A 60,948-nucleotide genomic window follows, 5' to 3' on the forward strand; every position below is an offset into this window, starting at 1 on the left:
TACACACCTACACAGCATGTTAACAAACCATGAAAAAAGCCACACAAAAAATGAATGATTGCTGGTAACGGTTTCTATACATTAGTATGTACGAAGGATATGTTGTGACTTGCCTTCAAAATTACAGTGGTCCCTCGCTATAACGCGGTTCACCTTTCACCTCGCTGTTTCGCAGATTTTTTAGTGCAAGTTTGCACGTTTTTTTTTACGTCACATTGTGTCCTGCGTCCTGATCGCTGCAGACGATCTCCTCCATGACGTCTCTCCTGTACAGTACAGAATCGCTGCATCCATCGCTAGCAATGTGACTCTGAAGTGCAGTACTGTATGTCCACGATGTCCACCAAACATTTTGCACCGTCAAAAAATAAAATCGGCTACTTGATTTCACCTATCCTGGTTATTTTTAGAACATAACACCCGCGATAAACGAGGGACAGCTGAGAAATATAACATTTGAATCCCTTTTCTCTTTTGCTCTGAGGCGCAGGAAAAAATATCAACAAGTCGATGAACATCATTTACAGATATATTGGGTAAATGCCCGAGACATCTATAGAAATGTAAATCGCCGCTTGATTCATTCATTTGCTTAACTTGTTTTGGACCGTAAACCAGGCGCGAATAGGACACCGGAAACAAAGCTCCCCACAGGAGTTTCCGCACCGGAAGTAGCATATGCTAACGTGCACACAGTCAATTAACCCACTAAATGTTGTAGTTGGATTGCCAGTGAGCATAATATATGTCAAAATAAAGTAATAAAAATGTAAATCAACACAGTAACATCAATAAGGAACAAAATTAAATAAAATTATGTTTTGAAATCCACTCCTGTGGATTCAAAAAGGTGAAAGGGGAGCACCATCTCAGAATCGAAGAGGGGGCCTGAGAGTACATCTTTTCATCTTATAATGCTGTGACCACCCATGGTACTCATGGCTATTTGTCACTGGTCATGACGATTTTCATTTTAATGATAATATGAATCAAATTGACCTCATCGTCCAAAGTCATGCTTTCCCCAGGCAGTATCACTTAGAAGGCATAGCGTGTATTTTTTGACTGCTATGCAGATGATACCCAGCTTTCTCTATCCATGAGGCCAGATAACAAACACACTTAAACTACAGAAATGCCTTCAAGATACAAAGACCTGGATAACCTCTAATTTCCTACTTAATTCATATAAAACTGAGGTTATTGTACTTGGCCCTAATAATCTTAGAAATATAGTTTCTAACCACATGCTTACTCTTACTGGTATTGCATTTAAAATCCTTCTTATCACATACAAGATCTTGAATAATCAGTCCACCCACACATGCAGGGCCTTGGAGTAGGGGTATGTCACCAGGGTGCAGAGGAGGCTACCCCCCCCCCCCCCCCTCTGTCCCCTTCTGGCTGCCTCTGCCTCAATTTTATCCCACAACTTAGACATTCACATTATTCACACTCTCATTACACATACATATAGGATCTTGGGGGTGGGCACAATCACGGAGTCCAAATTACCATCAGGGTGTACACCTCACCCCTGGCGTCGTTGCCCACCTCTCAATTTTAAATACACTTAGACATTGAGGGCTAGCAGGAGGGACTATGCGCTTACCTGCTGCTCTCTGGCAGGTAGCTCCATGCCCTCCTGGGTTTTAATTGCACCGTAGAACACACATGCATCAACACTACAATGAGCAGGTGGAGGGAGGTTTGGAGTCTTCTCCCACCCCCATTCTCTGCGGCCTGCTGGAGCGGGAGGGCTAGGTGGAGTTGGCCGTCCGACTGCGGTCTGGAGTGTGGGGCCTCCCTGCTGCTACGGAGTCGGGGTGGTCTGCCTCTCCCCACCGCAGGGAAAAGGGTAACACCACCTGGGTCTGGGTGCAGTTCCCCCCTCCAGGGGCAAGGGTACCTAGACCCGGTTTGTAGAGTACGCTTGGGGAGTGTGATCGTGTGTACAGCGTCTCTTTATGTCTGTCTCCACGTTGGTTGAGTGTGGAGTGAGTGCATATGAGAGCATGAGGGGGGGAATGGATGTTTGTGTCTGTGTGTGCCTGTATGTCTGTGTCTATATGTCAGGTTGGGTATCAGACGCCACCTCTCTGGGGACATCTCAGGCCCTCCAAGGTTTGGAGGCCTATCTCCGCCCACCACCACTTCCCCTGCCGGTGGCGGACTCCCTCAGGTGTCGGTGCGTTGGTGGTTCTTTGTGTCTGGGGGTGGGCGTCCAGGTACTCACTGGCTCACTCCTTGGCGGCCGCTTATCGGGGCCTGGAGCCTGGGGCTCGCTCGGGCCCCTTCGGGGGTGGGGTGCCCCCGGCCTCTCGGCCTGGGGCTCGGTCACTCAGGCACAGCTGGCGGCCGGCGGAGCTCACGGGCGCGTCACTGCAACTCCCCCTGGCTTCTGCTCCGCGGCTGCTGAGTGAGCCCTCATCTGGGACTCTCCTCAGCTCTTACTGGGACAGTGGCGCGGCTGCCCCTCTGTTGGTCTTCCTTGGTCTCTTGTGTTCTGGGGGCCTCTGGATGTCTGGAGTTTTGATCTCCTCCATACCTGCTTCACACCCTGGAGGACGGGGCTGTGGCCCCCTCACACTCCCTAGCAGATCGTTACATGGAGAAACCTTTGGAATACAAGCGAGCTGATCCACACAGGTATGCACACGGGTGTTCACTGCTCGTAGACCCAAATTAAACCTTTCTTGGCTGCTACTTCGAAGCACATCTGTCCTGTGTGCTGCACAACAACATTGAATATTTAGTATTTACTGCTGTTTACACTTAGCTAGATTAATGCGATGGTGTTGTGTTTAGTATGTTGCTTTGTTTTTTTTTTTTTGTCTTTTTTTGCTTGTTTTCTATTCTTCTCTCAACAGGTGATCCAGGAGATTTTTATTTTTTTTCTCCCCCGCTTTCTCACTGTCCCTCTCCCCTTCTGTTTTTCCTTTCCTTCCTCTTTCTTTCTCCCTTTCCTATCTCTCACTCATGTCTGTCCCGTCTGTAACATCTGAAAATAAAATATAATAAATAATAAAAACAAAGATCGACCAAATGGACCAATACGGCAATGCCACGATGATCCATTTGGCAAAGTAAATCCATTGGGTATCCTTGTTGGTCTTCAGACAACAATTCTGATGGCTAAAGAACCAAATGGGACAGGCGAGAAAAAAAAAAAAGAAAAAAAAAAAGAATAATCAGTCCCTATCTTATCTCAAAGACCACGTACCTTACCGTGACAATAAGCACATCGCTTTCAGATCGCTGGTTTACTTGTGGTTCCTTGGGTATTTAAAAGTAGAATGGGAGGCAGAGCCTTCAGCTTTCAGGCCCCTTTTCTGTGGAGCCAGCTCCCAGTTTGGATTCAGGAGCAGGCACTATCTCTGTTATTAAGATTAGGCTTAAAACTTTCCTTTTTGATAAAGCTTGTAGTTAGGGCTGAATCACTTGATAGTGAATCCTCCATAAGTTATGGTGCAATAGGCCCATAATTAATGGGCCTAATGCAATACCTTCCCACTGTTGCCAAAGCACTTTCTCACAGGGGTTCATCTGATTGTTGGGATTTTGTTTGTATTATTGTAGGGTTTTTACCTTAGAATATAAAGCCTTTACAACAACAGTTGCCTTGAGTCAACGTTATTTTTATTTGTTGCTATATAAATAAAATTTAATTGAGTTGGTGCCATTGTTAGTCTCTTCAAAGTCATCAAATGATAAGTACTAAGGTCACACCATATAATGCCAGCAGAGGGTGCTGCAGGTTCATGAGGCCTTGAACCTGCAGCGCTGACAGTGAAGTGCGAAGAGATGGCAACTCAGTGTCCAAGTCACAGGGAATGATATTTATAATTTGCAAGCAGCCAGTGGTGGACTAGCTGCACATATGCTTTGGTTCACAGGAGGATGGCGCAAAGAGCACCTGAATCTGAACAGAGCTGTAGAAAATGATATACAGTTATTTAAGATAAGTCCTGCTTGTTTAATGAGGTGAGATGCAAATTTTGTATCTACAAAACCCCATTTTTTCCTTCATATCATTTGTGTGTGATATTGCTATGCCTATGCCTGAACCAGCACAGATTCTCCTTCCTGGACAAAACTGCCATTTTATCCTCAGATGGCTCATGTGTGAATGTTGAAAAAAAAGGTAAAACCTAGAGAAGTAGAGGTGAAATCAAATCCCTTTAGCAAACAGTAAAAAGGTCAGTGCTGACGCAGACCTGGGAGCAGGCTGTCCTCCCTCAAGACTATATTCTTAAGTGGCTATAGATTCTATTTGTAGCATTTTACCTGTTTACTGACTCCCCCACTCCAAAACCAGGTAGCTGCACAAACATACTGCAGGGTTTGGATGACCTCTTGTGACATCACACAAGGTATAAATTTCAATTGCCTGCACTGTGCTGTCAGACCACAAAATGCAACATCAAGAGCAACAGAACTCGTGTTTGTCCAAGTTTTCATTTAGTCAGAGTATTTGATGAAATCCAGAGATATTGAATATATGAACAATGCTTCTAATTATATACACAGACACCCAATGAAAAGTAATTCCTTCTATATTAAACAAAAGTGTTGCTGAGATTGTGTTAAATGCTAAATACACTCACCAGTTATTTTATTAGGTACATCTTGTAAGTACCAGAACTGTCTTAATTCTTTGCAGCATAGATTCTATAAGACATTGGAAACATTAATCAGAGATTCAGGTCTATATTGACATGACAGCATCACTCAGTTGCTGCAGAGTTGTAGGTTGCAAATCCGTGAGGTAAATCTCCTATTGCACCACATCCCAAAGGTGCTCTATTAGATTGAGATCCGCCTGTGGAGGCCGAGTACAGTGAACTCATTGTCATGTTCAAGTATGCACTCTATCATGCAAATGTCAGAGCAGAAACTGAGACTCATCAGACCAGTCAACACGCTTCCAATCTTTTATTGTCCAGTTTAAGCCTGTGCTAATTGTTGCCTCATTTTCTTGTTTTTACCAGGTTTAAGCACCCGATGTGGTCGTCTGCTGTTTCTTCTCTGATCTCTGGCATGAATAGAGATCAGAGAAGATCTTCTCTGATCAGAGATCTTCAACAAGGGAACTGCCAATGGTGCATACAGATTTTCTATTGTTTGGACCATTCTCCATACACCCTTCTCTAATGTCTTCATACTTGAGGAACAAAGAAAATTATAATTCCAACTGACAAACATAAAAAACCATTGACATTTTTTCCAAAAAAGTTTATCTTCCTCTAACATGTAAGGTTAGGATAGGGTTACCACCAACAGTGACTTAGACTGTAAACTGTTAAAGAAACAACCACACATCATGGTGATGCCTAACTTTGAATTATACTATTAAATAAACTCAACTAAAGTTTCTGAACCAAAAATCTTTTTGGAACTGCTATACTGTATAGTAGCATTGAAGATCATATAATGCCTCCCTTGTCCGCATCACTCTTCTCCTTTTAGAGACATGACCACTTGCTCAACATGCAGCAATCTCCAGAACACCCAAGAATAACCCGCTCGGTCCTTCTTCACACTTTAACTTAAACACCGAGTTCTCCTTCGTTATGGAAAAAACCAAAAATGAATATCTTAACTATTAGGATTCACTGTGTGTACTCAGCCTACCGTAACCAACAGGGGGGCTCCAGGCAAGCATGGGCAGCAGTCAGACAACTATTTTTGGTATAAGTGGAAAATTTTGTTTTTGAATGGGGACCAACAGCAAAGGATCAGGAGAAAGTCTGTGACTCCTGGGGGACTGTGGGAAACAGTGACCCTCTGCAACACTCTGCTGGCGCTGAAATTCTGCATGTGGGTTACCAACAAAACAGCAGGCGAGGGAGGGTTGCCAAGCCCATAATTTGACTTTGGGATCAGTATGTGTGTGCGAGTGTGTTTGGCTGGTGGGAGGTGCAGAGCCAGAATTCATCATCCTTAAAATGCTTTCCACCTGCAGATGAAAAAAAAAAGTCCAAAATCAAGTCAGTTTTCTTCTTTGTGTCAGCATTTTACACGAAAACAGATGAGGTGAACCACTCCTTAAGCTAGAAACACTGCAGAGGAAACCGGTGGGAGGAAAATGTAAAATGTGGAGTAACGAAAAAAAGGCAAATGATTAAATGAGTGGGTGATAACTAAAACTGACAGACTAGCAACAAAATGTGGGTCTGGAATCTGCTCAAAAATTCGCTGAATTTTTGGAGGGACTTTAGCACAGGAGGCCAAGAGCAGTTGTAGTTTCAATCAGTAAAAGCAGGACAAGGAGACTCTTGCCAAACATGAGGCAAGATTTCAGACCAATTAATTTCTTTGAAGTGTGACTGCTTACTGTACATAGTCCAGTAGACATGTTTGCTTAAGGGAGTTTAGAAACAGTCTGACTGAGTGATATATCGCTCTCGCCCATATTTCTGCCACTTGTCATCGCCCACTCCCTTTCCTCCAGAGTGGGCAGAGCATTGGCACCAACCCTCTTTCCAGCTGGTGCAACCTGTAGGGTGTGCATTCGAAACCACTCATGGTGTTTTTGGCCACTGATTTAGCTAAAATAAATAGATATGTCAGCAACTCAAATAGAAAATATAGAACATAAAAACAAACAAAAAGAAAATTCATATAATCTGTAAATCAGGATTTAAAATATAATTTGGTACCCCAAGAGTGCCTCTTTGATGTACGCAAGATGTATCCCAAATAAACTGAAAATGCTAAAGGCTTTGTGGGGAAGGCTTTGCCACATTGCAGCTGAGGAGGTAGAACAGGTCATTAACAAACTGGAAGGTTGGTGGTTCGATCCCTGGCTGCTCCAGTCCACATGCCAAAGTATCCTTGGGTAAGAGACCAACCCCAAGCTGCTGTGCAGTGTGCTTATGAGATACAGTGTGAATGTTGAACAGAAAAGCAGAAGCATAGAAAAAAGTGTTTGTGTGAGTGAGAACCCGTCCATTTACTAATCACTTACTTGTTTCTAGCAAAATACATTCAGCATCCAACATCCTCAGAATGTGTTCTCTGACACAAGAGGCTTGTAAAAACACAACTGCTCACTGTACCCTTTGGGCTGGGGACCCTGGTCAGTGCCTGAGAAGCTGTCCTTTGGTAAAATTTCTTATAGGTATGGTTCTGGGGAAAATTCATTTTCTAATTCTGTAAAGTAGATGACCTGAGAGGAGGATGCTACCAAAGTCAGGAACCAACAGTGTTGGTCAAGTTACTTGAAAAAAGTAATCAGTAACTAATTACTGATTACTTCCCGAAAAAAGTAATCCCGTTATTTTACTGATTACTTATTTTCAAAAGTAATTAGTTACTTAGTTACTTTTTAAAACATGATTTATCCCCTAAATAGGTAATAAAGCGATAGATCTTTCAGCCAAATTCTACTTTTCCTGCATAATCCATCATATAAAATGTAATCAAATGAAAAAGTCTCTTTTAAAAATTGTTTTATTAGTTTTAATCTTTTAACTTTCTGCATCAGGCAAACATTAAATTATCTGCAACATTCTCTGACTGGAAGAAATTTGTTTAACATTTAAACCTATTTTCTGCATATTCCAGCATATAAAATAAAATCGTTTATGCTTACGGGAAAATAAAGGTAATCGAATTACCTTTTTTGCAATAGTAATTCCTTACTGTACTCGTTACTCGGAAAAAGTAATCTGATTACAGTAACCCATCTCTGGGAACCAACAGCATAAACAACGAACCTAGCCATCTTGATGTCACCCACTGGTTTCAAGAGCCTGCATTTTGAGGCTTCGGTGTTAGTGTTCTTCCTGCAGCCACGTTTGTTTATGGAACCAGAAGGTACCTTGTTTGGATGAAAGCATGGAGTGCAAAGTTATATTTGGGTTGATTTGTACCATGCAACAAACCACAATATTAGCCAGATAATGATGAATGATGAATTAAAATGATGAAAATGACAATGACACCAGTCAGCTCCAGCTGCCTGTATCAGGATACTTGGCAGTCCACAAGGTGGATGGATGGGTACAGGTGGATGAGTTATGACTTGTTACCAGGGAGGATACTATCTATAGAGACCAAAACTGATGGAGATTTTAACATGGGAGTCTAAGGGGATTTACTGACTTCTGAAGCTTACCTTGAGTGGTCACTTCACTCCTGAGGTTGTCCTTTGGAGTTAACCAGTAAAAAGAAAAGTCACCAAAACATAACAGAAATACAATTTATTTTATGATGATGGCAAATTTAAAAAAAAAAAGAACCCAAGTGAGAATAACTATTAAAAGAACGCTGAGTTCAGTGTGTCACAGTTCACTGAGGACTCACATGCAGGACTCTTTGGTTTGAGGAGACCAGTGGGGTTTATTTCACATTCACCAGGTGTACAGACAGTGAAGGGAATTGTGCTACATACAAATGTGACAGGGGTCCGGGCTCCAGGGAATCCAAGGTGGGGAGGACAGGGGAAAACACTCGCTCGAGCTGAGATACACTGATGCGAGTCACGCAATGATCCAGTGATGAATGGCTGCCATCCCTCTGCTTAAATGCAGTGAGACTCAGGTGTTTCCATTTCACGGGTGCCGTGAAACTGCAACGAGTTCCACCCCGGCACAAGAGAGAGAACAATAATGCAGATCAGCTACCTGCTGATCCACCGGGCCGTGACACGATTATTTTTGGCATTAGAAACATACACATCTCTGTGACGAACATTAAAAGTTCTTTTTTCCAGGACCAACTCTTCCTGTACATTTACACTGAAATTGAAGCATAACCGACATATTAATGTAGTTTAATGATTTGCCCCTAATGATTCTTTCAGGCTTAATAGATTGACACAAAGGCTAACCGAGTAGGACTTTGAGAAGCTTCCAGATCTGTGTTGTGTCATGAGAAAGAAGACTGAAACTCCCCACCGTTATAAATACACCTCAGCCATCAGAAAGCCCTGCGGCCGTGAGATGATTACCATGTTTCGCCACCAAAACACAGCTGCTAACTATGTTAAAATAATAACAACGTCTAAATCTATGAGTGGTGGAGGGCTGAGAGGAGGAAGTCCAACCGCACACTCACACAGCAGCGTGCACACACACACACACACACACACACACACACACACACACACACACACACACACACACACACACACACACACACACACGCCTCTCATCCTGTCACGCAGTGATTGTTAGCCCACATGCTTGGTGTGTGTCCACCCAGGAGTCAACCGCCAGCAGCGACGGGCTATAAAGCATGCGAGTGATTGCACGAGTCATATTTAGAAAGTGCCTGACTTTTACACACGCACAGTTACCCATTTGTACGTAGATGTGGACACACACAAACACACACACACATTTTACCCATGCACTTCAGTGTTTTTCAGGCATGACCAGATGTGTCCAAATTTCAAACATATCTCACAAAGCCTCATAATTGCTATGTCTATTTGATGTTTCTGTATTTTTTTGACCAACACACACAATCAAAAAGGTTTTATTGCTAAAACGGGCAACACAGGAGTATGTTGTTAGACTTACACAAATACAAGCTGGGACTATTTATTCATTTGCCATGAAAAGACTCATACTTTTCTTTACAGTTCAGTTTTGTGGATTAAATGTTCCAGGTCTCTGTCTATCATTATTTAAAGATTCATGAGATGGCAGTTATGATTACAAGGGGTAACTAAGTTTAGCACGAGGGGAGAGTGAACACTGTGAAGGCTTTGAGTCTGATGCAGATTGACTGAAGCATTTGACGTATGCAGTTCCTAGCTGAGAAGTGTGGCACACAGAGTGGAGAATATGTCCTCCATGTCTGTGGGGCCCTTCTCAATGGGGGCCAGGTTAGATTGTGCTAAGCTCAGCATATCCTAGTCAAAAACCTAGATTTCTTACCAGTGCACCTGGGTCCATTTAAATGCTGCAAAGTCACCATGTTTTATGGAGATATGCTGGAGGCACGGTAAATGGTAAACGGACTGGTTCTTATATAAAAGCCCTCTTCTACTCTAACTGAGGACTCGAAGTTCTTTATGCATTTACAAAAGCACTTTTTTCTCTTTCTGTGTAAGTGCTTTCTATCTAACATTCACACACATTCATATTCGGGTGGATGTACTGGAGAGCGTTTGGGGTTCTTGGGTATGTTGCCCAAAGATATTTGGCATGCAGACTGGAGCAGACGGGGATCGAACCAACCTACCGATTGGTAGGTGAGCTGCTCTATCTGTGGAGCTACAGCCACCCCACATACAGGTTAATAAGCATATGTGTGTGTTTTATAAATACATGTCACTGTCAGTCGCTGCACACAATAAATAATAAAAAAGAAAACAACCCCCCCCCCCACACACACACACACAAAATATTCATATTAAATAAACCTGTGCATTTTTTGTTGATGAAACATGATTGAAACATGTTTAGATGAAGTAAGTTCAGCTCTTGGAATATTTTAATCCTTCACAATTTTGTAATTTTATTCCAACACTATTCAATAATTTTTACCCCAATACTACTTGGTCACTTTAATACTACATGTTGTCTTCATATTACATAATATTCAACAAAGTGTAGAGTGTGGTTAACATAAAAATTAAATGGATTTACAACTACCATCCTGTCTTTATCCGGGTTGCAGAGGGGCTGGGGCATGTCCCCAAAGAGATAGGTTAAGAGGCAGGGTACTCCCTGAACAGTTTACCAGTCTGTCACATAGAGACAAACAACCATTTGCGCTCACATTCACGGGTAATTTAGAATCACCAATTGACCTAACTCTAATTGCATGAGTTCTTACTGTAGGAGGAAACCAGAATACCCAGAGAGAAACCACTGCAAATGTCAATAGAAAATTGTGCTTAGTCTGCATATGATAGAATACTGCATGATGACCTTTTGATGACTCAGACTGTTGTTCACTACAAGACTTGTTCTGTTCCCTCTTATCATACAAAGAAGGAGCAGTTTCTTCTTCTAGCGATAATAAGAGCTGAACAAGCACACGGTTCCAAAAAATAGTAATGTCAAAGTATCTTACTGTATATTTTACAGCTTTGTACTGTCTTTCTAGAATATCATGAAATTTACATAAGTAGACGGTGATTTTACATGTCAAAGGTAAAATAACATAACATCACTGTAAATATAGTAAAACACAATTTACTTGTTTTTAAATATATTTTTTGTACATATGCGTATTTTGATTGTAAAAATACATTCAGAAATGTATCATCATTTCACAAATATTTGTCTGTTATGTGAGAGAATGATCTGTTAAATTCAAATGTAATACTATGGAAAAATATATAAAATGATCGAAAATTAATGAGAATAATCAATAATTAAAGGAGTATTTGAATTATAATTGTGCTGAACATGTCATGTCATCTAGGTCTGATTCAATAATTCAGAGGTAACAAGTGAAAATATAATTAATAGGAATAAAAACAAAAAAAACATATAAAACATTGCACGGCCACGCTGTGCTAATTATATATTTTAAAAAATAAATGTAGAGGTAGGAATTGCAATTAATATAAATCTCAAAGTATTCCCAACATTCCTGAACAGAAATAGGCCTCTGCACCTGGGGTTAGGGTGTGGCCATGAAAACAATGTGACATGCCATTGGATGTTGGGACACATGATGCTAAGCATCGGCCAATGAATGTGAACTAACAACCACAAGCTCGCAGGTATGGCTGCACTGTAGGAAAACATCCTAATATAAAAGTATTTTACTGCATTTTACAGTTTTGTTCTTCTAGAATATCATTAAAGTTACGTAAATAGACTGATTTCACATTTCAAATGTAAATTAACGTTAAATCACTGTAATGTAATAAAACATAATTTTCACGATTATTAAATGTATCTGTCTGTACATATGCATATTTAGATTGTTAAAATACATTCACAAATGTATCATGATTTCACAAATATCTGTCCGTTATTTGAAAGATTGAACTGTTGAATTCAAATGTAATGCTATGGAAAAGTATATAACATGAGTCCTATAAGCTTGTGTTACATCACATAAGTATTATTATTATTGCTGTGCGATATGGCAGCCTCGCCTCTGTCAGTCTGTCCCAGGGCATGCAATCCATTATTATTTAAACCAACTGTTAACTGTATATTTCTGTACATTTACGTACTATGATTCATATTGCCACATTCATTGACCTTGTTTATAGGTAATTTCATTGTTTGATCACGTTAAAATGTTCCTAATTTAATGTCTAAAAGCACTTGGAAAAGGCAGAATCCCATGTAAAATTAGTGCAACAAACTGTATTTTCATTACTGAAAATGACTGTATTTTCATGAGGAAGTTATTTTCTGTTATTTTATGATAGTATTTTGGCGCCCAGCTGCCGGAATATTACTGTGTTTTTAAGATTTGTTTTTTTCCCCTATTTATAGATAATTTCATTGTTTAATCACATTAACATGTTCCTAATTTAATGTTTAAAATCACTTTAAAAGGCAAGATCGCATGTAAAATTAGCACAACAAACTGTATTGTCATTACTGGAAATAAACGTATTTTTATGAGGAAGTTATTTTCTGTTATTTTACGGTAGTATTTTGGCGCCCCAGCTGCCGGAATATTACAGTTTTTTTAAGATGTTTTTTTAACAGTGCAGTTTCACTCCCTACCAGGAAGAGGAGCCGCTTCTTACAGAAACACACACATACGCACATACTTAAGCACCAATATTCCTCTGTCATGAACAAACGTACTTACTGTTGTATTACCCTTGTATATAAATAAAGACCAGAGTAGAAACAGAGTGCAAGTCCCTGAGCCCCCGCTCTCGTGCGGGTGCTCTGTGACTGCCCTTGCTGCAAGTACTTCCCCCCCCAATTTATCTAACTCGAAACTTAAAAAGCTTGGATGGATAGTGTGGAGTTTTTGTGTTTGGAATAAAAATGCCCAGAAAATTTAAGAAAAAGGACGTAAGGTAACGTAGTGAAGTGGAAGAAGATGCTTTGTCGCAAGCTAGTAGTAATATGGAAGACGACCAGCAATCCGATGCTAATGCTAGTGCAAAAGACTACCCAGCTACGATGGATATGATATTAAAAGAATTCTGTGCTTTCAGGAAAGACACAAATGAGCAGTTTAATACCATAAGGGAGAATGTGGACGGCATTGGTAAAAGACTCGATGAAGCAGAGGGACGCATAGACGTTGTGGAGACTCGAATTCAGGTTTCGGAGGAGATGCTAATGGAATTAGCAAATCAAGGAGCGTCTCCAGGTATTTAGGAACCAAGATGACCGTGGATAACCAGGCTGTTTGTGACGGAGCATCATATTAGAGGTAAACTCAAGAGTACAGAGACTTAAGATGAACTGAGACTATGAACTTTATTTTGATAAAGATGTTTTTGTTATATAATTAAGTAATTCCATAAAGAGGGCATATAAAAGTACATTAAAGTCGGGTCATTTATATGCATAGTAAGATGGACCCTACAGACCACTGGGCTTCCGGCCTGTGTGCCGAAGAGGGCGCTCTTCCACAAGTGGACAGAAGAGTTTTTCCCTCACTAATTACAGCTAATAGAGCGTTTATGTTTCTGGAAGTCAATATGATTGTATGTTTTTGTTGTATAATGTTTTTTTTTCTCTTTTTTTTCTCATCGGGGTGTACTTTTCGATTTCTGGTCATGTGCAGAGATTAAAATCATATAAGGCCGTATAATAATGCCTCGCAAGGTAACTAAAGTAGTGTCATTTAATGTAAATGGTTTGGGGAATCATATTAAAAGAAGCAAAATTATGTCAAAAATAAAAAGAGAAGGAATAGAAGTTGCCTTTCTACAGGGATCTCACTTACCACAGTTTGAGCATGAAAAACTTAAGAAATGGAAATTCAACCAGTATTCTTCTTCTTGTCCTCAGAGTTCAAAAAGGGGTGTGGTAATTTTAATTTTGAGTAGGTTAAATTTTGAATGCATTCAAGAAATAGGCGATAAGGAGGGGAGGTTTGTGTTAGTAAAGGGGTATCTGGAGGGTATACTGACTACTCTTATAAATGTATATGCTCCCCCAGGATCAGAGTTAAATTTTTTTAAACAGGTTTTTGAAATAATTGTTGTAGAGGCACAAGGTATTCTAATTTTGGGAGGAGATTTGAATGCTCGACTCAATCCGTCTTTGGACTCATCAAACCCACACGCCCCGGGATTAAATAAAATAATCAAAAATATTAAATTAATGTTAAAGGATTTAGGGCTTATAGATGTTTGGAGAGAGTTAAACCCCCAAAAAAGGACTATACCTTTTTCTCTCACCCACATTCATTTTATTCTAGATTGGACTATTTCTTTATGTTTCAAAAAGACTTTAACAGTGTGGTCAATTGCAGGATAGGAGTGATGGATTTATCGTATCATGCCCCACTGCATCTGGAAGTAGTGCTAGGATACGAAAGAAGAGATACATCTTGGAGATTAAATACAAGTATTCTATGTCTGTTGAAAGAGCAAATTAGCCAAGATATAATAGATTATGTAGCTGAAAATGATAATGAAGAAGTCTCTCCGAGTATTTTATGGGATGCCCTAAAAGCGGGAGTATGGGGTGTCTGGCCCATTGCTACGGGCCATTCGATCCCTATACAACCGTTGCAAGAGCTTGGTTCGCATTGCCGGCAATAAGTCGGACTCATTCCCGGTGGGTGATGGGCTCTGCCAGGGCTGCCCTTTGTCTCCGGTTCTGTTCATAATTTTTATGGACAGGATTTCTAGGTGCAGCCAAGTGGCGGAGGGCTTTCGCTTTGGTGGCCTCAGAATCTCATCTCTGCTTTTCGCGGATGATGTGGTTCTGTTGGCTTCATCGGGTGAGGGCCTCCAGCTTGCACTGGAACGGTTCGCAGCCGAGTGTGAAGCAGCGGGAATGAGGATCAGCACCTCCAAATCTGAGGCCATGGTTCTCAGCCGGAAAAGGGTGGAGTGCCCACTCCGGGTTGGGCATGAGTTCCTGCCCCAAGTGGAGGAGTTCAAGTATCTCGGGGTCTTGTTCGCGAGTGATGGGAGAAGGGAGCCGGAGATCGACAGACGGATTGGGGCTGCAGCTGCAGTAATGCGGACGCTGCACCGGTCCGTCGTGGTGAAGAGGGAGCTGAGTGTAAAAGCGAAGCTCTCAATTTACCGGTCGATCTACATCCCTACCCTCACCTATGGCCACGAGCTGTGGGTAGTGACCGAAAGAACGAGATCGCGGATACAAGCGGCAGAAATGAGCTTCCTCCGAAGGGTGGCTGGCCTCTCCCTTAGAGATAGGGTGAGAAGTTCGGCCATCCGGGAGGGGCTCAGAGTAGAGCAGCTGCTGCTCCACATTGAAAGGAGCCAGCTGAGGTGGTTCGGGCATCTGACAAGGATGCCCCCTGGGCGCCTCCTGGGTAGGGATGGGTATCGTTTAGGTTTTATCCGATATCGGTACTTTTGAAACGGTGCCGGTGCTTAAACGGTGCTCAAACCGGTGCTTAAAGAATGGAGAACACAAAATTGGTCCAAAAACCTCTCATGTTCAGCTGTTTTTTGTAAAGCTTTTTCTGCAGCTATGGGGCATATATGGTATCACTCTTGGCTGGAAGCAGTGCTTAATCAATGGAAAAAACACAAACTTTGTCCAAAAACCTCTCATGTTTAACTGTTTCCCTCTTTTTCTTTGGTCATTTTAGCCTTTTTGGCCAGGGTGAAGGGAGTATCTGCCATCAAACAAGAAGACAGCTGCATGTAGCTATGATGGTGTTTGCTAGTTCACCTTACATGCATTAATGTAATAATGTGGTTAGCCTACTCAACGTAAATTACACACGAACAACATTAAGATACTCACGCAGAGAAGAACGGCTGCTGCTGCATCATCATCCGTCATCATTTCTGCTACACTGGCAGGGCTAGGGGCCAGGACTCTCCTCTTTGGGTTTTTGGGTATGTTGCTAACTCCGGGTCTGATAACAGGCAACCCACCCGCAGTAGATGCGCTCGGTGTGAGGTCTCGCAGCAAGCTATCAAATACGGCGCATTTCTCGGCTTTTAATAAAAAAAACGGTATGCGTCGCCAGGTGTTTCATCGGATTTGAGGTGTTACCTCCTTTGCACAGTATCAGCTTAAAGCACTTGTTGCTGCTGAGTTTGCATCTTTTGCTGTGAAGTACAGCCAGACTTTTGACCGCTTCGCCTTGAGCATTTTTAATCTGTAGCTCTGCTCTAAAAGAACGTACGTACCTGGGCCCGCCTACTATCCTCGGAAACGTAAAATGATTGGCTAGAAGTGTATCACAGCTCAGGAAAAAAAAGCACCGAAATAAAGCACCGAAATGTGCGCTGCTTTTCGGTCTGGTTACTACCGTTTATGTCAGAACCGGTGCCATCATGGCACCGGACACCAGTACCCATCCCTACTCCTGGGTGAGGTGTTCCAGGCATGTCCCACCGGGAGGAGGTCCCGGGGCAGACCCAGGACACGCTGGAGAGATTATATCTCTCGGCTGGCCTGGGAACGCCTTGGTGTTCCCCCGGATAAGCTGGAGGAGGTGGCTGGGGAGAGGGAGGTCTGGGCCTCTTTGCTTAGGCTGCTGCCCCCACGACCCGGCCTTGGATAAAGCGGATGAGGATGGATGGATGGATGGATGGCCCTGAAAGCGGTTATACGAGGAAAACTTATAGGCTACAGCACCAACTTAAAAAAAGAAGAGAAATGAGCACTTAAGAAAACTCCAGGCGCAATTACAATATCTTGAAGATGTCCATAAAACAACACAAATCTGTTTTGGGTTATGTCAAGGGCATCGGGCGTAAAACAAACACATGGAGATACCTGCTTTTGGTGACCCCTTTTGGCAAGGGAGCAGCCAAATGTAGCTTAATGGCACTCTTTCTCTGTTTTCAACCCTCGGTGTCAAGTACATTCCTGTGTAACAGTATCAAATCTGAAATTAATATTCAGGTAGTGTGACAACTCTAGTCCTTACTCATTTTAAAATGCTAACACAACGTTGTCTAGTTCAGCGCATGGTTATTCTAATAGTATTTTTAAGCTGTTTCCACAAATCATATTGTTTGGTGGGCTACATGATTCCATGTCATCGCTAAACTGCATTTAATACCAACATGTCTCCATTTGGCCTGAAATACTTTTAAATTCTTTTTTCTTTTTTTTTACCCAAATGTTTCCAGCTGTCATCATGACCTACTGTTACTAAGACACTGCAGAGGTTCTGAAATATAGGAGTTTGAAAGGACATTTAGCCAGTCGACTTATGTAAAATGCTGAATGTGTCACAGCTAGAATTACAGCAAAACCCCAGCCATGGCTATAGTCATTATCTCACTGTTATGTCATCCCAAGGCTGAAGTCCATGTCTAATCTATAGTTTAACTTGTCAGACATTGGTGAAAGAACCAGTGAACTATCTCCTTTAGTGCAGACTTGTGTCTGACAAATTTAAAAAACTTTACAAAACTTGGTGAGCTAATACAAAAACAGTCCTCAGAAAAGTCCTATCACGAACTTTAACGGGATCAATAGGTAAGTAAGAAAATGTGTTATTTGGATGAATCGACCCCTTGAAGGTCAGTTTGGCTCATTCGTTCAGCAGAATCTTTGTTTGCTGCCTCCCAGGCCTGATATTTAGTCAACTGGCACATGAAAGCTAGTTAATAATCGGTCAGCTAATTTGTTCTCCTTGAATGAGCACCATTTCTAATAAGTACCACTGATGGAAAAGTTTGGGGGAAAAAGTTACCCACAACTGACACTTTAGCCCATTGCGAGGTGAATCGTTACAGCAATTAATTTCATGGATCTGTGTTTCTGCCACATCAACTGGGGATTAAAGAACAAAGGGTGGAATAAAGGAAAGCGAGTGCGGGGTTTAAAGGACGACATGTCACTGCAGCGGTGTCTTAAATTCTGACGAGGAACAGAATATGACAGGCACCATCTCCCTGACACTAGAGAGGTTTAATCATCTCTCATGGTTTCACACATCATCACTCATTCCTCCAGATTAGATAAATCACTCCTTTTAATAAAGCTTTTCTGGGAGTTTGCAGACTCTAAGAAGAAATTGTGATCTATAGTGTCTCAGACTGCGGTAATGTCAAATATATACACAAGCTCCTTACCAATAATACACTCATGTACCGTTATTACCTTGTTGGTGACAGGAGGTCACAGCACTGATGACTGTTACCATTTTTTTTTCTGCAAAAATGAGGCTGGTGGTAGAATCAGACTGGCAGCTCTGACACACAGACTGCGTGGAGTCATCAAACCCCACCTGCTTGCATTTAGGAAAAGCCACTGGTGGAGTTATTAGTTCACGTACTCTTTGTAATCAATGAGGTGACAGGAACCTGTCAGGTGGATTGAAAAGGAAGTCCTGTTTAAGTTCATACTGTTTGCATTGAACTTTTTCTGCCCCAAATCCCATTATAACTCTAACAATGCAACGAGACTGCAAACCGTAAGTGTGCTGTCAGGTAAAGGATATCGGTGTAAGCTCTCATTTTGCTCTAACTCGTGTCTCTTGTTCATGGAGGGTCATATTCAGGTCAACTGAGTTCCTAGTCAGTTACAATTCATCCATCCATTGTATGACACCATACATAGATGGTTTGGCAACAGCTTGTCCAAATGTCCTTTATTTAAGCTGCAACCTCCAGGATCCCTCAGGAAATCCCAAGATCCCCCATCCCTGGATTTTCATACATTATCCCGCTGTTTTCAGTTCCATCCACTTGTTTCCTACTAGATACCAAACCACCACATTCAAGTTTAGATAAGCTGCACGGATACTCTGAGCTCCCCATGGATGAGAGCACATAATCTACAACTCAAACAAGTTTTGGCCTTTTACATTTTACAATTTCACTCTGTTTGTTTGAAGCCAGAGTCAGTGCAGAACAGATACTGATAAATTGAGACTCTCCACTTGAGCTCTCCACTCACAAACACACTTTGGTACACCACATTCATCACTGCAGACATGGCACCAATTGTTTAGCAAGAGTAATTCATTCAACAGAATGTCAAAACAAGGGCAGGGCAGCCAAGCTGCAAGAAGTTCAACAATTTGAACACCGGTGTAAAAGTTTCACTCTGTGTCTGCAATAGCTGCTCTTCCAGGCAATATCCTTCCCCTTTGGATTTGGAAACGGGATCAATTGTCTTGCAAAGTTCGAGTTCAAATCAAATCAAAAAGAAAATAGAAGAAAGAAAAAAAAGAGAGAGAAAAAAAAAGAAGATGTCCATAAAATAAGCGCAGATATACATTTGAAATTAGAAATACAAAAGAAGAAAAATGAAATTGATCAATCAATCAATCAATCAATCTTTATTTATAAAGCACTTTTCATACAAAAAAAAATGTAGCACAAAGTGCTTTACATAGTTAAAAGCAGCCCACCCCACCCTCCAACTCACTCCCCACACTCTCATTAACATAAGTGATGTGAATACACACATATCCCCCCCCCCCACACACACACACATACACACACGCGCACACTTAAAGAGTAAAAATTGGGCTGGGCTCGCATGAGCCAAGTGAGGAAACACTATAACAGAGAGCCGTCTGCACCGGGAGCCGGTCACAGACCGCAGCCTCCGGGCTGGGCACACAGCAGGAGGGAGGCAAAGGAGCCCCCCAGCCAGGCTGAGAGGACCCCCAGAGACCCAGCAGCCACGGTCAATAACAGCCCCGGTGCAGAGAGCGCCCTCTGAGGAAACACTGGAGATATGACACAAAAGGATATATACAGGGTAAAATGATAAAATAAATAAGAACAGGATACAATATAAATATAAATAGAGTAAGAAGGTTAAAAAATGAATAAGAATAAAATCAATAAATATTGGGTAAAGCCTAAATTAATAATAGAATAACAGGATAGAATAAGCATAAAATAAATAAACGCTAAGTAAAAGCTAAATTAAAAAGGTGGGTCTTGAGCCTGTTCTTAAAAACATGTACGTTCTCTGCGGCCCTGAGCTCCTCCGGCAGGCTGTTCCACAGACGAGGACCATACCGCTGAAACGCTGCCTCTCCGTGAGCATGTGTCCTGACTTTAGGGACAATTAAAAGGCCAGCACCAGAGGACCTCAGGGTCCGCGAGGGTTCGTATGGTAAAAGCAGATCTGAGAGATAAGAAGGCCCAAGACCATTAAGACATTTAAAAACCAATAAAAGAACTTTAAAATCGATCCTGAAACACACGGGGAGCCAATGCAGCGATTCTAAAACCGGTGTAATGTGGGCCCGCCCTCTGGTCTTCGTCAGCACACGAGATGATGAAAGTTTTTCATGTGAAATACAAAATAATATGGCTTTTTTACAACAAAGATACTATGAGGTAGGAGGCAAATCCGCAAAATTACTGGCCTATAAATTAAAAAAACAACAATTAGAAAATACAATTCACAAAATAAAGGATTGTCAAACAAATAACATCGTGTACAAATTGTAAGACATTCAGCTAGCTTTTCTAAAATTCTACAAAGATCTATACACACAACCTAGAATGGATGATAAAGGTATGATATCCTTCCTGGACTCACTTTGCTTACCAAAGCTGACTGAAAACCAAAATATAACCTTAATTATTATTAACCTTTATTTAACCAGGAAAAGTCCCATTGAGATTAAAAACCTCTTTTTCAAGGGAGTCCTGGCCAAGAGGCGACAACATGTTAAAATTACAAAGTTACATACATATTATAAGTAACAATTACATTTTAAAAACATTTTTCTCTGGCTCTCTCAATCTGGACTTAAAAGCAAGGACAAAGGACATATCCGAAATTGAAATTAAAAAAGCTATTTCAAAATTAAAACCCAATAAATCTCCAGGCCCAGATGGATTTCCATCAGATTGGTATAAGGAAATGAAAGAGTTATTGATCCCCTTGATGAAAACAGCATTCAATTATATCTTAAAGACGGGAGTAATTCCCCCATCTTGGAATGAGGCTTCTATTTCCTTAATAGCTAAAGAAGGAAAGGACAGGCTTGACTGTGGAAATTACCGCCCTATTATTAGTGTTCTTAACCAGGACTATAAGATACACTCAACAAAAATATAAACGCAACACCTGTGTTACTGCTCCCATTCCCCATGGGATGGACGTAGAGACCTAAAATTCATTCCAGATACACAATATAACCATCCCTCCCAAACAGTGGTCACAAATCAGTCCAAATGTGTGGTAGTGGGCACATCTGCTATATTGAGATAATCCATCCCACCTCACAGGTGTGCCACATCAGGATGCTGATCTGACATCATGAGTAGTGCACAGGTGTACCTCAGACTGCCCACAACAAAAGGCCACCCTGGAATGTGCAGTTTTTTGCGCTATTGGGGGTCTGGGGACCCAGAACCGGTCAGTATCTGGTGTGACCACCATTTGCCTCATGCAGTGCAACACATCGTCGCATGGAGTCTATCAGATTGTCAATTGTGGCCTGTGGAATGTTGGTCCACTCCACTTCAATGGCTGTGCGAGGTTGTTGGATATTCGTGGGAACTGGTACACGCTGTCGTATACGCCGGTCAAGCACATCCCGAACATGCTCAATGGGTGACATGTCCGGTGAGTATGCTAGCCATGCAAGAACTGGGACATTCTCAGCTGCCATCTGCCCTGAACAATGTGAACCATGATTCATCCGTGAAGCGCACACCTCTCCAACGTGCCAGACGCCATGGAATGTGAGCATTTGCCCACACAAGTCTGTTACGGCGACGAGCTGGGGTTAGGTCAAGACCCCGATGAGGACGACGGGCATGCAGTTGAGCGTCCCTGAGACGGTTTCTGACAGTTTGTGCAGAAATTGTTTGGTTGTGCAAACCAATTGTTCCAGCAGCTGTCTGGGTGGCTGGTCTCAGACGATCTTGGAGGTGAACCTGCTGGATGTGGAGGTCCTGGGCTGGTGTGGTTACACGAGGTCTGCGGTTGTGAGGCCGGTTGGATGTGCTGCCATATTCTCTGAAACGCCTGTGGAGACGGCTTATGGTTGAGAAATGAACATTCAATGCACGGGCGACAGATCTGGTTGACATTCCTGCTGTCAGCATGCCAATTGCACGTTCCCTCATTGCTTGTGGCATCTGTGGCATTTTGCTGTGAGACAAAACTGCACATTCCAGGGTGGCCTTTTGTTGTGGGCAGTCTGAGGTACACCTGTGCACTACTCATGATGTCAGATCAGCATCCTGATGTGGCACACCTGTGAGGTGGGATGGATTATCTCAATATGGCAGATGTGCCCACTACCACACATTTAGACTGATTTGTGACCACTGTTTGGGAGGGATGGTTATATTGTGTATCTGGAATGAATTTTAGGTCTCTACGTCCATCCCATGGGGAATGGGAGCAGTAACAAAGGTGTTGCATTTATATTTTTGTTGAGTGTATTTACATACATCTTTGCCAAAATGGTAAATGGACTGGTTCTTATATAGCACTTTTCTACTCTTCTGAGCACTCAAAGTGCTTTACACAACTTGTGCATTCACCCAAGCACATTTTTCCTAGGTGCTTTCTAACTGACATTCACACACATACTCCGATGGACGCATCGGAGAGCAATTTGGGGTTAGTATCTTGCCCAAGGATATTTGGAATGCAGAATAGGGGAAGCCAGGAATCGAACCTTCCGATCAGTAAATGACCTGCTCTACCACCTGAGCTACAGCCACCCCAAAGAATTGAAAATATTCTTGTTCAGATAATTAGCTTGGATCAAACTGGTTTTATTAAGCAGAGACAAACGCAAGATAATGTTCGCTGAACATTACATGTTATTGATTATGGTGGTAAAAATAAAACTCAGATGGTCCTTATGAGCTTAGATGCTGAAAAGGCTTTCGATCGGGTTAATTGGGAATTTCTATACAAAGTTATGGGTAAGTTTGGATTTCATCAATTGTTTATCATGATCATTCAAGCATTATATAAATCACCAAGGGCAAGAATCAAAGTCAACGGGGCGCTTTCTAATGTTTTCAATCTACAGAGAGGGACATGGCAGGGTTGCCCACTTAGTCCTTCACTCTTTGCCCTTTCATAGAGGCCATGAGTCAAAGTGTTATACAAAGCATTGATATTACTGGAGTCAAGATCATGGGTCGAGAACATAAGATTTCCTTGGTTGCTGATGATATTTTGATTTACTTGACAAATCCAAATATTACTTTCCCCAAGCTGTTATCACTTCTGGAGACCTTTAGCTCACTATCAGGTTATAAACTAAATATATCGAAGACTCAGATTTTAACTTTTAATTATAAGCCAAATCAGGAAATTAAGTCTAAAGTTAGTCTTGGAGTAAATATCACTAAAGATCTCTCTAAAATATATCATGTGAATTTTAAATCTTTGTGTTTTCACTGTTCCTAACACTCCCAGTTGAAATAACTGATAAACAATTTCAGGAATGGGATAAAATAATCTCTAGGTTCATATGGCAGGGTAAAGACCATGGATTAAGTACCAAACTATCCAGTTGGCTAAAGATAAAGGGGGGTTGGGGATCCCATGTTTGAAAGATTACTATATTTCAGCTCAACTGAGGATCCTAGCGTGTTGGTGCAACGTAGACTACCAAGCAAGATGGAAAGAAATAGAAACAGTTGTCTCAAGAGATTTTCTGATTCAGGCAAGCTTAGGAGACATGACACTTATTAAAAAACAAATTAATCAAGGAAACCAATGGATTAACCTGCCTTTAAAACTCTGGTTACAATTTCTTAATTAGAATGATTGGAATGAAGAGGCCAGGATCTTAAGATGATGCGCTTATGATCTTGATTTTTTACCCAATAAGTTAGACGCAAGATATAAAAAATGGGCAGGGCAAGGCTTAATGGCATATTGTATGTTTTATGATAAGGGAACTCTTAGGGACTTCCAATCAGTAAAAGATCAATACCAGTTAAGCAATACGGATTTTTTCAGGTTTCTTCAAATCAGGCATTATCTACATAACTTTATACCTAAGAGAACAGATCTTTTCTCTCTTCCCGTTTTGAATATATTTGTCAAGGCTTGCCATGCAGATCCTGGCCTCAAGGTGATTTCTAGACTGTACAAGGGTTTACAAGAGGTTAAGAAGTTGAACACTATCTACATTAAACAAAAATGGGAAAGGGAAACAAATATAGCAATTTCAAATGACATCTGGTATCAGCAGTGTGCCTTTCAGTGGAAAATTTCTAGTTCTAATATATGGAGATGTTTTGGTTGGAAGAGTCTCTGTAGGTTTTTTATTACACCTGCACAAAGTAAACACTATTCTAATCACTCTAGCTGCTGGAGAAACTGTGGGGCCCAAGGAATAAAACACTTCCACTTGTTTTGGTCTTGGCCATTGATCAACACTTTTTGGGTATCGATTCACTCGGAGTTACAGACCATTTTTAGTATGCAACTCCCCTTTAATTGGGATGAACTTTTGTCTGGATATTTATACTCAGTGAATGTAGATAAAATGTCCAAGCTGTTATATGGTATTCTGAGTCTGGCTGCCCGAAAGACTATTACTAAGAAATGGAAGTGTGAAAATTCCATCACTAAATGACTGGCATGAGACTGTTTATGGGTTGTTTAAAATGGAAAGAATTACCTTCTTTAACAGATTTCAATATGACATATTCATTGAGATTTGGGATAAATGGAAACATTATATTTCGTCAAGGAGACCCGATTTTGTTTGAATCTCTGTAATTCTGTATGCCATATTTTTGAACTGCTATGTGTATATATGTGTATGTCTGTATGTATGTAAGTATGTATAGGCGTATATGTATGCATGTAGGTATATGTGTGTATATGTATGTATATGTAAATCACGTGCAGTGTTGCAAGGTTGAACATTGCTATATTATTGACTTACTTCACTCAAACATGATATGAACTATTTAATCTACACTCTCTGCATATCAAGTAGTTTCTACACTATATAGTTACACTTAACTTTAAAGCATAAGGCATTTGTGTTGAATACACGCAAGATGCTTACATAAATCCAAGAGATGGCCATTCTCTTTTTTTCAGTGTGTGACCAGCACTTGGTAACAGTAGGAAGGAAAACTCTCTTTTAACAAGAAGAAACCTCCAGCAGATCCAGAACTGGCTGTATGGTTAGGTGCTTGATTTTATACGCCTGTGGCAACAGGGCTGAAAACATCTCAAATCAAACATAACTTGTTTTCAAGGTGTGCATTACCTACATGTAGATTGAGAACTGCCCCAACAATACCTCATATTTACACAGGGTGAATAATATATAATAGCGCATGCAAATGGTAATTTTTGAAGTGATGAGCTATTACACTTTACTTGTATTGCTTAGGTCTGTGTAATGCACCATTACTTGAAATGAAACTTTGAATCTGTTGCTGTCTGTTAACTGTCTAGACAACTGCCAGTAAGTTGCAATGAAATGTGTTCGTGGTGTGCTTTTTATCAGTCAGCATGCATGACCAGTCCCGGACTGGTAATCGGAACACTGAGGTCGTGTCCAAATTCATGGGCTGAATCCTCCTGAAGGCCCGGCCTTCGCGGGCTATGTGGGCCGGGTCCTCAGAAGGTCGGGTAGGCCGGATGTAAACCTATGTTTAACCTGAGTAGCGAAAGACAGCGGTGATCTGAAAATGATGTGCCGGGAGTTGTGCCGTTCTCGGCGGCTCTAGTGACCCTCGAGCTCCCGGCTAGCTGTCGAGCTGTTGGGTAACAGACGTCTCCGAAAACGTCGAAGCACTTTTGCAAATATGCAATATCTTGATAAACCGAGCAGATATTTGAAGTTTACACACCCACATTCTCGCCTGAAAATATGTTAAAAGTTTATTATATGACCCAGAAAGAATAATAAGAGTAATTTTAAAACTTAGTAGCGGCCGCCATTGCCGGAAACTGAGTTTGGCTGGGCCGCACTATGAATTCTGGGATATGGTGGGCCACGAAGGACACACCCGACCCATCCTTCAAATTTGGGGAAAAGGAGGACGCATTGATCAGCCTTCGTCGTGTCGCTGTGACGTAATCAGTCTACAAATGCGTCCCCGGGAGGATGCAGCTCATGAATTTGGACACCCCCAATAATTACAATCGCGGTCTTTGCAAACTACTTTCCTGCCTTGATGGAAAAGAAAATGGATGTCAGACGATTTTTAATTATTATTTTTTTTGAGAAATGAGAGCGGCAATCCTTAAGTTGTGGTGGCTCTGCTTCTGGGTCAACACATAAAGCAGGTAAACAAACTTAAATCCGGTATGTCTTTGAGATTCTATGAACACTGGTAAATGGACTGATTCTTCAGCAGCGCTTTTCTACTCTCCCGGAGTACTCAAAGCGCTCTATACAACATGCCTCATTGCCATCAAACACGACTGTTGGGCAGATTATTCCCAACAGTCGTGTTTTAAAACTCTTAAAAAACAGCTGTTGCATCCGTCTGCGTCTCCCCATTGATCTTCACTGTAGCTCATCATCCCGGAGAGCTCACTGAAAGCTTTCTCCCAGCTGTAACTGGCGCCTTTGTTTTAGCAGCACCAGAACTTTCTGAAAAAGCTCTGAAGCATGTTTGCTTGTATTTAAAAATGTGTGCGGCAGTAGTCGCTTGTTCTGTCATGCAGATACTGCTTTGCTCCCGTATCTGCTTCATAATCCGCTCAGCTGTTCGCACTGCGGGGAAACACTGGGACACAGCAGCATCATGAACTCCAGCTATAGGGAGATTTTTCAGCAGCAAAACAAATAAAGCCAACGTGAAACGATCAGTAAAAAACAAAGACTGCTCTGAGAGTTTGAATTATTAACTGTATTTATTAATGTGTGGTTAAAGAGTATCTTACTCTTTAAGTAGGGGCAGGTCCCGACTTCCTCACCTCTGATTGGATAGAAAGTCTCTCCTACTTACTGATGATTAAGATACTCGCTCACGGGGCGGGACAAGTGTGTCTGAGAGAGGGAGGGCATCTCATGAGACCATCAGTGTTGCCAACGGTCTCTGACAGAAAGTAGCTGAAGTTCCCCAGGGTGTCACACCAAAATAAAAGCAGGGGGGGTAAAGCTCCCAGCCTGAAATGTTGTCCCAGTCCAGGCCTGTGCATGACTGTCTGACTGCTTGTTTTAAGTTTAAAAATTAGTTAATGCTAGCTTTTTCTAAAATATTGAAACAGCAGATGTTAAAAAATAAAACAAAGTACTACTGTATCCCACTAGTATGTGTGAAAATACCCACTGTTGCTGCACCTACGTTTTGTTTTGTGGGATCAAGTAAAATATTTTTGAATTGATTTAATATTGTATTGGGTAGTGTTAGAACATCAGTGCTTAATCATTGTTTTCATAATCATACGTCCCCAATTATTCAGCGGGCCACATAAAGCAACATGGTTCTTTTAAACACCTGGGGTCCAAATTAATTTTGCATATTATATGTCTGGGCTATAATTTGGAGAAATACGGCATGTTCTGTGAAGCATATTACATCTATGAATATGATCTATGAAGCTAATTCCATGAAGCATGAATATTAATTTATGCAATTGCAAATGCCTTTATTTTAGTGAGGTAAGTACACAATCTGTTATTTCTGCATAGCAGACCCTTGTTAAAATCCAGTGGCACCAAGGCATCATACAATAAAATAATGTGATTAATACATAAGTAAAAGAAATTCCTATACATGCCCCTTCCTGATTTCTTATGTTTTAACATGTTTGTTACACTTACATGTTTCCAATTTCAAATGTTAACACAGATGTTCAGAGTAAATACAGATTGTAGTTTTTCAAATGATGATTTCATTTAGTTTGGGGAAACAGCTCCAACTTTACCTCATGTAGAAAAAGTCATTTCCTTCTAAACCTAATAAGTGGTTTTGTCATCTAGCAAGAACTGCAGTCAAGCATTTGCAATAACTAATAAAAAAGCACTTGGGACAATTGTGTTGGTGACAGCTTTTGTTATAATATCAATAATATTTCTATGAATATGGGATACTGTTACATGTTTGCATAGACTTTTGTGGAATATGGAGACACTCCTGGCATTATATGAGCAAAGTGAGACTCATTTTTTAGGGTTGGTGGAGATGAGTGTGAAGATCCAAACAATCCCTGTCAGTGATGGAGAAGCTTTGATGAAAATATTTGGTAAAAAGTTCACCAGCATGAAGGAAATGAAGTTTCAAACTTTCCTTAGGAGGAGCCCAGCACGCCTGCTTAAAGAAAAGTGAGTGTGGCGATGTGGATGCTTGCAGCGACTGCTGTATAGAGGCCATCCTGCTACACATGAAACACATCAGAGTCATAATTGTTATTTTAGTCACGTGTTTGTTTATTATCCTTATTGTTTTATCTGGGACTGTTTGCAGACATCTCAGAGAGAGGAGACACCAGCATCTGAACAGAGACTCAAACCAGCAACCTGCAGCTCCCTGCTTGGCTGCTCCAGTTTTCTCCTCACTCATGTTGCCCACCAGTGATTTCTAGCTGCCCACCCACACAGCAGGCTAGAATATGCGCTGAGCCTCAGCACCCAATACTTGGACATGTTTTCTTTATTAAATAATGAACCAGACCCCAAAAGTAAACAGCTGTTATTGCTAGGCAACGGGAGCAGCATTTGGTGATGCAGCACCTGACATTCCTGACCATGTGGGCGGAGCATGCATGAAATGGAATGTTCAGTAGAACTGTGCAACACAAGCACTTAGTTCCAGCATGTTTCATTGTATCCAGACACAGCTAGAGACACATCTACAGCAGCATCTCTGTGCAGGACAAACGACAGTTGACGAAGAAACATCGAAAACTTCACTTCACTCCTCTACAAAACGTTGGTTCCTTTGTTTAAAAGGCCAAAATGAATCAGGGGAGAACGAGAAGAGGATCGGCGAGTGCTTCACCTCACAATTCAGTACAGCTGATTAACCTGCAAGAAGAATTTCAAATGATACAGGCTGAAAATATCAAATTAAAAGAAGAGGCAGAAAAATCAAGAGGAGAAGCTAAAGATTCACAGTTTGAAACTGAAGTAGTATTGCAGGAATTACTGCATGTGGGTCTCAAACTTAAAGGAGAGAAAATGGGAAAACAACAGGCAGAAAACGAGAATGAAAACATGAAGAAAGAACTGTTGGAAGCTCAAAAAGCATTGGAGGAAGAGAAAAGCACAGCACAAGAAGCCAAAAATAAATATCAAACTGCAAAGAAGGAGGCAGGAAATGTGATGCAGGAATTACAGGAGGTGCAGGAAGCTTTTGAAGAGGAAAAAAGGAAAATGCAGTTGGCAACTCAAGAAGCTGCAAATGTAACAGCTGAAGCTGAAAAACTAAGGAAGGAATTACTGCATGTGAAGCAACAACTTGAAGAGGAGAAAAAATGTAAGCATGAGGCAGAAAATGAGATTGAAAATATGAAGAAAGAATTGTTGGAAGTTCAAAAAGTGTTGGAGGAAGAGAAAATTAAAATACAGGAAGCAAAGAAAGAAATGGAAGATACAAAGAGTCACAATGAAAACATGAAGAAGGAACTGATGAAAGTGCAAGAAGAACTTGCAGAAGAGAAAATTGAGGTGAAGGTATTCAAGAAAGAAATGACGGTGACCAAGAAAGACTGCAAAGACGCACTGAAAGAACTACGAAAGCACAAAAAGGAAGCTAAAGAGCTCCTCAAACACAAAGGGAAACTGGCCAAACAGCAGCTGAAAGACAAATTTAAAGATGCCGAGGAGCAGCTCAACAAAACCTTAAAAGAACTGAAGGCAAAAGAAAAGCAACCCGAGGACAGGAGGGGATTCTGGAGCAGACTGCTGAGAAAGAACTGACCCAGCAGCATCAATAGTTTCTTCCTCCTTCCCCCTCTCTCCACCTTTCTTTCACCCCATCCTTCTTCTTGGGACGTTTGTTTGTTTTTTAAAAACTCTAATCTAAATACATGCACTGAAATACACAAATAAAATTGCCATAACTTGACCTCATGTTGCCTGCTTCTTTTCTTGTGTGTCTGTGGATGTAAAACAGTAACACACTTCCTGCTCTGTGTCTTTAATTGTAAATAAATGCAATATGTTCTCATTTTAAAATGCAGTGCAAAAAACTTCTGCTCTGAATCTTTTTTTTTAGCAAAAAGCTTTTTTGTGCCTGTTGTGGAAGTTTTCCATTTAAATAAAGCCTGCAGACGAGCGGTGAGCGGTAGCTAACATTCTTTAATCAAACACACAAAGAACAGACAACCAAGCTTGATGAAGTCCCTGCATGACCGCGGGACAGACGGTCAGCAGAGTCTGAGCCCAGCATGGCTCTCAGTTAAATACCTTCTCCAGGAACAAAAGGCAGTACACAGCTGTTTCACACTTTAAGGTTCACACTTCCTTGCTACCTACCAGAGTCCTCAAAGAGACAAAAGACTCTTCCTGTGGAGTTGTCTGCTTCCCTCAACTTCCTTACTACACCCCCACCATTTGTCTTCAGTATGGGTGTCAGACATGTTAAGTATAACAGACAGACAGACTTCTCAGATAAGAGGAGCAAAGAAAAACTGAAGAACAATATTCACCTAATTTCTACCTTCATTAAAGAGACTCAGAGAAATTTTGAGGTTAGATAAATAACTTGTAACCAGGTACATATCTGAAAATTTCCTTTGTGTAATGTATTTTCTTATTTTTGTTGCATGAAGAATCTGTGTATGTGGACACTAACTATTTGCCCTCTTTTTCAGGTCCTCACGTGTGTCCTTTACAAGCAGAGACTCACTGATAGACGACTCTGTTACCAGTTCTAGGGCTGACGCACCCACCCACGTCCCCACCCCCAGTGTATCCCTTATAGGTATGCAAGTTTCTAAATGAAATAAATAGGGATGGGTATCGTTTAGGTTTTATCCGATACCGGTGCCAAATCGGTACTTTTGAAACGGTGCCGGTGCTTAAACGGTGCTCGAACCGGTGCTTAAAGAATGGAGAACACAAAATTGGTCCAAAAACCTCTCATGTTCAGCTGTTTTTTGTAAAAAGATAACAATGTTAGCCTTTTCTGCAGCTATGGGGCATATATGGTATCACTCTTGGCTGGAAGCAGTGCTTAAACAATGGAAAAAACATAAACTTTGTCCAAAAACCTCTCATGTTTAACTGTTTTCCACTTTTTCTTTGGTCATTTTAGCCTTTTTGGCCAGGGTGAAGGGAGTATCTGCCATCAAACAAGAGGACAGCCGCATGTAGCTATGATGATGTTTGCTAGTTCACCTTACATGCATTAATGTAATAACGTGGTTAGCCTACTCAACGTAAATTACACTCGAACAACATTAAGCGACTCACACAGAGAAGAACGGCTGCTCATCATTTCTGCTACACTGGCAGGGCTAGGGGCCAGGACTCTATTCTTCGGGTTTTTGGGGGATGTTGCTCCGGGTCCGATAACTGGCAACCCACCCAACGTGCACAGTGTGAGGTCTCGCAGCAAGCTATCAAATACGGCGCATTTCTCGGCTTTTAAAAAAAACGCTATGCGTCGCCAGGTGTTTCATCGGATTCGAGGTGTTACCTCCTTTGACAGTATCACAGTGTCAGCTTAAAGCACTTGTTGCAGGCTGCTGAGTTTGCATATTTTGCTGTGAAGTACAGCCAGACTTTTGACCGCTTCGCCTTGGACATTTTTAATCTGTAGCTCTGCTCTAACTGAACGTATGTACCTGGCCCCGCCTACTATCCTGGGAAACGTAAAATGATTGGCTAGAAGTGTATCACAGCTCAGGGGAAAAAAAAGCACTGAAATAAAGCACCGAAATGTGCGCTGCTTTTCGGTCTGGTTACTACCGTTTATGTCAGAACCGGTGCCATCATGGCACCGGACACCGGTACCCATCCCTGTGGTTAATCTTAACCAAAGTGTTACGGCCGAGAGGGCCAGGCTGTGGGTGTGGACTCAAATGCAGACACAGAGGGAGGCAAACGGGCGTGAACACAGTGCTTTATTTACAAGTGCCTAGTGAACTTACAAAACAGGAAACTATGAATGCTATGAACTGTGAACTGTGAGGCCAAACTGTGAACATGAAACTCTGAGTGCTATGGCTAGGTGCTAGATTTCACGGATGGATCCGGGGAATGGAAAAAAGGGGCAGCGGCTTGGATGGAGGTACGCAGTCAGCGTTGCAGGTTTAAAGTGTCATGCGAGGAGGGGGTGTCCAGGGGGTTCCGGGTGAGGAGTGTCCAGAGAGGATCCAGAATATGCTTGGAGTGAGGGACTTGGCAGGGAGGCAGGCAGGTGTAGTCCGATGATGGAAAGGAAGAAACCAGATGACAGAACCAGCGTCCAGGCGGAGATGTGAGTAGTTTGGGAAACGCGACTGCCAGGTGGGTCATGAGTTAGCAGAAGATCTGGCAGAGGTCTGTTGTGAATGCTGGTCATATATGCTGGTGACTTGATTGGAACCAGGTGTGGAAGCTGATTGGAGTCTCTGCCTGAAGGTGGAGCCCAGCGGAGTGGAAAAACCCTGTACTCACCCGGACCATGACACAAAGCCCTCAGTTATGGGAAAATGAACTGGAAATGCAAGTTGTGCAACTTCACAACCACAAAAAGATTAGACCTGCTGAAACACGTCAGGCTAATACATGGGCATTTTGGTCGAGTCCACTCCATACCCTGCCTTCATGCAGACTGCCCTTGCACTGTCAAGACATGGGGTGCATTAAGGACACAATTGTCAAGGCATCATTCACAGTCATCCCAGCCAGGCAACATCCTTTCATTCACGTGCATTGTCTGTAATTCATGCTCTTTCGACAGTGAGAGGCAGTTTTTTGAACATCTTGGTGGCCATCTAAAAAAGTTTGAAACTGTGCCATGTGATTTTGAGGATTGTGATTATAAGGTTAACAAATACACAACATTCCACAGCCACAAGAGTAGAAAACACAACCCACATTCCTTGGAAGATTTCAAGACTAATGTTCTTCATCAATACCAAAAGAACCCGGATGAAGAATGTGACATTGTTGACGATGACAATGAATGTGGCTCAGTCCTTGAGGAGGATGAGGACACAATTATTACTAAGAAAGTGGGGCTACTCCTCCTGAAAATGGAGAGCATTTTCAATGTCTCCAATTCATGCATTGACGAACTAGTAGAGGAACTTCATTTCCTTACAGCATCTGCATCTGGTCCCGTCATTAAAGAAATAATTCTGAGCACTTTGAGAAAACACGGCTGTACATTGAAAGACTCAGTGATTTCAGAACTGGTCAAAGACCTTTGCCGGCTAAGCCCTGTCTGTGCTGCTTTAAGAGTGGAAGGGCCTTTAAGCAGTCAGTTCAGGAGAGAGCAATTTAGAAAGGAGCATCTCTCATTGACTGAACCTGTTGAGTACATACTTGATAGTACAGATAATAAAACATTTCAGTATATACCAATCCTCCCATTATTATCTCAACTTGTGGACAACAGACACATTCAAAACACAATATTACAAAACAAAAGGCCATCTTATGTCTCTTCGGAATACAAATCATTTAATGATGGATCTTTGCTAAGAGAAAACAGCTTTTTATGTGAAGACGAACTTAAACTCCCACTCATCCTTTATATAGATGACTTTGAGATATGCAACCCTCTGGGAGCATCCCGCAAGAAGCATAAAGTCACAGCTGTGTATTGGGTGTTTGCAGACATACCTGCCGCATTGAGATCGACACTGACTTCCATCTACTTAACCATTTTATGCAAGGCAAATGATGTCAACCAGTTTGGCTATGCAAAAGTTTTGGACCCACTGCTCAAAGATTTGAAGTCCTTTGAAAATAATGGTATTTTTGTTTCAAGTCTGGGCAAAGTGGTCTTGGCGCTCACTCAATAGGCGGGTTTGTTGAAAGCTTTTCAGCTTCACATTTCTGTCGCTTTTGCATTGGCGAAAGGTCACAGATCCAGGAGCATGAAGTAGGAGAAGGACTGTTTCCTCTACGGACTAAGTCCAACTATGCCATCCATGTCAAAGCAGCACTGTCTGAGCTTGCAAAAGCTCACCACTGTGGAGTTAAAAGACAAGTGTCCAATCTCAGACAGACTCAGTCACTTTCATGCTTCATCAGGTTATCCCCCAGATGCTTTGCATGATTTGCTTGAAGGGATTATACCTGTTGAAATTTCACTCTGTCTTGATGGAAGACAGAGTAATCAGGAAGAAATACATATCTCTTGAGCAGCTCAACCGTTCCATCCGTTGCTTTCCTTACAAATGGAGTGACAAAACAAACTGTCCACAACCCATTGCCCCAAATTTCACAGCGTGAAAAAGTGTAGGAGGTAATGCACACGAAAACTGGTGTTTGTTGAGAATGATACCACTCATGATTGGTGACAAAGTACCAGAAGATGAGCCTGCTTGGGAGGTTTTGTTGACCCTGAAAGATGTTGTTGAGCTTGTCATGGCTCCTCTCCACACAGATCACACAATAGGATACATGCAAAGTAAGATCTCAGAACACCGTTACAGATATTTAGAAGTGTTCCCAGAGGAGAAACTGAGACCAAAACATCACTTTCTCGAGCACTATCCTTTGCTTACAACTGTTTACGGGCCACTTGTACATTTCTGGACTATGCGATTTGAAGCCAAACATCGATTCATTAAAAGGATTGTGAGGCAGACTGGGTGTAGAAACATCCTCATGACAATGGCAAGAAAACACCAATCGATGATTGCGTATCATACCCACGATTACAACCACCAAAGGCCAACACTGTCAGTGCTGGCCTTTGGTGTGAAGACGAACTTAAACTCCCACTCATCCTTTATATAGATGACTTTGAGGGTTAAGTATGTGATGCATACTCAACTCTCCCCTATTCTATTGCCCTTATTTCCCTCTTCTTAAAATGACAATCAAAAATTATTTATTCAAAATTCTACTGAACTAAATCTCTGCTTTTATTTCTCTGGCAGAAGATAATGAAGAAAATATATGCATGTAAGCTTATCAACTATTAATAACCTGTCTCAATTTCTTTTCTTTCTGTCTCTACAGCTGAGGAAACACAAACCAAACAACAATGGCAGTCCAGTTAAGAGTCGTTTTAGAAGAACACAGCATTCATAAGTTGACACTTCCAACAGGAATTCCTAATACAGTGGATGGGGATACACGGGGAATTTGGACTGTTATACCAAGACAAAGACTTTGACAATCAGTTTTTCAGTGTCATCTCAACTGCTGACTTGTATGACAAGGCCACTGAGCCAGTAATCACCCTTGACTTACAACCAGTATGTGAATCAGGATCATCGTCTGCATTGAACTCTTCGACTTCAGTGAGCACCCATCCTGCAAGTACTACTGAAACGGACATCTGCCCTGCCAGTCATGATGCACTCTCACAGGTGTCCGACTGCGCATCGTCAAGGTCCAGTGACACCATCATTCTCCCTGATTCATGTCGCCCTGCTGCGTGGCCAGTGCCATTTCAAGTACCGGAGTTTTCCCGAGACATACAACTAATCCTCGCTGAGGCAAACAACTCATATCGCAACACTGGAAGACCTTTCATGGATGCCAGTGTTAAATCAGCAACAATGCAAGACCTTGCAAAAGTAATTTTTTCGTACACTGCTTACCCAACCAATCAGCAGATCCTCTCAGTGCCTGAAGCCTTGGTTTCAAAGTTTGCGTGTCTTAAGGAGCCAGGATCATTTGCCGGCTTATATGGCTGGCAGCAGCGCATAAAAAACAAGATGCACAATTACAGTGCCAAGCTAAGATCTCGAAAATGTTCTTACCCGGAAATTGAAATTAATGCCTTAAAAAGGAAGCATCCAGCTGATGCAGTGCCATCAAAGAATGTAAAAAAGCCAAAAAAAGCAGAGGTTAATTATCTCCCTCCGCATCCTACTGGAGAAACCCAAGAGACACTGGAGAAAGAGAGGCTGGAATTAATTTATGAAATAACAAAGAAAAACAACGCAAAGATAATTGCAGAAAAAATGAATAAAACGTTCTCTAGCCGAAGACTTGGAGTGGTCAGCCTCTGCCCCTCTGTGGGTGAGTTAAAAGAAAGGTGGCCAGCATTATTCACTGAGGCTCAGGTGAGTATGTGAGATAACTATTCCTATCCACCAAAAAACAAATGTCAACAAATTGAAATGTCATTTTTTTTGTCCCCTTACTTCTTAGCTCATCGAAGAGTTCAGACGCATCACCACAGTTTCTTTGGTGGAGACATTCATGCTGAAATGAGTACACACCAGGTCTTTTGCAGCTTGTGGATGCCAAAGGAGGAGCTGCTGGTTCCAAGATGAGACCTCTGCTGGACACTTTGAATGACGTATGTTATTTGACTTTTTTCACAAATATGTAATTATGGAGGGCTGCAGTGGGTAGCAAGAAGGTCCTGGGTTCAAATCCCGGCCCAGGGTCTTTATGCATGGAGTTTGCATGTTCTCCCTGTGCATGTGTGGGTTCCCCCGGGTACTCCGGCTTCCTCCCACAGTCAGAGAGCATGGCTGTTAGGTTAATTGGTCTCTCCAAATTGTCCTTAGGTTTGAGTGTGTGCGTGCATGGTTGTTTATCCTGTCTGTCTCTATGTTTCCTTGTGATTGGCTGTCCAGGGTGTACCCAGCCTCTCACCTGTTGAAAGCTGGAGAGAGGCATCAGCCACGTTTTCGTTTTTAAGTAATTCAGTCTTAATGTAAGTAAATCACTCGACTTAGTCTTTTCACTAAATTGTATCTCCCTACAGACACAGAGCATCGAGAAGAAAAGGGATCTCCTTATCTGCTGCCTCATTAGCTACCTCGGGGAAAGACAAGAAGATCTTTTTCATGACTGCCAGGTTTGTCATATTGATAACAGTTTACTTATTAACTCAAGGGATCCTAATGTTCTTCTCTCCTGTCCTCCCCTATCCCCTGTTCTCCCCTTCTCCATTCATCTTCTGTCCACTCCCCTCTTTAGATCAACTGAAATATATTGAAAAAGCATCTTAAATAAAATAAAACGTGTGCATGCTTTTTGTTTCTTTCTTTTTAACACGTAGGAATGTGAGGATTACACAGACAATATGATGAAGGTGATCGTGATCCACAACATCATGGCTGAGGAGGATCCATCAGATGTGTCCGTTGTGATTGAGGGAAACCAAGTGATGGAGGGATGTGGAAGCTGAACAAAGGCATGTGTACTGCTGATGGGACTGATATATGCCCTCAACCTCGAATATCCGAAGGAGCTGAAGAACACATCTGACACTTTTCAAAAACTGCTTTTGGAACTTGACGGGGCCAAACTACTGAACAACAAAAATAAGCTTATGCAATGCACACACCTTTCCCCTCTTGTTCCCAGAGGACATAGCTTGATGGAGCTGTAATTTTTCTTCTGACAGCAAGCACAGAAACTATTGCATGTTGGTGTTAGTGTTCTGTTCTATCTATCCATATGTTTGATAACGTACATGCACAGAAACAACCTTGTAGAGTTTCTGTGCTTTTGGCTTTTAAAATGGACTGAGTGGCCTTTGAAAGTGTTGTCTGCATTAGCTGTTGTGTTGCACTTTATTCTGTATTTTGAGATGAGGAACCATTTGAATATCTTTTTTGGGGAGGTACATTTTACCTTATATGAATAGGTAATGTTTATCAACTGATAATAAATAAATTTTATTACTAATTATCAGGTATTACCAACTAGCAAACAAGAGATAATTTGACCTAATTTCAATGAGTAAGTAGCTGTTGAATGTATGCATAAATATGGGGTAAATTTTACCCAATTTAATTAAGTATTTCATAGCTTTTTATTGAAGTTATTTTATACACAATATATTGAACTAAATCTACCCCAAAAAGTCAATGCAAACTGTTACCTCAGATTTATTGGGTAGATTCTATAGATGACTTCTTACAGTGAAGCAGTCAGACAGTTTTTGTTTGTTTTTGGCAGTAACTCAAACACCGATTGGTTCTAATTACACTGACAAAGCAAAATGATCCCTCTTTATATATTGGTACTCTACATATTATGTTAGACATGTACAAATGCAGTGAAGTTAATGTGTGTGAGTTGGCTGAAATGTTTGCCACTTCATACTGAATGCTCCCTAAACATTTCTAAACACTATAGTAGGCCTTTAAAGGCTAAACCATGATGTAATAGCCAGAAAATTACCCTTTTTTGGGGAAAATTGAGTGTTTATTGAACCATTTATTGAATAAAACAAATAGGTAAAAAAAATCATATCATTTAATTTTTGAGGGGTTTAATTTTTTTTGTTCAATTTCTTTCCTTTTTGGTGGGGGTATCACATCGCTGATACAGGAGTCTGAAATCTCGAAAATATTTCAAATATGATGCACTTGGCTTTAAAGAACCAGATGTCCAACCTTTGCTTAATTGACAGTCTGGTTGACTGTCTAAAAAGCCTCTCTACTGCTTAATAGACTGCTTGGCTAAACGGTGGCTATTTGTCTGACCCAAATAAGCATCTATTTGACTGGCACAGTGGATGACTGACTGAATGGCCTGTTTTTGACTGACAAGCTGAGTAACCGACTCGAGCAGTTCACCGAGGTCCTACACCAGCGGCCACCTCTGCAACAGAGTCCTGTGAATTTTAACAGCACTGTGATGCTTGGCTTTTCTCTCCAGGATACCTGGACCAAACCCAGTAAGCAGGTTATAATCTTGCTTCATAGCTGTTTCATGTAATTATACATTCTGAAAGAGGTCATGTCTACTTCTAGGTGCAGCTCGCAGCAGTTCTGTTGTACCCAGTCTGTGTGCATGATTTAAAACTTTTGTTGTAAAGCAGTGTTTTGCGTGTTTTCCTCATATAATTGTGCATCTTTGTCTATATGAGTGCAGTGTGTGTTGCTTTTTAGGAGTTTTAAGAGGTTGCTTTAGAGCCTTAAAACCCAGCGCCAGTCCAGAGGAAGGAGCGGAAATGCACTCTGGGAAGTGAACCGATCGAGATCAACAAAACACAAAGTTGGTCTTTGTGCATGTGGCTGCTAGCACAGCGAGGGGGCCTGAGTACATTGACATCACAGAGCTGAGATCAAACACTCTAAAAACCAGAAGTGATAAAGAACCGCGAGCGAAAGATAAAACCTTTAACACGAGCTAAATGCCAGACTTCCTCTGTGGCATTTGGAAATGGGATATTTTTGATTTCTCTTTTCATTCTTCAAATGAATCCAAAATTAACTTAAAAAACCCCCACACAAAACAATTTCAAGTATCAACAAAAATAATATTTTATGGGTTTATTCTTTTTTGCACACACCCTCTTTCACCAAAACCTGTCAGATTGACAGGTTGTTGTTAATTCTGTATTTCAGTAAGTGCTTTTCTTATGTTTAAAACACGCATAAGCCAACCGGTGGATAAGATCTACTGGCTGGAACTGAAACAAGCACTTTTCTCTTCCTCCGTGTTCCCTTCAGTACCCGGAAACACCCACAATTTGCGAGAAAGAAACTTCTCTCAAGTTTTCTCAGCAGCTGAATTTGAGATGATGTTGAAATGTTAATGCCTGCATTCCTCAGGCTATCTGGAAGCTGAAGGGACTGATATTAAAATAATGTGGCCACTCAGCCACATGTTCACAACCATATGTGCGCAAGAACTGAAAACATGTGTAATGTAATACAATGTAAACCCAGGAGCAGATTTAACTTGGGGTTAGCAGGATTTACACACTACAAGGTTGCTGAGTCATTGAAGCTGAATGTTTTTTAAGCACAAAAGTGTCTAATAAAGTCAGAGAATGACACAATATATACTTTTGTACATTTTTAATACTTTTTAAGAATTTTTGGGAATTAAGATTATGCCATGCGCATTCCTGGCCAGCCAGGTCCACTTATAAAAATGTAAAAAACAAAACAAAACCAAGAGCTAGGAATGCAGAATAAAATATAAAAATATCTGTTACACATGCACACATACAATATTTACAGTCATATCAACATATTCACTCTATGGCGAATATAAAAGCTTGAGGGGCAGATGCATGTTCTGCATACAGAAGCTGTTGTGGCAATTACTGTGCATTGACTTGCATGGCTGTTAAATTGTACATTAAAAAGAGGAGAATAGCAAGCGTGTTTTCAGTATTATTTACAACATTATATACAAAAATATGTAATATCCATGTTAAGTGTGTATATTAACACTATAACCAGACAGAATATTTGGAGACCCCAACCAGACGTATCAGAAAACCGAAACGAATAATAATTTCTGTGCCAGTGATGAATGACTCTCAAAGTATTGTGTCTTTATGTAAACTCTACGATTCTCTGATGTTAATTCAAAATTGTATCATTATTTAAAATTCCTTTCTGTGCATGTTAAACTGACAATATGACTTCAGCATTGTGATAAACTGATACATTTATGCCATGAGGAACCCACTTTGCATATTTGAAGGACTCTGTATTTAAGATTTGTAGACAGTATGTGTAATAACATATATATGTTTTGGATTTTCTTTTGTCATTTTATACTTCATTATCTTATATTATGTTAATATGGCCAATTTGTTCCTCCATAGACACACCTAGGACTGACTAAATTGAAACAGTGTTTTACCTTCCTTTTTTCTATATAGATGTGATGCGTGCGCTTTTTAAATTAGTCAGCAAACACAGCTGATTTTAGTCTTTTTAAAATGTCATGAAGCTGCTGGAAAGGTAATAAATCTGATGCTTTAAACACAGCTTTGAAAGCTAAAAGCAGCTTGTCGTGGTATCATGTCTATGGTCAGCTCAAGATGTTCAGGGAAAGATATGAGACAGAAGACATCATTTGCCAAACATCCTTTGCTACATTATTACTGGACAGTGATTCAGTCATGGCCAAAGATAGAAGCAAAGCCTTGAGTTACACTTTTAGTGACAGTATCAGTAACACTGATGTGCTCACTGTAGGAATGTACATAATTATAGGTTGTAAATTGATAATGAGTAGGTTTGCTGGATTTGAAGTGGATGAAGCTGGATTTGAGGGTACTTTGTCTTTTGAGTGGTTTTCAGATGACTGCAAACACTCTGAAGGCTTTTCCTCCTGTGGGGTTTGTTAGGCTGGAAGAGGAAAAGCAAAAAGGACACGTTACATGAAAAGCATGGACCTTTAAAACAAAACATCTCTCTACATGCCAATCAAATACGCACAATAAAATTCCACGCTTGCATGAGATGTTACCTTTCTGAGGTGATGCCATTCTGATAGCTGCCGCTATAATGCCTCTTCTTGTCCACTGGCATCACATCAAGGTAACCTCCTGACTCGTTCTTGATCACTCCAGCGTGAATGGCCGCTCTGCAGATACTCGACTTCTGGATGGGCCAAGACAATGAGTCGTTAGGCAGAAAAGCACCTCTAACCTATCAGCATTATACTGTGGCACTCTGTGTGTTCACATTATCAAATGCAGCTGCTTGTGTTGTTAAAAACTGAGCAGAGGTTTGAATTGCAACAGTAATTAAGGCTGCATTAACCTCAGGCCTTACAGATGCAATGCATTTGATATCTGAGTGTGAAGTCTTCTGGTTTATCTTATAAGTTAAGTAACAAATTACTATTGTTACCCAAAGTGAGGACAATAATGCAAAAACTTACATCTGAGTAGTATTTTGTCCCAATAACTCGTGCTTGGCTCTCACGCAAACAGTTCCTAGGACAATACAACCTGGGAAAAGCCAGAGCTAAGGTAAGGTCAAAGAGCCCGTTGTTTCCAGACAAAACTTGACTAATCAGCTCAAATTTAAACCAGTTTTTGAAAAGAAAAGAAAAGAGGAAGAAAACTATAAATGATAAAGTACGCACCAGTTGTTAAGACAGAAATTCAAAGATGCACAAAAATGTATGTATACAGACAGTAGTGACACCACTTTTACCTTTGGTGGTCATAAAGGTCATAGCTGTAATCAACACACGTTACCTGGGACAGTGTCGTACAGGTTTCTTGAAAGGACAGAAAAGCGCCACAGTGGTATCACATCTTACTGCCTTGACTGGGAAAAAAAAACAGCTGATGAAGCACAGCAAAACAAATATGCTGCAGTATTTCTGTGGCTATGAGAAATGAACTTCTTACCAGGCACAGACTCAACTTTAAAAGAATTTGCACTTCTGTTTTTCCTGTAAAGTTGACAAAAATGGCAGTAAGCCTGATGTATTATAGCCATCCATCACAATTAAACAGCCAAAGTATGAAGCTTAATAAATAGACATAAATACAGAGGCCGAGTCATACCCAATGGATTGAATACCATTCTTGTATGACTTGGTGAAATGTTGTTTTCTGCCCAGTCTGGTCACATCGATCCATCCTCCATCATTGTCAATAACACCAAAGTGTAGCGCAGCTCCACACACACTGGATTGCTGGATCAATCACGCAAAGATTGGTTTATACAAAATAATAATAAATGAAAGAATACATCGAGTGCTGTTACTTGTGAGTTTTTACCATATCATAGTATCCAGTCCCAACTACTTTTCCAGGCCTTTCAAGGCAACCAGGTGGGCACTCATATCTATGGACAGAAACCACAGTAAAGTGAAGATCATAGTGGTACTGAAGCCAAGTCTGTTTCTACTAATCATCTGTGTTAATGATAATAAGTTCATCTATACACATCATCTTCTACCTGTTACAGGTTGTTCCCTTGCACTGATCCCTCAGCTTGGTCTCACAGTCCACCTGTTGGCCTTAAGTACACAAACTCGTCAGTATTAATATTGTATTCATATCTGTTACTCAGGGAGCTATAGTAATAGGAGTTCATCCTTACACATCTGCTCTGTGCTGACAACCATGTCTCTTTCCAGGTTGTCACTGGGCGAGGTGCTTGGTGCCTGGGCCCTGGGTCGGGGCTCTCCGTCTCTTACTGGTTCTGGTTCGGGTTCAATGTAATTGGTCTCCTCAATCTCAGGAGCCGGACGCCTGTCAACACCTCCGTCTGAAAACACAGTCCGTTGCGGTTATTCAATTTTTAGGAGCTGAATAAATTTTTCTGTGCACTTTTCTGATTGTATTAGTAGTAGTAGGATGTCCTAGGATGCTAAAGGCGTGTGCTGCTGAACTTGAGGAGCCGCTACAACGAGTCTTCAATCTCAGTCTGCGACTGGGGAGAGTGCCCGCCCTATAGAAGACATCTTCCCAAAAGGAACCGGCCCGATGAGCTGAATGACTTCCAACCGGTGGCACTGACGTCGCATCTTATGAAGATTCTAGAGCGGCTCTTCCTCAACCTCCTCCGACCACAGGTACAACATGCCCAGGACAGGAAAAGGCACGGTCAGGATCCTGTTTCTTGACTTTTCCAGTGCCTTTAATACCATCCGGCCCTGTATGCTTCAGGAAAAACTGAACAGGATGGAGGTGGACCCCTGCCTGGTGGCTTGGATCTCCGACTACCTCACCGACAGACCACAGTACGTCAGGCTGAAGGACATCACGTCTGACACAGTGGTCAGCAGCACAGGAGCACCACAGGGAACTGTGCTGTCCCCTCTTCTCTTCACCCTGTACACCTCTGACTTCTGCTACAACTCTGAATTATGCCACATTCAGAAGTTTGCAGATGACACGGCCATCATGGGGTGTATCTGGGATGATCAGGAAGAGGAGTACAGAAGTCTGGTGAGGAACTTTGTCGCATGGAGTCACACAAACCACCTGCAACTCAACACCTCAAAGACTAAGGAACTGGTTGTGGATTTCGGGGGGTCCAGAGAAGGTCCACTGCCAGTTCAGATAGAGGGGGAGGAGGTGGAGGTGGTCAACAAGTACAAGTACCTCGGGCTGTGGGTGGACAATAAACTGGACTGGTCATGCAACACAGAGCACCTGTATAAAAAAGCCCAAAGCCGACTGTACTTCCTCAGGAGGCTGAGGTCTTTTAACATCTGCAGGAAGCTCCTGAGGATGTTTTACCAGTCGGTGGTTGCTGGAGTACTTTTCTATGCTGTGGTGTGCTGGGGGAGCAGCACAGCAAAGAGGGACTCATCCAGGCTGGAGAAACTGATCAGGAGGGCTAGCTCTGTGGTCGGCATGAAGCTGGACACTCTGGTGACAGTGGCAGAGAAAAGGACATTAAAGAAACTGATGGACATTATGGACAATGCCAGGCATCCTCTGCACACGGCCATTAACAACCAGAAGAGTCTGTTCAGTGACAGGTTGCTTCTCCCAAAGACAAGAACTAACAGACTTAAAAACTCCTTTGTCCCACACGCCATCAGACTGTTTAACTCCTCTCTGGAGGGGAGAGGGAGGGGAGACAGGAGGACAAAGGAGGGGGGAACAACTAAGCTGTAGTGCCTCTTCACCTCACTGTGCAATACCTTTTGTTCACATCCAACGGTGCAATAGACTCACAATACTTGAAATGTGCAATTCCCTTGTATTCTTATTCCCATTTATTCTATTTATCCCTTTTGTATGCTCTATATTTATATATGTGTGTATATATGGTATATTTCTGCTCACATTCTGTAACTTCTGTCGGTGCTGTGCTATTGGAAACCGAATTTCCCGGAGGAACCCACCCGAGGGATTAATAAAGTTTTATCTAATCTCTAATCTACCTATCTAGTTCTTCTTGATTTAACTGTGCAAACATACATTGGCTCAGTATAAATGGTCAAAATCATGGGAAACCTCCACAGTGATATAAATGACTAAAATACAATAAAGATAATAATAAACATGTGAATAACACATGAGTTATGTACAAAAATAAATAGGCAATAACCCACGTTTATAGCAGAGGTTGTCCCTGCATCCCCCACCATAGCTCGCTGGACAAGCAGAGCAGGGAGTCCCATATTTGTATGGAGCATGACCCCACCAGTTGCCTCTGGAAAAACAAACAAACAAGAAAACAAACAAAAGAAATGATAATACTGTTTTTTTTATCACAGTTGTAACCTGCCAGGAAGTGCAGAACCTTTTGTTGTATATTTCTTAGCTTTTCTTCCATGTAAAGAAATTAAAATATGTACGCAGTAGGAACAAAAATCTAATAAAGTAACTGCATGCCTTCTGGCCTTTGTAAATTTCTGTTATTGCTTAATCATTTTTGTGATTGCTGATGACAGACCTGTGTCGTGAGCGACTCACTCATTACAAATGATGATGTTTACCTCTGACTCCTCTCTTCTTTCACTGAAGCAGCATGGAAACATTTTCTAATGTGTTCATGTCCTGGGTGAAAACTTACGGCGGGGAGTAGTTGCAGACCAGATAGACTGCTTTGGCCCAGATCATTCCCCACACATTCATGTTGTAACACACGTTGATGGCACAGCCAATGCGATTACTGGTCGCCCACACCAACTAAACAAAAAACAAAACACACACACAAAAACAGACGATGTGAACAGAGTTGTATCATGTAACAGAAAAGGCAGTGGTAATTATGGGTTGTAGTACGCATTCACAGTTATATAATGTCATATTTTACTCAGTTTTGTGAGTAGTTATCAATAAATATTCATTTTAAAGCAAATAAACAACCTAGTTGCACAAATTTTCTTGGTTAAATTTAGCTCATTCCTCAAATTGTAATTGCAATTAAATAGAAGAACTTTTGATATCCCAGATATTTATATACCAGTAAATATGATTTTGTTAAATAAAAGAAACATATGATCACTAGTGACTGTATAACTTCTAAGACAATTACCTGAGTATAATGAGTACAAACAGGTCCCGAACACCTGAATGGACAGTGTGGGTTGCACTCCTGGGCGTAGGGATAGCTATAATACCTCACCTCATCATACCAGGCCTGGACATGGTAGGTTGGGGGCCGGTCCCTGATGTGATAGAAAAAGTGTTAAAAGTATAATAGATGGATGAAGCTACTGTCACATCATCCACTCCTGAAGTCTGTTCTGAACTTGAGATGAAAGATTTCTTGGTTTGACATTGGGGGTCTGACTGAAACCACCTGATTGGCTTAAAGCTGGTCAATCCCAAGTCATTAGCTAACGAAGATCCTCCTGTCTTAAATAAAATTTACAGAGGTTTACAAACAGATTTCAATTTTTACTCATTATGACACAAAATAAATGACTGAATAAACTGAGTAGGAAATTGTTTACAGATGTCAAGACAGAACTGACTCTACTTTACCACTTTTTAGCACTGGAGGGTTAAGATGTGAGCTGTTAAACTGCATTTAAAAGTGTACATTTAACTTTAAATACACTGTATTGGAGACAAAGATGCGTTAGTTCAGAGCTGTCAAACATGTGACACAGAAAGGACAGAATATTTTAATTGCTACACTTCCCTGCACGCACCTGCCCCAGTGTGCTCCGAGGTTTTGGCCTATTTGTGTCAGCATGTGACTCGGTCCATGTTCCCATCTGCAGGTGTGAGCCCAGTGCTCTGCACTTCTCTCCAACTCGTAATCCCATACCTGAGGAGCACACGCATTTTTCACCAGAAAGATTTCAAGAAACACACACACACACACACACAGACAGGTTGTTGGATAAAAACGTTACTGCATTTGAAAAAAATGTACTTAGAAGTTTTCCTTTTAAAGTTAGGGCCGCTAATATTTTATTGCTATTATGATTTGAAAGAAATAACGTAATATGTGTTTCATCTGACCACAGAGGTTTTCCATTTCCTGCAGCCTAATTTACATGGATTTACATTTTGGGGGGGATTTGATTTGTTCTGGGTTTATAGTCTCCTGTTAGTGGTTTGATTTTAAAGTCTCTGTATTTATGACTTTTTGTTATTTCATGCCTTTCGCCCCTTGTTTTGTTGATGACATGTTTCTAAGTTCCCTTTTGTGTTCCCTTCTCTTCCTCCAGTCTTGTCTCTGTGTCCGTCTTTAGTGTTTGTCAAGTTTGCACGTTTAATTCTGTCTCAGAGTTAATTGTATTTCCTGTTTTATTTTGATAGTCTCTTGTCTGCCTTCCCCTCTCTTGTTAGTCCTGATTTGTTTCTGCTGTGTTTCCCACCCGTTTCGTCTCGACTTTTATTGTCCTGATTCTACTCTTGCATTCTGGCTGTATGTTTCCCTGATTCATGTTTTCTAGTTATCTGTGTCCCTGGTCCTGCTCTGCAGTCAGGAATACTATGTAGCTTTGCACGTAAGAGCAGTAAAGCTGCTTTTTTAATTCATTCCTGCCTTCCAAGTCTTGCATTTGGGTGGACACACTGCTTGCCACACAGCAGTTTCATGACATAATTAGTTACACAATGTTCTCCAGCAGTTTTCTTAAGTACCACTTACATTTTCCAGCCTTTTCTTGACCTGTCCCACTTTTTGGAGATATGTTGCTGTTATCAAATTAAAAATGATCAAATACTTCTTTCTTCGGTTCAACCATTTGATATGTTTTCTATGCTCAATTGTGAATAAAATATGGCTTTATGACATTTGTAAATCATTGCATTAAATGATTTACACTTTCCAAAAGGGCCCATTTTTTGAGATTTGAGGCTGCCATAAAAAAAAAGATCTAAAATTAACCACACAAACTTCATGTGAAGTGTTATTTCATTTCACCTCAAACATTGACCTGGTCTTTACTTGAAAGCACTGTGGCTGTATGCATGCCTCTTGCAAATTTGACACCATATGGTCAAAACGAGGCCTATACACTCTCTAACACACACAGACACACACATGAGAGACCACCACATCAACTGACAGCTTTGTGCTACTATTCAGTGCAGTTGTTTCAGCTTGTTTCCAGTAAGTTCTGGCCTCATAAAACAATCTGAGAGTTAGAAAAAGCAAAGACCCCCCCAAAAAAGAAAGTAACTAACAAACACAGGAGCACAGAGACTTTTTGTTTTAAGGACTGATGCCATCTTTTCCAGAGAAGCTTAAGAAAATCAGCTGAAAATACCTGAAACTTACTCCCATACCTCTTATTTTAAAGAGAGCAGACTGGGGGCTGCGCAATTTTAATGTCGCGGCAAAGTTAATTTACTGTTGACTCTGTTGGGGAGGGAGAAGAATAGGTGCAGTGTGCAGTCTGCTGGCATACTGTTTAGTTGCATTAGAGCTATCGCGCGTCAAAACTAATAGGATAATGTTTAAGTGTTGAGTTGTAACTGCTTTGACCACCATAATACGTTCCATATGTTTAGACTAAGGCTAACACACTGTTGCACACTGTAGTGCTAGTTGTTGTTCATGCCTGAGTGGAAAAGTGATATTTGGACTGGAGATTTTTGGCCACAGTCCAGCTTTGGCTGATAGATATACAACATAGAGAATTCTTTAATATTACCTGTGTGGCATCGTTTTCAAAGTTTTCTTAACATGATGCTGTAAATGTTAGAATTCTCATGTATTTTCAGTTCAAATTAAGTATTCATATTGTATTCATACAATATTAAAACTCCATGTTGAGAGCATGTTGCAGTAATGTGTGATAAGACATGATATGGAATAATGCACAAAAGTCGTTAGCCACCTCGTTTTGTTTTTTTAACTAGAAAATGAGAGATAGATGCAGCACCATCTATCCACCCAGCCAACCAGCAGAGAAGCCCACACTTCCCTAACCTGGCCACCTCCTGCAGATATAATGGGGGTGGAGGGGTGGGAAACCTAATCGTTTGCAAGCCAGCTGACAAATATAATCTCTCCATGTCCTGAGTAGGCCCCGGGGATAAACCCAGTGATTTATTGAAATGTGCAAAAACAAATAAAAATACAATATATAAGGCAAGAATCTTCATTTGACTGGCTTTTCAGAATTTTACAAACTTGAAAAATAAATATTAGGTTTGCCCTTTTATTCTTTAACACAGCTTCAAAGCTCTTCTTGTAATTCCTTCAAATAGTTTTTGGAATAGTTTACTAGGCTTGAAGGAGGTTATAAAGCTCTTCTTTGAAGGTCGTCTACCTTTTGTTCCGTCAAAATGATCCCACAATGCTTCATTTAGTTTAATTTGATGATTTAAGAGAGAGCAACATATGGTGTGCTCAGATACTGTTGTATCTTGATCTCAAACTTGTACATGCTTTAATGTTTCCCTTCATACTCTTTGCACTATTTGAACTATCCTTCTGTCCCCATTAAGGAGCTTTTCTCTTGTTTATCACTTCTTGTAAGGAGGACCAATATTGTTGAGTTTTGTAGATGAAACTTCTTTGTTCCATACACGTGTGTGGAACAGCACAGGCACGCAGCTCTGATAGACAAGCTTTATACTGCAAGGATTTTAGAAAAATAGAGCATTCAGTGAGGTGTAAGGGTTCCACGACTTTTTTCATCTGTACCATTAATGTAACAGCAGAATGCAGTCTGCACGTATTTGGCTGCCAGTGCCACATTGTTGTCTTCTCACAGCCACAGTGCACAGATGGAAATAAGGTACTTAGATCATTTAAACCTAAAAAATAAATACTTTTATTTAATGGTTAACAAACACATAACACTGAATCAGACAAGCTGTAGGAGGTCTGGGAAATTTTGACTATCAGGCACTTCTGCCCTGCATTGATCTTAGACATCAACAACACACAAATCTCAACCTTTTCTGTTTTCTGCTGCAGAGAGTAATGGTCTGTGTCGCTTCATTATTCTCCCCATTTGTTATTTTCCCCCCTTGATTATCCAGCAGAGGAGAAGATAGACTGCTGGCCTTTGGAGAAAGGTCACCGTAAAAATGAGCAGTCTTCTTTTGCATTCCAAAGAGCATTAAGCTTCTCAGCTACAGCCCCATTTCCAGACATTGGCCAGCACCACCTCTGCAACAGAGTGCAAGTGCAAGATCTGCATTCTTACAGCAGTACATGTGGGAGAAAGAATACTGCTGCAGAGAATATTACTGAAGAAGAAAACAAAAATAGATCCTTTTCTATTTAAAGGTATGCGTAGCAGTATGCTTGTTATACAACCTACTATATAAAGTCTCTTTGATTGGGGGAACGTTTAGGAAGTTTCAAAAAAGCACCAAAATCCTGCAGTTGAAAAACTAAATACTTGGCTTTTATCAGTCCTCTTTCTTACAACGACATCACCACAAGTAACAATATCCACTGCTAAAGAAACATTGGATTAGTCCACGTAAAACATTCACTGTATCGCCAAAAGTTTCCTTTCACTCATCACATTCACTGAATTCAGATATTCCAGTCACTCTCTAAGTGGTAGGCCAACTAAAAGACACAGAGCAGGTCCAGTGGATGTTGAGGCACAGTGTGCAGGGGTCACCAACGTTCTGCAGTCAATCGCCACAGGCCTCCAAACTTAACGTGGCCTTCAGATTAACTCACCAACAGTGCACGGAGAGCTTCATGGAATGGGTCACCATGACCAAGTAGCAGCGTCCAAGCCTGACATGACCAAGCACAATACAAAGTGTTTGATGCAGTGATGTAAAGCATGTCGCTACTGGACTGTAGAGCAGTGGAAGCTTGTTCTCTGGAGTGGCAAAACATGCTCTTCCATTTGGCAATTTGATGGATGAGTCTCAGTTTGGCGGCTGCTAGGAGACAATACTTGGCTAAGCGAGCTGAGTCAAGTGGAGAGTTTGGTGGACAGGGATTATGGTGTGGGGTTGTTTTTCAGAAGGTGGGCTCACCTCCTTGAAGAAACTCTTAATGCTTCAGCGTACCAAGACGTTTTGCTCCTAGCTTCATGGGAACAGCTTGGGGATGACCCTGTCCTGTTCCAACATGACTGCACACCAGTGCACAAAACAAGGTCCATAAAGACATGGAGGAGTGGGCTTGGTGTGGAAGAACCTGACTGGCCTGCACAGAATTTTGACCTCAACACCTTTGAGATGAAGCCTTCCAAGAAGATTTGAAGCATTTATAGCTGCAAAGGGTGGGCCGACATGATATTAAACCCTAACCTTAACCCTTCGAAAGCGTGTGAAGACGGATGAGTAAATACTTTTGGCAAAATAGTGTACACTGGCACCACCGTGCACTATGAGATATGCGAAGGCTCAAATAAAAACTAATACTGGCTTAGGGCTGAACGATATATCGCATTTGCGATAATATCGCGACATGATCAAGTGCAATTTTCTAACCGCAAAGGCTGCGATTATACTCTGGACATGTCCAAATTCATGGGCTGCATCCTCCTGAGGCCGCATTTGTAGACCGATTACGTCACAGCGACGCGCCGAAGGCTGTCCAAATTACTACCATATCCCAGAATTCATAGCGCGGCCCAGCCAAACTCCAGTTTCCAGCAATGGCGGCCGCTACTAAGTTTTAAAATTACTCATACTAATCTTTCTGGGTCACAAAATAAACTTTTAAAATATTTTCAGGCGAGAAAGTAGTTGTGTAAACATCAAATATCTGCTCGGTTTATCAAGATATCCCATATTTGCAAAAGTGCTTCGACGTTTTCAGAGGCGTCTGCTACCCACCAGCTCGACAGCTAGCCGGGACCTCGAGGGTTACTGATGCGGCCGAGAGCGGCACAACTCCCGGCACATCATTTTCAGATCACCGCGGAGTTTCGCTGCTCGGGTTAAACGTAATATATAAGTCACTTAGACAACCTAAAAATGTTATTGTTGGGCTTTTTTCAGTGTTTTGTTTGTTCGTGAGTAAATCGGTTTGGCTGAGATTAAAGTTATTAGATTAGATAAAATAAAACTTTATTAATCCCCCGGGTGGGTTCCTCCTTGGTTTTCACACAGCTGACTAAACGTCAAACAGAAAACTTATTAAACAGAAGTATGAGACAGTCGAGAATTTACGCCAGTGTCTGGTTATATTTTAGATAGCAAGAAGCAGACGGCCGAGTTTATTAAACTCCACCGAGACAGCGGTGACGCTAATCAGAACTAGACCGTCCAATTTCACGCCTTTAAACTTTAAAGGCGTGTTTGTGTGTGTGTTTATACAATTGCTATTATGTTTGCACTTTATGTGTAATGTTACTGACTGCAGAGATCAGTAAGATGTGTGTATTTTTTATTTATTAGTTTTATTTATTTAATATTATTTTTTAATTGAATGACTGTCTAGTAGTTCACAGATGTCGAAAAACTGAGTGTGGTAAAGCCACTGATTTTGTTTATGTATATTTCTGCAATCTGCACATTGTACTGACTTTCATTTTAATGTTTACACCAGGGTTCCTTGTCAGCACTTTATGCTCAGATGTTTGTAAGCTAAAAATAAACTATTGTGTATGTTCAAATATACTGTTGTGATTGAAGAAGTTAAATAAAAATGTCAGTCATCAATTCATGCATCACCTCATGTCATCATAACAGAGGTCTGTCTTCCAGGAAAGAACAGTTTAAAATTAATGTAATATAGTATTGGCCATACTATATGATGTATTGCTTGTCTTTGTTTAATAATACAGAAGACAAAGACCTTAAAAAATAATCGCATATCGCATCGCAATCGCAATATTGGGGCAAAAAATCGCAATTAGATTATTTTCCATAATCGTTCAGCCCTATACTGGCTTGGGATTGCGTGAGGTGCGATGAAAGAAAGAGGAGGTGATGAGTTTGTGAGACAGAGTGGAGGATGCTAAAGAAAAGCCTGAGAGAGAACTTGTGAGGCTGACGATCAAGTGAGTAGGACTGAGAAAAAGACTCAGCAAGAGGAGAAATGGAGGGATAGAGCAAGGAGAGGCTCAGTAGGAAGAGGAGGGAGGGAGGGCAGGATAGTTGAGGTAGAGGGCAGGAAAACACTGCGGGGGTGAGAGCTGGACCTGGGCCAGGGTCAGCAAGGGCGGGCAAACAGGAGACAGGAGGTGGAGCAAGCCAGACGGTGGCTTTGGCCTGCAAAGCTCGTTTTCTCTCTTTCATTCCCTAATCTGATGTCTTTAGCTGGCAGAGTCAGGAAAGTGCCTTTTTATGAAAAACACTTTAGTGTAACTAGAAAGAATAGCTGGAAAGAGACCTTGCTTCTAATCTATTCTATAAAGATGCATCATTTATATGGTGTGCTATTTGTAAATACAGACTATATGTAACTTAAGCAAGCTTGCTTAGTGATGTCCATCCACAGACTAACTGTACAGGTGCATCACACATACCCACATACCTGCAAATCTGTACAAGAATATCACTCAACAAAACTGATGCACAGAATTCTAGAAGTGGATGTTAGTAAAAGTAATCCATATCATTTGTCAGAGACTTATGGGAAAGACAAAGAAAACTTATAGACTATGAAGACCAAAAACACTTTGACTCGGTATCACGGCAAAACGTATAATAGACATGCCAATCCACTGTGTCCATTTCACACTTTGCTTCTTCAAAATGTGAAATATACATGCATGCAGAAATTGCATTACCAGCAGGGAGAGATAAAATATTTAAAGCCACAAAGTTGGTACTGAGTTACAAATGTATGAGTCCTTACTATAAAGCTGGGAGGCTAACATATATTATATACATATAAATGTAAATGATGATTATTTTCGTGTTGGCTTGAAATAAAATATCTCCCCCTGCTGTTACTGCAACTTCTGCATTCATTTCATGTTTTGGAGAGCCAAAGCATGAAATCTACATGGTGGACTGGTGCGTCTATTACATGCCATCATATCAGGTTGAACAGTTATGTTGTACAGTTAAGTGATTAAAACTAGCTGAAAGCTGACCTTTCAGACAAGTAGGAAGCTATCTGAAAGGTCAACAAAGCCTTAATACTTAACAGATAGAGATAATCACCACTACAGCCCTCTGCATTTAATCATTAGGTGTTATTAATCTCTGCCTCTCTTCCACAGAGGGTCTTCGTCCTGTCTTCTCTCAACCGGTCGCAGCAGATGGCTGCGCCTCCTGAGCCTGGTTCTGCTGGAGGTTTCTTCCTGTTAAACAGGAGTTTTTCCTTCCCACTGTCGCCAAAGTGCTTGCTCATAGGGGCTCATTGTTAGGGTTTTTTCTGTATGCATTATTGCAGGGTCTACCTTACAATAAAAAGAGCCTTGAGGCAACTGTTGTTGGGATTTAAATAAAATTGAACTGAACCACTGCACTTATCAAGAAGGTAAGAAATAAATCTACATAGACTATCAAGCTATAAACGTAAGCTATAGAGCTATGGAGTTTTTAGCTTCAGAAAAGCAACAATGAAAAGTTTAATTGCAGTCTACCTTAATGTCCTGTCATACATCACACAGCATATTGACACATTTACAAATCCAAAACGTAACCACATTTCTTTCATTAGCGATTACTGTAAGGAGGGACAGCATGCTTGTTATCAGTACTAAATTTAATCACGACCCCATATTCATGATAGAGTTCTAACTTCAAAGTGTAATTAATATTAGTACTATTTATCCTTTTAAGCAGTAGAAAGAACTGTTAAATAGTCCACAGTGCACTTGGCCTACAGATAGCTGTGTGCTCGGTGCTCACCATGTACTCCATGTTGGAAGCAGGAGGGTAGACCTGACCCCGCAGTTTGTTGTGCAGGTCCAGGATGAGGTGCATGTCTCCCTCGCTGATGGCCCTCCTCCCTCTAGGCTTGGCCCTCCACCACTCCTCATCTTTGTTTGTATACTTGTTCAGGATGGACTCGAGCCGGGTGGAGTTGGTGAGGGCCAGGGCCTGGATGGTCGTGTTCAGGCAAAGGAACAAGATCGCTACTCTCAGCAAGCCAGGGAAAACAATAGACCTCCTCATGATGGGGAAAACACTGATGCTGCGAGGAATACTGCAGGACAGACAGTGCAGGTTATTAGCCTGCCTCAGACTGTGAGAGCAAAGCCTGAGGGCTCAATCAAAATGTTTGTTTTAGCTCTTATATCACAGCTCCTATTAATAACATTCCTTTACTTATTAATGGGATTGCCATTACTAAAAAGCTACAGTACTACTGCATGTGCTAATATACCCAAAAGAAAAAAATATTAACTGTTTATTTAGATAACATATTTTAACATAAGAAGAGAAGTACTAAAGAATAATAAACACATATTCTCTAGGTATTCTCTGCCATGGGAATATAAATAAAAAGTGGTTTTTTTTAAATAGCTAAGTGTAGTGCCAGTGTACCTCTAAATTGCGCCAACCTTTCTCCCAGGTGTAATATTCCTAGAGTTAAGCCGTCTGTCGTTCACTGGATAATGACAGTTTTCCAATCCAAGGAGCCTTTAAATCCATCCATCACACGGACTGAGCGCAAGCAGTCCGGTCTACAGCTCTGCAACATCCACTCAGGACAGAGAGCTCACAAGTGTGTTCAGCTACCTGTTGGATACCGTTAGCAGCGGGCTGCACCGGACTGCTGCGCATTTTGCGCTTATATGCCAAATTTGCTCTTAGCAACGTGCAACGCAACGGACCACGCCTCTGCGCACCCACTCGCTCACATTCACACAGACCCTCACATGCACATCCACACGCCGGCAGGGGCGTGCTGGAACTCCAGGAACGATCTATTTGAGGAGGCACCTGATCGTATCAGCAGTGACGTGAAGGTGACACGAAGGACGTTAGGAGAACGGCCCACTCACATGTTATGCACATTTTGAAACTGTATCGATGAAAAACAATAATTATCATGTGGTAAAAGTGTGCTGTGAGGCATTTAAGGATTTTCAGTCATGGCTTCCTATATAAGAAGATACCGACCATCCTTTGTATCTGTGTCCAGCAAAGAAAAACAGATGCTGATTATGTGCACTCTGCATAAACTTTGAATTGAGCGGTGTTTGAGCGGGAGGCTTCACTGCTATGTTTAAGAACGGCATCGGCAGTAGCAGCCAGCAGGGTGGCCTCTATTCCCCTGCGACACGACCATAAAAGCACTGATTCATCTGCCTGAACACACACACTAGAACAGCTGTGAACGTTTGTGCGCTGCGTATGTGTGCGCGCGCTTCCTTTAAGCAGACATTCTCTGTTCCCGATGTTCATCATTTGATAAATTATTATAATTTTTAAAATGTGGCAATAATGAGGCAACAAAGGCCACGCCTCCTTCGTTGATAGACGGGTAAAATGATGCTAATTATTTAGGCATTTAGCTTGAAATATGGTACCCGCACTGCAACTAGAAGACCCAGGATCCACTATTTTTGTATCTCTTTTTTATATTACGTGCTACATGATATGCTGCAACACATGTCGATGCAACATGAGGACTGTAGTTGGTTTATTTAAAATTGCCCACATGCCAGGCCAAGGTAAATAGGATCTAATGACTTTTCTGTTTATTGGCCATCATTCTCACAAGTCTACATCTGAAGTTGTTACCATAAAATGATTCATTTCTTATTATACAAACACTATATATCGTGTAAACGGGGCTTTGACTTCAGTTAAATCCAGCCAAAAATAAACATGACATCACTACAAAGGTTTGTATCAACAAGTGTACAGTTTAAGTTTCGCTGAGATTTCAGGCATTTTGTTATCCTCTGCTTGTATCTGCTGCCCCCTCCTGGATATAGCGGAGCGTTTAAGACCTGAAAAAGATCCAGAGATCTCGAACAGCTGACTTATTTTAACAGTGATAATAATTTTTGCACATCAGGTCATCTCACATATCAAACACGCACATTAAGCTCATAGCTCTTGTGCACATATATCTATTTAATACTTATATTTTTTGTCTCCATTTATTTATTCATGTTATTTATATAATCTATTTGTACATCTGTGTGTGGACAGCAGAAAAAGAATTAGCTTGTACAGAGAAATGCTTTTCTTTGTACACATGACAATAAACGCTTTGAATCTTGAATTTTGAAAAGCCTCTGTTACAGTATGTAGTGACTTATTGAGAACTTCAAGTTTCTTGCCATTAGGCAATGGCAGTATAAACAAACTCCTTATATGGTTCTTGTGAAGTAACTCTCCAAGCAGCTCTCTTTGGCCCTATACTAAAGATTCAGAGAACGAGAGAACATTGATGCAACCTGAATTTACAAGATTTTGGATGATACATTTTTTGTAATTTTGCCTCTACACCAGTTACTGTTGTGGGTTTTAAATCAAATAATCAACATGTGATTGAAGTGCAGATTTTCAGCTTTACTTTGAGGGATTTGGCAAAAGTATTGCATTGACTGTTTCAGTAGTTGAGCCATTTTTAAACACAGCCCCACATTTTGAGCTGCTCAAAAGTAATTGAACAAACTAATATGACTGTAAATATTAGGATTCTTTTAAACACTTTGATGGAAATCCTTTGCAGTTAATGACCGCCTGAAATCTAGAACCCACGGGCAGCACTACATGCTTTGTTTCCTTACTGCTAAGCCTTTCTGCATCCAGTTGCTTTGCTTTGGGTCATTATCTGATAGTAGAAAAAACTATCATAGATAAATTGTTACTTTGTACACCTCACTAATGACAACAAGTTTTACTTTTTGTATATAAATAGTATACATAATGAATTAACACACTGAAATGTTGATTTATTTTCTTTTGTAGTTTTGCTGCTGTGGTTCAGTCTTAATGGATGCAAGCTCAACTACATGTGAGCTAAGAACTGCACATCCTGTTATTGAGATTTACACTATGTCGAACTTCCAGTAAATTTTACTTCCAGTAAAGCCACACTAAAAGCAAACCATCCCTTTGTTAGACCCCCCCCCCCCCCCCCCTCCAAAAAAAAAAAAAAAAAAGGTTTTCTACAAAATGTGCAGCCATTTAATTTGTTTATTCTTTTTGGTGATGGTCTGTGGGATCTGCTGGATAGCCATGTGAGTGAGGACAGTCACAGTGGAAGTACAGAGATACATGATACATCCTTTAATTCCCTGGACAGAGGATCCACTCCAGGACAACTAATGGCTTTTAAAGACCATATGCCCGCACCTCTACCAACTTGCAGTGCAGTTTCTATGCACTCCAGCCTCTTCAGTTTCATGCAAGAGGATTCTCTCTGAGCCAGGAGACATGACCTACAAGAAGAGAAACAGACACGGCCCTCGATGTTGGCACAGTGGAACAACTTCTCTTCTTAAATAAAAAACAAACAGGATAACCTTAAATGCATAATGGTTTATGTCATAAGTTCATAAGAACTTCTTACCTGTTTATAATCAGTTCTACCCCCAGGTCAAAAACATATGGAAATTTGGCCAATATATTATTTATAAACATGTAACTGGACAGTTTGACACAGGTATGAGTATGTGGAGGGAGGACCTCACAGCACAAGCAAGTTTGATCAATAAATCAAGTTTATTAAACACATGCAGGAGCAGGAGACGCTCAACCTGGAAATCAGTGACCTGAAATCCCAGCTCTGCTCCAACAAGGCCCTCCATGATTTGAAGGTTGAGTCCTTAACCAAGAGCTAAAAGAGGCCAAAGCGTCCTACCTTAAAATCACACAGGAGCCAAAAGAACAAAATTCCACTGATGCAAATGAATTGCAAACATCTGAGCCTCTGAAAGAAAAAGTAACTGGAGAACAGATGAAGATGGAAAAAGAGGACTCGCTGCCATCCACTGCAATGTCTCTGCAGGAGCCTCTGAAAGAAAAAGACACCAGGCAACAAGAAAAAGAAGAAAAAGAGGAGCCGCCTGCATTGTCTGTGCAGGAATCTTTGCAAAGTCTACGAGACAAACAGAAAATGCTCACTGTGAAGGTGGCTGAACTCGAAACTGAGGTTAAGAGCCTGCCAGAGATTCCGCCAAGTAAGAAGAAGAAGAAGAAGAAGAAGAAGAAGAAGAAGAAGAAGAAGAAGAAGCGGAACTGGCTGCTTCGGCTTTTCAACTAATCGGTCTCAACATCATGTTGATGTTTCCGCAGGAGGGACACTACTTTTTCCTCACTTGAACTTACTTTGTGTTCCTCCACCTCGGTTCCATCTTAATCCTCTCCTCTCCCCCATCTCCCTCTCTTTAACTCCTAACACCTCTCCCATATCGCTCCCCTCTCTCCTTCTCTCTCTCTCTTTTTCAGCCTCACCCCCCAATCAGTCCCGGCAGTTGACTGCTCCCTCTTTAGCCTGGTTCTGCCATAGGTTTCTTCCTTTAAAGGGAGTTTCTCCTATCCCAGAGGAGATTGTTAGGGTTTTCTCTCCTCTATCTCTTTCCTCCTTTCCATCCCCCTTTTACCTATTTTTTCTTCTTCTTTACCCCTTTCTTTACAACCACCATTTCCTCCATCATCTCCCTAACCTGAACACAGGTTAAGCAGATGGAGTGGAACAATAAATAAAATTGGCTACATTTTACATGTGACAGATTCTTCATTCAAGAAAAAGTTGTCTTAAGTATAAAAAGAAGAAACGGGTAATAGCTGCATGTGTGTTTGTGTGTGTGCATAATCTGTAAAAAAACCCAATTCTTTGATCTTCGGGCTGAAGGAAGAACAACACTCTGTGTTTAATGCCCAATCAACTGTCACTTTAATCAATACAATTTTCTTTATTCCATACAACACTTTGAGCATTACAAACGTCCGGACGGGACACAAACTCTTTATAGCCTCGGCCCCCACAAAAGTCACAAACATTCACATTCTTCAGGCTTCCTGTTTTTTCTCCTCCTGTGTGAAATGAGGCAGTATGTTCTTTTCTCTTTACAATCAGAAAAGCAAGGCCATGATTCTATGCAAACAGTATTTCTTTATAAATCAGCAATATAAGGTATCATAAAACATAAAACAGTGTAATTCATTCGCAATAATAAATCAGCAGTATAGTGTAATACAAATCAGTGTGCTAATTTCACAACTTCTAAATCAGAAGTATAATGCAAGATGCTTGGAGAAGGGAGATCCAAGAGGACATAGATGAAAATGACTGGAACCAGGCTTGCTTAAAATCACAAAAACAAACAATAAACACACACTTTAAACTACTGCAATATAAATGGCTCATGAGAACCTATATAACACCTGTCAAGCTTCATCATATGTCCGATGATTTTCCAGACATCTGTACTAAATGTTTAGTTGAAAAAGAAACTCTTCTTCATTGTCTGGAATGTCCTAAAATCCAGGAATTTTGGAAAGACATGATCAAATGTCTGTCTGAAGTGTTTAAGGTAAAAATCCCTTTAAAAGGTCAACTCTGTGTACTTGGAATATACCCAAGGGAATTTAAGCAATCGGAAAAAAGAAAATTACTGGACTATGGATTACTTCAAGCCAGAAGAGCCATTGCGCTATGTTGGAAGAGTATGGATGCTCCCTCCATGGGACTCTGGAAGAAGGAAATTGCAGACTTTCTAGGCCAGGAAAGACTAACATATATTCACAATGGGACTTTGTGAATATGTGGAAGCCATATATGGATATTTTAGGGAGTGGAGGTGAAGGACGTTTATGAAAAAGAAGGAAAAGAAGAAGGGAAGGAAGGGAGAATCTTGTTTATCCTAATTCCTTGTATTTTTGTATTACTGTGAAAACTATGCCAATTTCTACATTTGAATATGATGTAGGCAGGTTTGATGTATGGATGGGTGTGTGAATGTGAGGGTGTTCAAATATTTGTTTGTAAATGGCCTGCATTTGTATAGCGCTTTTCTAGTCCATAGGACCCCAAAGCGCTTTACACTACATTCAGTCATTCACCCATTCACACACACATTCACACACTGGCAATGGCAAGCTACATTGTAGCCACAGCCACCCTGGGGCGCACTGACAGAGGCTAATACAGACCCTGTATTGTATAACAGAAAATTTCAGTAAAAATATATTGGGGGGGGGGGGGGGGGGGGGGAAGAAGTATAATGCAACATAAAACAGGGTAATGACTCTACAACACAGAGATCAACAACCACTGTCTCTCAAAACTAGGTGCCTGCTGATCCCTCTCTATCCCCAGCCTCCCTATTTCAAGTCCTTGCTGCCCACTTCTTCACACTCTGTGTTCTCCTTGAAGGAATTCAATAAAAAAAAGAAGAGAAACAAAAACAAAACAAAAACTTTATTTCTCTCCCTTCCCAGGTCAGGAATCAGGATGAGGAAGAAATTAGGCCAGATCAGTG

The 60,948-nt window shown here is 41.1% G+C and overlaps 1 protein-coding gene and 1 long non-coding RNA gene across 2 annotated transcripts; one reads left to right on the forward strand and one right to left on the reverse strand.

Moving 5' to 3' along the window:
• The first annotated feature begins 30,769 nt into the window (after positions 1-30,769).
• On the forward strand, positions 30,770-38,636 carry LOC146688388 (uncharacterized). The gene is made up of 5 exons (XR_014916364.1): positions 30,770-30,871; positions 35,074-36,128; positions 36,217-36,367; positions 36,782-36,874; positions 37,079-38,636. It is a non-coding gene; the product is annotated as an uncharacterized LOC146688388 (long non-coding RNA).
• A 1,185-nt stretch (positions 38,637-39,821) lies between these two features.
• LOC146688389 (cysteine-rich secretory protein LCCL domain-containing 1-like) lies at positions 39,822-55,278 on the reverse strand. The gene is made up of 15 exons (XM_085439222.1): positions 55,046-55,278; positions 54,407-54,704; positions 46,363-46,481; positions 45,741-45,873; positions 45,276-45,391; positions 44,812-44,912; positions 42,843-43,010; positions 42,699-42,759; positions 42,518-42,584; positions 42,302-42,432; positions 42,143-42,186; positions 41,987-42,059; positions 41,665-41,734; positions 41,248-41,381; positions 39,822-41,126 (listed from the first exon to the last, which is right to left on the reverse strand). Exons 2-15 carry the CDS (start codon positions 54,671-54,673, stop codon positions 41,075-41,077), a joined length of 1,536 nt encoding a protein of 511 aa, XP_085295348.1. The 5' UTR covers positions 54,674-54,704; positions 55,046-55,278; the 3' UTR covers positions 39,822-41,074.
• Between the last annotated feature and the right edge of the window lie 5,670 nt (positions 55,279-60,948).

The sequence above is a fragment of the Copadichromis virginalis genome, linkage group LG18 (genome assembly GCF_057382275.1).
Source record: "Copadichromis virginalis isolate Kocher_CV1m ecotype Utaka linkage group LG18, C_Virginalis_male_GT1.1, whole genome shotgun sequence".
Taxonomy (NCBI): Eukaryota; Metazoa; Chordata; class Actinopteri; order Cichliformes; family Cichlidae; genus Copadichromis; species Copadichromis virginalis.

What these genes read in the sequence shown, in the direction of transcription:
- LOC146688389 (XM_085439222.1), bottom strand. Translation starts at nt 54,673, where the DNA reads ATGAGGAGGTCTATTGTTTTCCCTGGCTTGCTGAGAGTAGCGATCTTG. An exon ending in TTTGTACTCATTATACTCAG is followed by an intron (nt 45,392 to 45,740) that starts GTAATTGTCTTA and finishes TTTTTTGTTTAG; the next exon opens with TTGGTGTGGGCGACCAGTAA. An exon ending in CCTGTACGACACTGTCCCAG is followed by an intron (nt 41,735 to 41,986) that starts GTAACGTGTGTT and finishes GGCTTTTCCCAG; the next exon opens with GTTGTATTGTCCTAGGAACT.